General features: G+C 44.0%; 1 protein-coding gene across 1 annotated transcript; it reads right to left on the bottom strand.

Annotated features, from left to right (window-relative positions):
* Positions 1-26,864: 26,864 nt before the first annotated feature.
* LOC125727895 (splicing factor U2AF 65 kDa subunit-like) lies at positions 26,865-35,077 on the bottom strand. The gene is made up of 8 exons (XM_049004878.1): positions 34,988-35,077; positions 33,309-33,460; positions 32,842-32,958; positions 32,616-32,754; positions 31,304-31,383; positions 28,239-28,361; positions 28,061-28,147; positions 26,865-27,874 (listed from the first exon to the last, which is right to left on the bottom strand). The coding sequence occupies exons 1-8, from the start codon at positions 35,034-35,036 to the stop codon at positions 27,497-27,499; spliced, it is 1,125 nt and encodes a 374-aa protein (XP_048860835.1). The 5' UTR covers positions 35,037-35,077; the 3' UTR covers positions 26,865-27,496.
* Positions 35,078-72,089: the final 37,012 nt, after the last annotated feature.

Raw genomic sequence — 72,089 nt, forward strand, 5'->3', positions numbered from 1 at the left:
TGGCTGAATTCTGTTAAACCTCAGACTGAAGAAAATTGTGTTAATTGAAAAGCAAATATCAAAAACTCAGTCTGCAGGAATGTTTTTCTAAATATTTCTGTGGACTTTTGGAAATTTCACGAAATTCCATTGCTCCATTACATAAACACTGAGTGAGATTTCATTCCCATTACTGCAACGTATGAAGAGGATTATGACTTATTACTTTAGGTTATCGGACTGAGTGAGTTTTGGAAATTTGCTCTTCGATAACTGAAGCAGTGCTGTGAATGCAGAGGTTATATGCGTCGCATATCAACAGAACTGTATGTTTATGTCTTGTCTTAATTATTTTGATTAAATGTCTAACTATTCCCAATATGTGTGAACATACTTGGCCAAATAAAGCTGATTCTGATTCAGTCAGAGGGTAATCGTCGGTGTGCTGTACTATCGTGGTGACCCACACAGAGAGCTTAGGACCATGATTTCAGTGTGTGCTTGTGTGAGGGGACAGGCAGGGCGGCGGCTCACTGGGTGATGCACTCCTGTGGGTATAGGGGCTGGGATAGGGGGCGGAGCAGTTACTCCTCAAGGAGGAGTAACAGTCACAGCCGTGGGGGGAGGAGAGGGAGAGGGTGCTCCCAAACTGGGGGTGTGGGTTTGATGAAGAGCAGAGAGACCCTGAGCCTGGGATGAACCAGCTGCCTACTGAAACGAAAGCGGATAAAGACAGAAACTAGAACCTCAAACTAAACAACACAAACAACAATATCAAGTTATATTCAATCATTAAACCGTTATATATTTAATCTAAACAATAGTAATAAATATCGTTCCGATTCAAAATATCATTTACGGGTGAATCTTATGACTTGCATTGGGAAACAGGAAACGGGCCAAGCTGCAGGGCCAGTTCAAAGGCATAGTGCGAGGCGCCCAGAAAGGGGGCGAGGTCTGGGCGGAGTCAGCTAAAGAAGAAAAAGGCCTGACCTTTTTCTGGATGCTGTGGACTGTGTTTGTGTGTGAGCTGCAGCTGCATGTTCCTTACATTTTTTTTATTAACACCAGCACCGTGAGGTTTGGCCTGGACTGGGTCCTGTCCTGCATGGTTGAAGACATGTTGACTGATGGTCAGCCCGTGTTCTGTTGGATCCCACAGAAAGGAAATGGGAATCCCGTTTGGATCGGATGCTGACAGTTGAAAAAAAACTCATGTCTGTGTGTTATGAAAGAATATCAATAAATGTTTCCGAAAGGGGATGACTCATTTGGTAATTATTTACGGCTTATGTTATGGCTGAGAAATTTACAGTCTTTACTAAAGTCTGACTTCTTTCGAGTCACCTTTAATATAGATTGGACACTCTCTATGCTATGTACAATACTTATATAGATGGTACATGTTTACTTGCTTGCACAGATGGTTGATTAGGTAATTAGTGTAAGTGTGTGTGTGTGTGTGTGTGTGTGTGTCCAATCGCATGTATGTCCAAGGTCCATAGTAAGTAATATACACTGATCAAGAGATGCCTGAAAGTGGATGAAAGAGGACATTAGTGGGTGTATCACTTAGTGTAACGGGTGCAGGAAAATGAGCAGGACTGCAAGCCATATAATGACCCACTGTCCTTATCTAGCTCTTAATACAGTATGCATACAGTGATGTATCTACAATGGACAGCTACTATAAGCAGATAGCACAGTACAGGTGCTTAATCTGTATGCTATTTCCATCCATCCATTGTCCAAACCGCTTATCCTACTGGGTCACAGGGGGTCCGGAGTCTATCCCGGAATCAATGGGCACGAGGCAGGGAAGAACCCAGGATGGGGGGCCAGCCCATCACAGCTCACACTCACACACCATTCACTCACACATGCACACCTACGGTAAATTTAGCTACTCCAATTAGCCTCAGCATGTTTTTGGACTGTGGGGGGAAACCGGAGGAAACTAGCAGCTTTGTGTGGTAATTGTTTGTATTAAAAATACATTGGATCAAGTCAAATTATTTTTATGAAGAATTAACATCTAAAAGCTGCTAGTAGACCGTGGGAAAATAATTTTTCTATTTTCTTGCTGCCATCTCGTGGCCAAAAGTAGGTATTGCAATTTCCATCATATGTAAGAGGGCCTGCCCATCAGAGTAATGTACATCCTGTGACATGTATTGACTATCAAGACAAACTGAAACACGGTGTATTAGGCTGTCAATGAGTACTGGACTAGGGTGAAAAACTGCCTGATAATCTACCTATTAACTAGAAGAGTACAAACTGGAGACGGATCCCCTAATACAGAGGGATTAACGTCTGTGCCACATCCAGAACCATTCAGTGTAGGAGTCTGGTGGTTCTACTGGATACTGACAAGTACCCAGCCCCTTTGTTCCCTCTGATAATCATCAGTCCTCCTCTGAATGCCTTCACCACTCTATTCCTGAATAGGTACACATTTAAATATGCTAGCAAGATCAAGGTATTGGGATAACTGTTCAGAGTTATGCTGTTCAGAGAGTTGCAGTGAAAACCATCATACACAGTGGCCCTTTCTGGATAAGATTACCTCCCTCTGATCTAACAGGTCAAGATCAAAGCAAGGTGCATTGCAATGTCTGACACCCAGCACACTACAGCATATAAAATACAGGTATCCATCGCCTTCCGCATTTGGAACCAGGACCACTTGTTGCAAGTCAATTTGGGCGTATCTCAAGTTATACGAGAGAGGCAAGACATTAAGGACAGTATACACAGTACTGAAATAATAATGTACATATTAAACCACAGCACTTAATAAACAGATACTGCACTTACATTTCACAAAAAAAAAATAAAGCACAGATTGCACTAAGAAATCAAAAGATGCATGTGCTAGCAAACAGTGGGAGCTGAGGAAGAAGCAGTGGTGAAATACTTTATTGTACAGTACAGTAAGTTTCTTTTTATAGAATGAAATAGCATACAGGGGGCGGCATGGTGGTGCAGTGGTTAGCACTGTTGCCTCACACCTCTGGGACCCGGGTTCGAGTCTCTGCCTGGGTCACATGGGTGTGGAGTTTGCATGTTCTCCCCGTGTCGTCGTGGGGTTTCCTCCGGGTACTCCGGTTTCCCCCCACAGTCCAAAAACATGCTGAGGCTAATTGGAGTTGCTGAATTGCCCGTAGGTGTGCATGTGTGAGTGAATGGTGTGTGAGTGTGAGCTGTGATGGGCTGGCCCCCCATCCTGGGTTCTTCCCTGCCTCGTGCCCATTGATTCCGGGATAGACTCCGGACCCCCTGTGACCCAGTAGGATAAGCGGTTTGGACAATGGATGGATGGATGGATGCTGAGGCTAACTGGAGTTACTAAATTGCCCGTAGGTATGCATGTATGAGTGAATAGTGTGTGAGTGTGCCCTGTGATGGGCTGGCTCCCCATCCTGGGTTGTTCCCTGCCTCGTGCCCATTGCTTCCGGGATAGGCTCCAGACCCCCCACGACCCAGTAGGATAAGCGGTTTGGACAATGGATGGATGGATGGAAATAGCATACAGATCTTATAAGCACCTGTACTGTGCTATCTGCTCATAGTAGCTGTCCATTGTAGATACATCACTGTATGCATACTGTATTAAGAGCTAGACAAGGGTCATTATATGGCTTGCAGTCCTGCTCATTTTCCTGCACGCGTTACACTAAGTGATACACCCACTAATGTCCTCTTTTATCCACTTTCGGGCATCTCTTGATCAGTGTATATTATTTACTATGGACCTTGGACATACATGCGATTGAACACACACACACACTTACACTAATTACCTAATCATCCATCTGTGCAAGCAGGTAAACATTTACCATCTATGTAAGTATTGCACATTGCATAGAGAGTGTCCAATCTATATTAAAGGTGACTCAAAAGAAGTCAGACTTCAGTAAAGACTGTAAATTGGCAGCCATAACATAAGCCGTAAATAATTACCAAATGAGTCATCCCCTTTCGGAAACATTTATTGATATTCTTTCATAACACACAGACATGAGTTTTTTTTCAACTGTCAGCATCCTTCTCGATTGTCAGAAGCTCTGCGCTAGAGGGAGGTTTACTGGTCTTATACTCTTCTGGCACCTTGTGTGATTCCTGACTTGGGACATCAGTTTGGCTCCTTCTGTATGTGGTTTACATTGTATTTGTTCTTTAAAGTTGCCCCTTCAGAATTAGACAGTGTAACCAGCTTGCCACATATTGCCTGGATGACATAAGGTCCGGTAAAATCCGGTTCCGTTCTTCCTCCTTTCCGTCCCCGCTTCCTCATGTTGAACAGAAGCGCCTCATCTCCAACATGATAAACTGTGTTTTGGTACCTCTTTTGTATTCGTTTACCACATGCCTGCTTCTGTTTTTCCTGTTACTAGGAGATGTTTTCAGCTGTTGTTGCTTATTGTCTCAACTACTTTATTTTTTTCATCAAAAAACGTGCCGTAGCTTTTCTCATCGGGAAGAATAATTGTGGAAAGCTGAAGTGGAAAAACATTCATAGCAAATTATTATTATTCACAGATCATTATAAAGAGTCATTTTCTAAAAGCATTAAGAACAATGTAATTTGCTGTTTCAAGATATGTTTTTAAATAACTACTTGTCAGTCATAAGAAACTCTTCAACACACATGATCCGATCTTGCCACAAATCATTTTTAATCTCACTTTTGTTGCCAGCAGTTCAGACATTAATGGCTGTGTGTTGAGTTATTTTGAGGGGACATCAAATTTACACCATTATACAAGCTGTACACTGATTACTTTACATTCTATCAGAGTTTCATATCTTTAACGTTGTCCCTTGAAAAGATATAATAAAATATTTACAAAAATGTGTGGGGTGTACTCACTTTTGTGAGATACTGTATATTAAGGGATTGATTGTCAATAATATCAGTAATTCCTGATGTAATGTTAAAAGAATAGAGCCTGTCTCACACAGTTCTAAAACAACCTCAAAAACAGACTTACCATTTTATGTCATCATTCGTTTTCTCATCCAGGCCATTGGTTTGGGGATGATATGCAGCAGTGATCAACGGCAGAACAGGGGCTCTGAACGCAGTATGGATTAAAAAGGAATTAACCATCTCTCTCAATATAAAATTAGGATCATTTATTCTCTACAGAGGCCCCCATAGAATAGTGCATCCATCCCCTCACTCATGTTTAGACAGACGTAAGGCAACAGGCCAATGACATTCAGAACAGCAACAACATCAACAATTGTACAGCTAGTTTTAAAATTTAATAAAAAAGACAAACCAATTAGGTAATATTAATGAAATTATTAAAATGTGCAGATTAATAGTCAGAAATAATTTGCGATTTTAAGAGCGGAAAGGATACATTAAAACTCAATTACATTTATCCCTTAATAATAAAAAAAAGGTTTTTGAATTTTACATCATGATAAATGAGAACTATATGTGATTACTAATTACTGTTGACTAATTTCCTGTCTGGACGTTTCCCTCCTCATTGTTAAAAGTCATTATATGTCTGGGTGCCAGTCAGTGGAAGCACACAGACATGTTGGCCAGCTGTCATATTCATTCAGCACCAGCCCATCAAGTAGAGAATTCAGCACCACGGACAGTGACCTGTGTTACAATGACATCAGGTCATTGGCTCTAAATATTTTTCTAGAAATAACTAAATGGCTCTATTGTAGAAATTTCCAGCCAGAGTCTTGTGGTGCGTTCGTTTTTCTCTCGGAACTTGGAAATTCCAAATTGGGTGACATCACATCCAACAATCTCCCGTTCAAGCTAGCACAACTCGGAACAAACATGGCTGCCTCCATGAATACGCTGCTGTGTTGTTGCTTTATATTTTAGCAGTTATGGAGTAAGATTATTATTTCAGACAAATAAACAAGAAACAGGAACTAGTCAAACCACATTAAAAGCTTTATAAAGTATTTTAGTACATTCATAGCGATATTCTTTTTTCGAGATCAAACAAACTACAAACAAACCAAAAACACTAACAAGTCTGGTAAAAATCTGATATTGCATGTTAGGATACTGTTTACGGTCACAATATGGTATTCTCTAAATCGAACACGTGCAATTACATTAATAATTACTAATAATTATAAATAATAATAATAATAAATGGGCGGTATGGTCGTGCACTGGTTAGCACTGTTGCCTCACACCTCTGGGACCCAGGTTCAAATCTCCGCCTGGGTCACATGTGTGTGGAGTTTGCATGTTCTCCCCATGTCGTCGTGGGGTTTCCTCCGGGTACTCCGGTTCCCCCCCACAGTCCAAAAACATGCTGAGGCTAATTGGACTTGCTAAATTGCCCGTAGGAATGCATGTGAGAGTGCATGGTGTGTGTGAGTGTGCCCTGCGATGGGCTGGCCCCCCATCCTGGGTTGTTCCCAGCCTCGTGCCCATTGCTTCCGGGATAGGCTCCGGACCCCCCGTGACCCAGTAGGATAAGCAGTTTGGAAAATGGATGGATGGGATAATAATAAATTTAACAAAATAAACATTTTTAAGGATTTGTAAAATAGAATTAATGTTGAGTGTGTAAGCCGCCATGTTGAAATTACGTCACAGGGGCAACTCGGACAAGAAGATTCTGTCAGACATTAACGTCATAAAAGAGGCGTTTCTAATGGGAAGTGATGTTTTTCGTGACGTTTTTGTCCGAGTTGGAGTGAAATAATCAAACGCAGCATGTGTTCCTATTTGAAGAGAATATTCTATTTTTATTCTAAGGAACTACAGAAAATCAGCTCTGCATGTGATCTCCCCTTTACTGCTCGAGCAGGGCACACGCACATCAACAAGTGTCAAGGCAGCAAGTGCATGCAAACAACTTCTCAGGACGGTTACAGTATAGGACCTTCAGAAAGAGCCAGACTGCGGCGTCATTCAGAGATTCCATTGTCTAAGGCTTGCACTAAAACATTACAGCATATTTAAACAAAGTAGCATGGCACCTGTGTCAGAATCCCTCCCTGCCTTGTTCTGTTCTCTCTTTGTTGTCCCCATTTAGCCAGCACATGTCACTGGCCATCCTGACTCCTCTTTTGATTGTGGGTTTTAAGGATATCAGTGGGTCTGTGTTTTCATAATTGTCCCCCAGGCCACCATGCTGCTCAGCCCTTGATTCCAACTACAGTTGCAATCAGGTGGTTCTCAATCTACTAGGACTGTATAACAGGATTGGCCACCTGTTCTACCTTTACTCGTTCAGCCGCATTCATGAGTCTGGCCTATAGGTTATTCAAATTTTGTCCTGCCAAATTTACCGGACAGGAGGTGGACACTGCAAATGAATGTGTGAATACTCCAATACCTACATCTTTACAAGTTACCTGAAGTGGTTTGGTAAATGATTGTGAGGTTGGAAGTCCTTCTTGATGTCTGTTTGCAGCTCATCCACCAGCAACTGCACGAGTTGTCGCTCCCAGAGGGAATCCCACTCTCGGTCCGCTGGAGGGTCCATCTCACTGTAGCTGGAGTATGTTTCCATCAGTCACTTGGCGTGGGGCTCACAGAATTTACCAGGCTCCTGTTTAATCTGACGCACCTTAGTCCAGTCCATGCATCTGGGGAACTTCTCTGAAAATCTCTGGCAGATTCTTTGCAGCTATACTTGATATTGGGTACTTGCCGCAACTAAGTAATGGGTTGTTGAATCAAAGTCCCGTTCCATGTCAAAAATAACCCCATTTTAGGGTTTTGTTAAACAACTGGTCTAATTTGGATGCAGAGGTTCTGCACGGAAGGCCCAGTCTCTGAAGGGCTGTGGCATAGCGAGGCCTGTTCTGCCTGGAATCCGGCAGGTCACTGGCAACATCCCCCAACTCCTTCATCTATAAGGTCGGGAAACCAGAACGTTTACTCCCCCTTATGGATAAGGACATACCAACGTTGGGGCAACTCCTGCTGCCTGAGTCTTCAACCAAGTCCAAAACAAAAGTATACAATGTTAGGAAGGGTAATTCAATGGTATGAGACTGAAACTAGAAACTGTAAATCGGATGGAGTTAAATAGCAATACTGTGGAAGAGGCATGGGAATTTTTTAAAAGCACATTGTTGCAAGTGCAAAAGAACTTCATACCCGTTTCCAGAAAAACTAAATCTAGGAAACTGCAACCAAGCTGGTGTCATGACCTGCTTGTACGATCCTCGTGTGTGCCACGCCCCCTCATTAACCATGTGTGCTGCCCCGATTGTAACCAGCTGTTTTCTGTCAGTTTGAGTAGTCCTGTGTATTTAGTCCACATTCAAGTCTGTTTCCCCAGTCCTGTCATTGAAATCTCTCGCTGTTGGTACCTGTTTTCATCAATAAACCCTCATTCCCGACTCTCCGTTTCCCGGATCCTTGATTCCTCGCTTCCTGCCTGTTCGTCCAGCACGCGATGTCACAGGTGGTTTACTACGAAAATTAAGAATAAAGTCAGGAGCAAAAGGGCTTTCTTCCACAAATGGAAATTAACTAATGATTTCAAAATAAAGCAGGAGTATCTAAGTCTACAGGTTTAGTTAATAACAGTTATAAGGATGACGTTAAAAGTTTCTTCCAATATTTTAACTCCGAAAGAGCTCTAAAAGCTGAAAATCACTCATTTGCAGGATAGTAAGGGCCTTATAATTGAAAATGAAATTGATATAAATGAGTTTAATGATTATTTTACAATGGCTGTTCACAGTAGAATAGCTTACCACCATTTAGTACAAATACAACGATGTCTATGACCAATATATGTATAACTGAGGCTGATGTGGTACAAAGCCTAGCTAAGCTCAAAATAAATAAATCGCAAGGCCCTGATGGCATCTTATCTATAGTTTTAAAAGAGATGAGGGGTATTATTAGCCAACCTTTAACTTTACTATTCCAGAAATCATTATCTGCTGGTGTGGTATCTTCTGATTGATGTTAGATCATGTCTCATGTCCAGAGAGGCTACAACAGGATCTGGATTTAATTAGCGACTGGGCTCATACGTGGCAGATGAAATTTAACATAGATAAATATAAGGTAATCCATGCAGGGAGCAGAAATATAGTAAATATAGTAAAGTACAGATATTTTATGGGTTCCACTGAAATAAAGGTAGCTGATTACGAGAAAGATCTCGGTGTGTATGTTGATACTTCCATGTCCCACTCTTGCCAGTGTGGGGAAGCATTAAAAAAAGGCAAAAGGATGTTGGATTAAACTCCACACACCTAGAGATGTAAGTCAAGAGAAGTGATGCTACGATTATATAATTCCTTGGTAAGATCCCACCTAGAATACTGTGTGCAGGTTTGGTCACCATACCTTCAGAAGGACATTGCTGCCTTGGAAAAGGTGCAACGTAGGATGACTAGAATGATTCCTGCACTTAGAGGAATGTCTTATGAGGAGAGGTTCGCTGAGCTGAATCTGTTTAGCCTCAAGCAAAGGAGACTATGGGGGGACATGATCCAGGTATATAAGATTCTAACAGGTCGGGATGCTGTTCAGCCAAATGACCATTTCAATATTAATTTAAAATACTAGAACTCGTGGCCATAGTGGAAATTAGCTGGAGAACATTTAAAAATGAATCTGAGGAAGCACTTCAATTCAATTCAATTTTATTTATATAGCGCTTTTAACGACATGCATTGTCACAAAGCACTTTACATTTAACCGGCCAGAACCCCACCAAGCAAGCCTGAGGCGACAGTGGCAAGGAAACTCCCTCTAGCAGGAAGAAACCTTGAGTGGAACCTAGACTCAGAAGGGGACCCCATCCTCCTCTGGGCGACCAAGGAGCATGAAACTGCATTTACATTGACATTCATTAGAGTTCATATAGTTATAAAGTCCCAGTTGGTTTCATGTAGTTATATCCAGGAGTCCAGGTGCGGGTTCACACGGTGTAGTCGGCTCGGTATCAGCTCGAAAAAGAGAAGATGGAGAAGAGTTATTGCCCTACACCTAACCGGCAGGACTAAAGCAACTATGACAGCCTGCCTAAAAGAGTGACCTGGAAGGAAGCACAGGCATGAGGGTTTACAGAGGTTTTGGCGTCAAGCCACCTCCCATCCACAGCTTAAGTGATCGGCGAGAGTGGCAGGACGACAGCACCAATCCCCCCTTTCCCCTTCAATCTCAAATAACTATGAACCTCCAGATTTCCCATTCACCTTAGAAAAGAAGATTTAACTATCCAAAAGACTGGCGAAAGAGGTACATCTTAAGCCTTGACTTAAAAGCAGAGATTGTGTCTGAGTTCCGAACACTAATAGGAAGTTTATTCCATAGCTGTGGTGCTTTATGAGCAAATGCTCTTCCCCCAAAGGTAATGTTCTTTATTCTGGGTACGGATAGAATACCTCCATCTCGTCATCTAAGTGTATGATTCGGAACGCAAATGAGGTCACTCACATACTGCGGTGCAAGACCATTTACAGCTTTATAGGTTAAGAGCAGTGTTTTGTAGTCAACACGAAATCTAACTGGCAGCCAGTGCAGTGAAGATAAAATTGGGGTAATATGATTATATGTTTTAGTTTAACTATTGCTAGTAGCGGTTCAATCAATGCTGGGAGCATCGCTGAATAATTTTGATGGAACAGGGTCTAGCATACAAGTAGATGAATTTGAAGATAAAATTAAGTACATCAGTTCTGACTGGTTAACCAATATTCAATATTCAAAATGTTCTGTTTAATTGAGCATATTTTTGGTCAAAAAGTTTCATAAAGTCGTCACTGGAAAATAACCAGTGGTCTGGTTATTAGTCAGCTTGGACACCATAGTAAATAGGAATCTAGGATTATTTTTGTTTATTTCAATTAGTTCTGATAGATACTAGATGATTTGGCGGCACTAAGAGCCTTTTTGTAGCTACCCATAGCCTCTTTCCATGCTAGTTCGAACACCACTAGTTTAGTATGATGCCACTTACATTCTGTAAGGACATAAAACTTATAGGTCCTGCAGGCCCCAACTCTGATCAGCCTGCATCAGTCTATTTCAGAGCTCCGCTGGCCCAGGCAAGACTGGACTCAACTCGTCAAACCACCCCTTTTAAGGAAGGCAAAGGCCTGCCGGCTCCTGAGAGACTGGATAGGAATAACTGGAGCAGCACAGAAAAAGCAAGACCTTTCACCCCCGGAGTGACCAGAGTTCCACAATCAATCCACAGCAACAACAGCTGTCAGCCTCCAGACACAGACACCTTTTCCACTATAAACAGGATAACTCAGCACACATAGATGTTAGGGACAAATACACGCATGTTTGGTCTCGTTTGAATAGGCATGAGACGAGGAGTATTATACTCTCAGATTTAAGGCAGTATAGCTTTTCCTAAGAGAAATACAGAAACTTCGGCTCAACCCACCAAACTGAGAGAGATTCTCTCATGGTAGAACAAGGGAATTACAACCACCCCCTAAAGTGATCTGATTGGCTGGGGACTTGAGAACCAAGGTCAGCAATGCCCCTAAAATTAACCATTGACCGAAATTAGTCAGTCTTCAGAAACATGCCATCACCTGGTCTGGATACTTAAGGAAGGGCTTCAGAAGTAGTCGGGGAGTCACTCTGTAATCAGAGCTCCCGCAGAGAACTGGGTGAAAGTCTATCTGTAGTCAGATACTTTCCACAGAACTTTGTTCACTCTCAGCTGAGGAATGTGAATACATGATATGAAGACAACTGGATCACAACTGGATCACGGGGGAATCATAAGCAGGGAAGAACACACAGGCAAACAGCAGCAGCAACATTAAAGGCAGGACTGAGAAGCACATTTATACAAGGCTAAGCAGGGAGCAAACTAGAGGCACCTGAAATGAGTAACACAAGGGCAGGAAGGAGAGGTAAAACAAACGCGGAACAGGCATGGCACGTTATACCACACTAGGGAGGAAACGGGAGGTTCAGGAGGGCAGGGTGTGGCAGGGATCCGTTTCAAAATTTAATTTTGGCTTGTACAAACCTTGGTAAAAGCTGCAAAAGATCGATCAACCACTTTCTGAGCTATTGTCTTAACAAACAAAGCATCTGTTGGGGTGGCGGTGTCTGGGGAATACCATGTGTAATACACCTTGTGAAGATTTATATGTAAAACAAAATATTTTTTGATTCTATCACACATATAGAAATTATCCATCCATCCATTTTCCAAACCGCTTATCCTATTGGGTCGCGGGGGGTCCGGAGCCTATCCCAGAATCAATGGGCACGAGGCAGGGAACAACCCAGGATGGGGGGCCAGCCCATCGCAGGGCACACTCACACACCATCCACTCACACACACACACACCTACGGGCAATTCAGCAACTCCAATTAGCCCCAGCATGTTTTTGGACTGTGGGGGGAAACCGGAGTACCCAGAGGAAACCCCACAACGACATGGGGAGAACATGCAAACTCCACACACATGTGACCCAGGCGGAGACACGAACCCGGGTCCCAGAGGTGTGAGGCGACAGTGCTAACCACTGCACCACCATGCCGCCCCTTATAGAAATTATTCTAGGTTTAAATAGTAATTTAGCTGAGTAACTAGGCTGAAATTCTAGATAGTTGCAATTTTAAGAATTATTACTATTATTCACAGCTTTTAAGCATGCAGTTGGATGACGGATGGATGGATATTCAGCCACCAGAAATGCCAATTGTTGTTAAGAGGACCAAAGTCTGCAAAGTAGTATGCAGGGTTTAAGGCCAGAACACAGCATACTCTCCGACAGAAAGCATAAAGTTCACTGGGGGAATTTCTGTGGCCACTGCCTGAACAGCATGTGTGGAGAATGTTTATGAGGGTCGAGCCATGCAGAGCTGCTGGCCCTGGCATGTAATGATGAATCACAAATCAGTTAAAAATCGGTGCAAATGCATGAAGATTTAAACCGGCTGATGTGGAAAATGAATCACTATTGTAGGAGTACTTCACAGTACTTTAACAGAAAAACTGGTGTAATATTACATTTGATTTCACAATGTGAGTTTGACGTCAGATGTCACTGCGTATCACGTCGACATCGTACGTCAGTTTTTGGTTTTGAGCGAACGCGAGATGATGAATGAATTTGAAACTGAGGACGGCACAGTGGTTAGTGCTGGCTTCGGTCCAGGGCCCTTTCTGTGTGGAGTTCGCATGCTCTCCCCGTTTTCGCCGGGGACTCCAGGTTCCTCCCACGGTCCAAAAGCATGCAGGATAGGTTGACTGGTGAGTCTAAATTGGCCCTGTAGTTGTGTGAGTGTGTGCGACCTGCGGTGTGTAGGTGACTGCCTGGGCTTGGTTCCTGTCTGCGCCCCTTGTTCCCGGGATAGGCTCCGGTCTCCCCCGCGATCCCAGTTGGGATTAAGTGGTTTCAGAAAATGGATGGATGGACGCACCGCCCGATCTTCAATTGGCGGTGTGGCAGCATATTAGCTTTCCGGTAATCACAAACGAGGAGGAAACAGCGAGAAAAGCACAGACAAGACATAAACTGCATGCAAACATTGTAATAGACTGATAACATACACAAACAGGTCCACTGGCACCACCGTGAGCTGAGTGAAGATTATTAAAAGGGCAAAGCACGCTAAAAAGCTGCACATGCAAACCTTAGCTTATTTATTTGATTTATTTTTTTTTATTTACTTATTTTGATTTGGGATTTTTTTCAACAGTATTTTATTCAAATTCAGTTGCACTGTTCACAACAGTGTCAACAGTTCAGAAAGATAAATATAAGAATATTTTTGAATATATTTGTCTGCAGCTCATTCTGCAAAAAATGAGAAAATTGTATCGTGAACTCAGAATCGTGAATCGTATCAAATGGTGAGTTGAATGTATCGTTACATCCCTAGTTCTTACAGTAGTACTATGGTATGGTGGAGCCACATGACAGGAAGGCAGTACATTGCGAAGTCTGTTAAGAACATCATTCGCACTGAACTGCCCTCCATTGACCAGCTGTACTTTAACTGCCACAGTAACAAGGTTCAGTCTATAATCCAGGACTCTGACCACCATCCACAAACACTGACTAGCAGATTCATGAACAGCTTCATTCGCCAAACAATTCAAACCTGCAGCTTTTGCATCCCCTGTAACAGTCATTTCCACGGCAGCTGCACTGTACAGCTGTTACTGCACTTTATCCACCACTGACCACGTATCATCCAGTTTTGTCCTGCTTTGTATCGCACTGTTTCTGCACCATGTTGTCTTGTACTCCCTTGTGTTGTTATGCACCATCTGTGTTGTTCTGAGCAGTGCCATGATGCAATATTACAAAAAGATCTTGAGGAAATGCAGAGTTCTGGAGGAGATTCTCACAGATCATGGCATGTGTTTATACTGAAGAAACTGTACAAATTGCTAGACATAAAACACAGGACTGGCAACTGTGGTACGTTTTAACACCTTGATAAAAAACTTAAAATCCATAGTAAGTAGGACAACCTCATAGAACCTTTACTAGTCATTGTTCAGAAGATTAACACGGATTAAAAACCATTACTATGAAAGCACGCTAATCAGTTAAGTTGATTATGTGGAGAGAGAGAAAAAAAACTGTCTTTGAAAAAGATCAACCATAGAACGAAGCTGCAGCATTGACACCCCCTAGTGGTGATTTGAAGATAGTTCTGTCTGTAGCAGCTAAGCAGTAGATTTGGCGTCAGGTGCCATGACAAACTCAGTGCTGCTCGGTTTGAACGGCAGAAGCACAAAAATAAAGGGGGCATCTACTGCACGCCCCCCACCCTTGAAAATGGTACAAATTATCATGCAACAGTTTTCTTAAGTAAGTCTTTTTGGGCGTCTGCAGAAACCTCCACGATGCGATTGCCCTGATTAAGAAGTGCGCAGCGGATACAATTTGGGATGCATCGTTCATCCGATTTATTAATATATAATTATTAGTATGTCTATATTATTTTAGAAACGTTACTTGACGAATATTTTTCATTGAGATTGATTCCCCGTTTAAAATTTTGGTGACACTTCATATTTTTTAAGAGAGACAGACAATTTGACGCATGCAATTTGCAGAAATATGTTGTGCCGCTATAAAGTACACAGGCAGCATGACAAACATAAGTACTCACTGAAGCCACGACATACGCCCGGCTGGCCCCAGCGGTACCCCTAAGAAGAAGGCTTTTTTCACAACCCACGACCATCACGAGGGCAAAAAAAACTGAATAGCCTAGAATTTAGTTAATTACAAGGCACATATTTATTGGAGCAAGAGCTCTAACATAAAACTACCTTGTAATTATAAAGTATTATGGCTGTGAACAATGTACAAACAGGCACAGAAAGTAAAATACTCCAAAAATGCAAAGAACCTAAATATTTTTGTTTCCACCGATTCACTCTTGATGTGTTAGGAGTCACAGTTCAGTAGCCTATTCTTCAGTATCTGCATTTAAGACCACCAACTGCTCTTTCTCCTCCTTCGCTCGTCGGCTCAGAGTATTGGACTTGGTAAGTAATGTTGCCCTTTTGGTTCCAGCAGCACTCTCTGCTTCCTCTGCCATGTGCTCAGCATCCTTTTGTAAACTCTCACATACACTTTCCAGTGAGACTCTCTTCCTCTTGAGTTCCTCAAGTTTTCTTTTTTGCTTTTCGCTCATCTTTCACCTTTGGTCAGAGGCGCTTTGGTTGCTCCCCCACACACTCTGACATGGTCGCATATAAGCCTCTGTGCAACAACTGTTTCCTCTGATAAGTTGCAGGTCTCCACCTCTATTCGTTCCACTTCGGCTTGCCCATAGGACAGCAGCAGCAAGTTCTTGCAGAACATCCAGAGGTCAGGATAAGGCCCACTAACTTTTTGATGTAAAAAGACATCAACTTTGGATGGTGCTGAAGGAATGAAGGATATAAAATCCAAGCCTTTTGCCTCATTGTGCAGGTGATTATCAGACTGCTGGGATATTGCATCACCTGTAATTACATTAATTACAGTAGATTAGATGCAGATCAACAATGTCAATACACAGAATCACATGTAGAATAGGAAAGTGATTTATAACCCAATTTTCCTATGATACCATAAATGTGCAATCATTTTAATTTAATCTTGAGATATCTCTAGGCTCATCAAAGAAAATATAACTGGGCTGATGCTTCTTTTCAAACACCAAGAGTCGGTCTTCTAAATACTGCTAAAATCTACGTGTTAACACTATTCAGTTCAGGGACGGATTATGGGTTGTGTGGGCCCCTGGGTAAAACGTTCGCGAGGCCCCCCCCCACCACCACCACCTGCACCACCACCACAACCACCACAAGTCAAGGGCCCTTGGCAGCCAAACACCCTCCCTATAGGGTCAGGGGACCTTGTAGGCAGAGGATCAAAGAATGTAGGCCCTCTAAAATAGACAAACGAAAATACATTGCTGATAAGCGTTGCAAATTGTTTTGGGCTTGGGGCCCACGGGCCCCCTGCACCCCAAGGGCCCCTGGGCAGCGGCCCCGCTAACCCGGTTTGTAATCCGTCCCTGATTCAGTTAGATGTGAAAAAAGAAAAGCATAATTTAAAAATAATATTCTGAACTATCCTATTCTTATCCTATGATTTACCAGCAGATATCCTGCCTGCCAACCGATTCTCCTGCGCAAACTTCTGCATGAGATTTCTCCTTTTCTGCTGGCAGTTATCTGGCTGGTGTGCATTTTGTTTGGGTCCAAGCACGTCATCTCATGTACAATCGAGTACTTCAGAGGGCATTTATCCAAGGCCTTTTTGCACATTTTTGAGAGCACAATCTGGCAATTTTTTTTAATCTGAAGGACACCAAGGTCACTTCCACTGCCTTTGGCTCCTGACTGTCTCTGACAAAAAGATGGTTTGTCAAATTTCCAGAATCTTTCTGCACACTCAGCCCAAGGTTAACACTACCTCAGCTGTACATATCAAACCAGCTCAAACTCCATGTTATTCACATATTTTTTACTTCACAATTGTTTGATACATTTGTATGTAAAGATACCAGTGAATTCACAGAAGTCCCACCTTGATGACAGCCATTCCTATATCCACCTCCTTTGGACTGAGCCAGAGTTTTTGCCTGTACAACAGCTGTACATGTTGCTACACAACACTTAAACATTCTATTTCCTCAATGAACTATTTTTTTTGCAGCAAAAGCCATGAAGCAGCAATAAAATCTTTAAAATATGCTTACCAATAAATATGGTTCTCCCATTTAAACACATGTAAAGATAAACCATGGATATTTAAAAATCATGGGTTCGTTAATGAGTTTAAATGTTATTGAATGGCTTACCTTAAACTTCTCCAGTAAGTCTTCAGCGGTGGAGTGGCTCATGTACTGTGATCCCAGAACCAGGACTGCACTCGAGAGCCATTCTCATAATTCACCCAATACCTGACATGCACATCCAGTTGTTTTCTTTTGATGGTCCTGTTCATACTTACGTCAAACATGACAACGAAGCTCCCTTTTAATATATGGAGCGAGTCCAAATCGCGCAAGAAAAGCGGTTTTATCTTTACCACAAGTGACCCTGCGAGTCAGGGAACATCACCCTGGAGACGGTGTGAATGTCATCATTGGACGTATAGGAGTGATGTCGGCAAACCGTTTGCAAAGCCCATAGCACTTCTGCTTTCAGTGTGGGTTGAGGAGGATGTACTGAAGGCATTATTTGTCATGGGATCCGGAGACACTGCCAAAACGGGTGTAGGCCTATCTTTAGAGGTTGTACTTATCTCCACTGAATAAACATAAATCTGGGCTTATTCTATACTGAACAAAAATATAAACGCAACACTCTTGTTTCTGCTCCCATTTTTCATGAGATGGACTTAAAGACCTACAATTCATTCCAGATACACAATATTACCATTTCTCTCAAACATTTCTCACAAATCAGTCTAAATGTGTGATAGTGAGCACTTCTGCTTTGCTGAGATAATCCATCCCACCTCACAGGTGTGCCACATCAAGATGCTGATCTGACATCATGGGTAGTGCACAGGTGTACCTTATACTGCCCACAATAAAAGGCCACCCTGGAATGTGCAGTTTTTTGCTTTATTGGGGGTCTGGGGACTCAGAACCGGTCAGTATCTGGTGTGACCACCATTTGCCTCATGCAATGCAACACATCTTCTTCGCATAGAGTTTATCAGATTGTCAATTGTGGCCTGTGGAATGTTGGTCCACTCCTCTTCAATGGCTGTGCGAAGTTGTTGGATATTAGTGGGAACTGGTACATGCTGTCGTATACGCCGGTCAAGCACATCCCAAACAAGAGCAGCTGACCTGAGAAATAAGAAATAAGCTAAGCTGGAAACCTGGACCCTCCGACCAAGAATGCGTGAAGTACCCTCAGAAGGTCTACTAGAAGATGTACGTAGAAGACTACTACAGATCAGCTGATCTACACCACAGCAACAGTGATCCTTGAGCTGGAGCCGGACCGTCTTTGAAGACTCCGTAAATCTCCGTATAATAATATATATCTACGGGAACGAGAAAGGAGAAAGCAGAGAACAAGAACAAGATTTGTAAATGTAAGATTTGAAGGACCCCCGGCATGAAAAATAGAATAGTTCTCGTCATTAGTGAACATGTGTCTCGTCATTGTGTATCATGGACAGTAAGAGGGGGATCAATAGAGTGTTGTTATTATAACGTCTAAAAAGTCTGTCGATAAATCAATAAGAAAATAAATGAAGTCGTTTTCGCGAACACGCGAACAGGGGCCGGACCGACTGTAGGGGGCGTGGCCAGAGACAGCCATAGCTGTCAAGTCTCCCGTTTTGCCCGGGAAACTACCGTATTTTACTTCTCTTTCCCGCCGTCCTCCCGTATTAGTATTTTCCCGTAAATCTCCCATATATTATATAGTAGTTGGATAGTGTAGTGGTAAGATCGCCGCCTTTCACACGGGAGACTGGGGTTCGAATCCCGGTTGTGGCCAAAAATATATTTTATATATTTTATATATTTATATTTATATTTATATTATATTTTATATAATTTATATTATTTTATATTTCCTGTCTTAAAATGTAAGGGATACTGGAGCCTGGTTGCGGTGGTGGGATGGCTCACGGCGGGTGCCGGAAAATTTCCTTTATTTTCAAATCCAAACCTTGACAGGTATGCTGCTGTTCCAAATCATGGGTGCATGTTACAAGTGCGGAACATATTTTAACTTAGTACTAACTTAGCATCATATTTGATCTGATTCGACTGAATATCCCAGGTTTCCATCTCTCATGCATCTGGTGTGACGTGTTTTCAGACTCTCAGGCTGGCGCCTGAGAAACGTCTCACTCCGGCCAGCTGACCAAAGTTGGTAACCTTGGTATTGTGTGTAGGAGATTCGGTATAACTATAATTTCGTTCTCCATTTGCATGCCCGAAGTGTCTTTAAGTGTTATGTAGTTTTGCCTGAAACGCAAAAATAAAACAAAGCAATTAAAGCCGATCAGTGGCTCAAATTGTGCTGTAGCGATTGAAGAACTTTTGTCGGAAGTTGGATTCGAACTTGGGATGCCTTACTTGGGAGAACAGAATACCAGAATAGAGTAGGTTAAGTCCAGCCTTGGCTTCCAAGCTGACGTTTTTCTACATATGTGCTTGTGTATCATGGACAGTAAGAGGGGGCAGGCAAGGAGAGAATTTCTCTCTTTGGGGATCAATAGAGTGTTGTTATTATAACGTCTAAAAAGTATGATGGTCTGTCGATAAATCAATAAGAAAATAAATGAAGTCGTTTTCGCGAACACGCCGAATTATAACTATAATTTCGTTCTCCATTTACATGCCCGTAGTGTCTTTAACCGGCTGCACAAACTGGATCCGCCTCCATTACGACACAACTTTGCCCTTATTGGCTTAAGAATTTAGTCACATACATGACGTATATCTGCTATTTCTCCCGAGAAGCAGGTAAAGCAGTGGTAACTGCTTTGTAGTTAATTTACCTGGTAAAATTAAGTTTAAATAAATGATATAAATACTGTAATAGTACTCGTGAGCTTTGTTTATTTGTTATTAGTTATTGTAATGTTGCGCTGCTTTATTTGTTTAATCGTCTAGTCTGTGGAGACATTCAAGTTAATCAAATAAGAATTGCACTGTACACTGTACATGACCATAAAAACTTTGTATCCTTGAAATAAATGTTTTTGATCTTTTCCTTGGCAGTTATCTTTTTACACAGGGCCTCTATGTACACGATAGTTTTTTTTTTCACGACTAACAGTATGGATCAGGAGTTGGTTATTGTAAAAGAAGTAATGTGCATGCAGGTGATATTTGTATAGATTTATCCACACCCTTGTAGCAGTGCTGCCATTGCAGTCAGATCTCGCAAACTAGGAGTATTAGTTGTCTTTATTTCTCTTTATTTCTTGACGCCAACCCTCTCCATTAATCCGGGCTTGGGACTGGCACCTACCTGAGCTGGCTTGCTCCCTTAAGTGGCTGGGTTAGGCTAAACTATATATATATATTTACCAAGACTACAATAAAACATCTCGAAATGTGTAGTCTAGCAAAACGCAGTTTAAAGAAGGTAGCCTACCTGGCGAAATTGCAAACAAATTAAGGGCGTTAGGCAGCCTTTAGATCCTACCCATCATGCACTGCAGTTTTTTGCTAATTCCTCAAATGGAAAACTGTCCATCCATCCATCCATTTTCCAAACCGCTTATCCTACTGGATCGCGGGGGGTCTGGAGCCTATCCCGGAAGCAATGGGCACGAGACAGGGAACAACTCAGGATGGCGGGCCAGCCCATCGCAGGGCACACTCACACACTATTCACTCACGCATACACTCCTATGGGCAATTTAGCAACTCCAATTAGCCTCAGCATGTTTTTGGACTGTGGGGGAAACCAGAGTACCCGGAGGAAACCCCACGATGACATGGGTAGAACATGCAAACTCCACACACATGTGACCCAGGTGGAGACTCGAACCCGGGCCCTAGAGGTGTGAGGCAACAGTGCTAACCACTGCACCACCATGCTGCCCCCTAAATGGAAAACCATTAAATACAAAAGGAAAACAAAAGTGCTGTAAGACTGTATACTTATGTGTATGTTAGTAAAGGCTGTAGCTGACACAACGGACCCCACTAATTAGAAAGGGGTAATTGTACACATGTGGCATCCAGTATGTTCTTCTATAACAGTTTTTAAAAAAAAAAAAAAACTCACATTACACAAATTGGCACTATCAAAACGAGGATTATGGGGAAAATGGGGACTGTGATGGAGATTACATACACGTAGGCATGGTATTTAGTTTTTTTTAATCTGGTCACCTTCCAGAGTAATTGTAAACTAAAACCATCTTCACCCTATTTGATTCTTTATAAATGGACAATCAGTCGTGCAGTAAATGGGGGTATAGAGAGACACAGAGCTTGTCTAACAAGAAACCCTGGGAAGCTAACATTAATAGGGTGGGTATGGATAGCAAAACCATTGATACAGATTACAGATTTATATCTCACCTGAACCCTGGCGGGCTCCGTGCCAATAGGGGTTGGGATTAGGGTTAGTTAACTTAAGTAGTAATATTGATGTGTATATTCTCCTATTCTCCAGTCAGTGAATCGTGAAACGTAATGTTAATATGTTTCTATACCTATATGTTCTGCTTAAAAACCCATAAAGGCAAGCACAGTGTTTAGACATTCTGTTACTTAGACTAGTAAACACTAAGATCCTTCAGCTTTCAATTAACCTGACACAACAGTCTAAACAACAAATGTGTGCCATGTCATTTGTCATCTTTACATCTTGTATCCTTTATATGGTAATTGGATTTTCAAGGTGGAATTGCAGGTCGATCATTTTAAGGATCTAGATGTAAACCTCCCTGGTGTTGCTTTAATATTTTTTTTGCACAATTTGCTTCACACACTTCCTCCAGCAGAGAAGCTTACAATACTACACCCCACCAAATGACTGGATGATGCCTTTTTATTTAAGGTCTGGCTGTGAGCCTCGATTACCGATACACTATCTTCAGGCTCCTGCCGGGATCAGTCAGTATGGTGGACCTTTGGAGGAATGGGTACAAAACCATCAGGAAAGTTTGCAGGTGCTTCAAGAGTATGTGAAGGCTTAGTTGGAGGAACAAGAGGTTTCCATCTCTCATGCATCTGGTGTGACGTGTTTTCAGACTCTCAGGCTGGCGCCTGAGAAACGTCTCACTCCGGCCAGCTGACCAAAGTTGGTAACCTTGGTATTGTGTGTAGGAGATTCGGTATAACTATAATTTCGTTCTCCATTTGCATGCCCGAAGTGTCTTTAAGTGTTATGTAGTTTTGCCTGAAACGCAAAAATAAAACAAAGCAATTAAAGCCGATCAGTGGCTCAAATTGTGCTGTAGCGATTGAAGAACTTTTGTCGGAAGTTGGATTCGAACCCACGCCTTACTTGGGAGAACAGAATACCAGAATAGAGTAGGTTAAGTCCAGCCTTGGCTTCCAAGCTGACGTTTTTCTACATATGTGCTTGTGTATCATGGACAGTAAGAGGGGGCAGGCAAGGAGAGAATTTCTCTCTTTGGGGATCAATAGAGTGTTGTTATTATAACGTCTAAAAAGTATGATGGTCTGTCGATAAATCAATAAGAAAATAAATGAAGTCGTTTTCGCGAACACGCTGGAAAAGCCAGGGGCCGGACCGACTGTAGGGGGCGTGGCCAGAGACAGCCTGCTGACCATAGCTGTCAAGTCTCCCGTTTTGGCCGGGAAACTACCGTATTTTACTTCTCTTTCCCGCCGTCCTCCCGTATTATTTTCCCGTAAATCTCCCTTATAATATATATATATATATTATATTATATAGTTGCTGGATAGTGTAGTGGTAAGATCGCCGCCTTTCACACGGGAGACCGGGGTTCGAATCCCGGTTGTGGCCAGAAACAACTGCTATCACAACTAGAGATTGATGAGGTACAACACGAAACATGAAAAATTAATAGAAAATGTGCAATGAAAATAAAATGTAAATGACAAATGGTTATTTTATATTTCTTGTACACCTTGTACACCTAATTTCTTAAAATGTAAGGGATACTGGAGCCTGGTTGCGGTGGTGGGATGGCTCGCGCGGGCGGCGAGAATAGTTTAGCTTAACTTCCCTTAACTTTTCCCATTCATTTTCAATGGTAGTGCTTAACAGTACACAAAAGCAATGACGTTTTACCCTTATCACTACCGACAGTCGACACAACTGGATTTTGGAAAAGAGCAGCAGAGAGTGAGTAGTATTTCAGTAAATTTGGTGATTCACCTAAAAGAAAAACCGCCCGGTCGAACGGAAAGGACGACTTTCCAAGGTAAACTGAACAGCAATCTTATATTTTCTTAAATATTCCGATGTATTTCACATTCCAAAATCGAACTGGATGCTGTACGTTTTACGGAGCCCCTCGCGAAGCTCTCTGTGTAATGCTGAAGTAGTTATTCACTCGCTCCATAGGTAGCATTGCTTTTGAAATATTTAATAATTAATATTCAATTTTTAATGCACAATTTAAATAAAAACATGTTTGACTTTGGAAATTAAGGCGGGTACCGTTTATAAGAATTCCACTCATCGTGAGGAATCCAAAAGTATCTTTTATTAGTGGCCCGGTAAAGCAGTACATTTATTAAGCTAGACAGTGTCCATTTATGGAAAACGAGTAATTTGCAGTAAAACGAGCATACACTGGTCAAGTAGAATGAGTCTAGGCAGATGAGACAGAATAAACTGGATTACCGTTTATAAACTAACCTTATATATATAGTGTATTATACATATACTAATTCTGCACGTTCCTATATGCAAGGTACTGTGACGGTAACTTTCCTGTAAGTCATTGATATTTAACTACAACTTTTTTATGCATATTGTTTGCTGGCATTGCCGTTAACTTGGATATTAAAGAATTCCTCACATAATCGTTAAGTATTAAACCTACTAAAGTTGTTCAAACAAACCTTGTTTTAGGTTAAAGCAAGTCAGTTAGAAGCTATTACACTTACTTTGCTACCAAATGGCAAAGGTGTCAGATCACAGAATTCTTGTTTATAATTCCATGCCCTTCTGTGTTTCTTTACGCCTGTCAACTACCACCTGTCAAAAGTGAGGATGAGAATTTGGTTGGGTTTGGAGTCCGTGCTGGCAAGACCTGGAAGGATATTTGGGACAGTAGGGATGATGGGTATGAGGCTGTTATCCTCAAACAACAATGCGTACCAGGCAGCAAAATGTACCGACTACAGCAGTACCTGAGGCTGAAGCACAGCAATCTTCAGATGACACTGGAGGCTTCTGCTCCCTCAAGACCAGCACTTCCAGACACTTCTACTAATCCTCCAGGTTGGCTGACAGTTTCATATATGTGGTTCTGTGCATTGATTATGTCTTTTATTCATATCTATTTTGTTTTATAGAAATAGAGGAAGATGAGGAATTGGAGAGGATGATGCTTTGTTGGTCCCCTTCCAAAACCGAAGGCCCGATGAGTGAGAATCTCATATGCATGCACACACACAAACAGTCACTCTTCAGGATTCAGTATAAATTAAGGAATCAATATTATTTGTGGTTCATTTGTGGTTTTTTCACTTTGCTTTCAGGTTTGCAAGTTGTTGGAGTCCATGATGCTAAAGGTTCTTTCCCTTCAATTATGGAGGATAATTCTGGATGTCATGATCAGAATTTTTCATCCAAGTTCTTTATTATTCATCTTGTTTTGGCCACGTTCAGGCCCGTTTTGATGCCTGTGTTCTGTTTGTTCCATTGTTCAAGACTATGCAGCCAGAGATGACCTGGAGGGAGTTTCAAAAATCTCCTTTTTATGAGGCTGAAAAGCAGCGTTGGTCAGCGGAGAGAAAAAAGTAACACACTACCTGCTACTTCAAGAGCAGCGTTATTTGTAAAAATTGTAAATGTTTTCCATATACACTCTGTCCACTTTATTAAGAACAGCTATTTTGTGTCTGGGCTCATTTTTCACTGACAAATAATGCATGGCAACAGGTGGGTTACAATCAGATTGTAAAAATTGCCGCTGTTAGGTAGGTTTTCTTAAAGAAGTGGCAAGCATAGTTTTTTTTTAAAACAAAAAAAGTAAAGATTGTTTTATATTCTTTATAGTTCAGTATTGTTTGAATATACACTTGCAGCATTTTAACATATGGTTAATATGTTCCTTGTTTGTTCCTGATTCTCTAAGGTCATAAATTATCCCTGAGCATCTCTCAAAGTGTGGGGCAGTTACCCCAATGGCTAAATTCCCCATCGTGACCCTTTCAGATCTGTCCTATTAATCATTCCCTATCCACTGGCTAAATCTCTCTTGTCTCATCACCACCTCAACCAGTGTGGTGAGTCTAAGAAAGTGTTACGGCGTCAGTCAGGAGTTTTGGGCACACCTACCTATAGAATTGTTTCTTTGTACTATTCTTTACATTTTGTAATATTTATAAAGACATCATAACTATAAAGTAATACACATGGAATTATGCACTACTCAGAAAAGTTATTTAAAAAAAATAATTTGTTGGGGGGGACAATTCTGTTGGAACTCAGAAGGTTGCCGGTTCAAATCCCAGGGCTGGCCGAGTGATCCCACCATTGGGCCCTTGAGCAAGGCCCTTAACCCCAGCTGCTCCAGGGACTGACTGATCCTGCTTTCTACTTTATACTAGTTTAATGAGGTGGCCTCCTGGAATGCTTTTCCAGCTCTCCTGAAGGAGCCGTCTCATATATGCTGAGCACTCAGCCGATTTTCTTTAACTCTCTGGTCAGACTCCTTGAAAAACATTTCTACTGGGTTTAGCTCAAGTATCCAGGTAATATGACCCAGTCCCTTTGTAGGCAGAGTGGTGTGTCCAAATTACTGACTGGTACTGTATGTCTAACTATCTGACAGTTGTTAAAATGCTGCAGCATCACTGTTAGTATTGTCATAACAATGCTATTTTTAATTATGCTTTTTGTTTTGATTCAGGATTCAATGAGTCATTTGTTAACATGCTACAAAATGCATGCATTAACACTGCTGTTTAAGAAAATTAATCATTTCATCTATTTAATATTTGACATACACTACCGTTCAATTATATACCCTGTGACAAGACTTGATTGGGGTCAGTTTTATCCTACAAAAGGATAATGACCCAAACCAAACCTCCAAAATGTGTTAGCAATATTTAAAGAATAAGCAGTCAGACATACCAGGAGATTGATGCAGAGGACTGCCAGTTGCTGATAATAGGCCTCTATATGTAGATGTGGATAAAATTTTGTGAATTGCATGAAAATGTGTTTTTCTTTGGAAAACAAAGAAATTTGCATGTGATCCCAAACTTTTGAGCGGTAATGTATATCTTGGGGGTGGCATGGTGGTGCAGTGGTTAGCACTGTTGCCTCACACCTCTGGGACCCAGGTTTGAGTCGCCGCCTGTGTCACATGTGTGTGGAGTTTGCATGTTCTCCCCATGTCGTCGTGGGGGGTACTCCGGTTTCCCCCCACAGTCCAAAAACATGCTGAGGCTAATTGGAGTTGCTAAATTGCCCATAGGTGTGCATGTGAGAGTGAATGGTGTGTGAGTGTGCCCTGCGATGGGCTGGCCCCCCATCCTGGGTTGTTCCCTGCCTCGTGCCCATTGCTTCCGGGATAGGCTCCGGACCCCCGTGACCCAGTAGAATAAGCGGTTTGGAAAATGGATGGATGGATGGATGTATATCTTATCATACCCCTGAGTATGAGAACCTGAGTACTTGTCTCTTTCTGTGTAAATAGACTCAATAAACAATACATTTTATTCATAACTGTCTATGTCTGTTTAATTACCACAGCGACATAAATAAATAAATAAATAAAATTGTAACCATAGTTTTAAGCTGTTTATTAAATACATCAATATCAAGAAAACGAAGAATAATGGATGAATGTGATTACAAGAAATGGAGAAATTTGTTCATGCTTTTTTGAAAACATGCCTCAAAATGATTAGCATTTCAATCTAACTTGAAATGTATCAGAAAAAAAATCATTAACGGAGATTTTGCAGCGCCGGGGAGGGTCTCTTCGCTTCGCAAAAAAAATCCTTCAATTTCATTGGCTGCCACTGTGTTATGGCTATACGCGACCGGCCCCCGCGTGACAGGCGGGGATACTCACCACTATACTAACGAGGAAATTTACGCGCACTGCTTTTACATATTCAAGATAAACAGCGGATGACTATTAACATTTGCGAGTAATCAATGATTGTACAAAATTTTCTTTCTTACACAAAGAAAATGTTGAGGGCAGAATGAAAAATGATTGTCTGTCGTCTATCTGAACCAATCAGACTGTCCGTCGTCTATCTGAACCAATCAGACTGTCCGTCGTCTATCTGAACCAATCAGACTGTCCGTCGTCTATCTGAACCAATCAGACTGTCCGTCGTCTATCTGAACCAATCAGATTGTCCGTCGTCTATCTGAACCAATCAGATTGTCCGTCTATCTGAACCAATCAGATTGTTTTTCTTACACAAAAAATTATTCCGTTTTCAAAACACTTTTGTGCAAGAAATGCTCCCATGAGCCTGTGTTTAGTGCCTACAGAGGTCTTCTTTTTGCCACTGGTACAGGAGAGTACGGGTCCCACCTTGCCACAGCCAGGCACCTCCACGCCATCGACGGGCCGCGGAATCTCGATGGAGCGCACGTTGCCGTACTTGCAACACTCCTCCCGGATGTCCTCCAGGATCTCCTCGTAGTCCTCGTCGTCCACCAGCTCCTCGGGCATGACCATGTTGAGGAGGCACAGCACCTCCGTGGGCATGCCGGAGCTCTGCAGCCGCTGCAGCCCTGGAACCTGCAGCGTCACCGGCGTCTCGATGATGGCCGTCTGTCCCGGGGGGCGACAAGAGTGTCAGATACCCCCTGATCGTCCAATCGTCTCGAGTAACAGCGAGAAATTTACATGGACCCAAATAAACCCAAGAAATAGGGGCATTAAGCTTCCTGGGAGGCACCCAGGAACCAAGTTGGGTTTAGGACATCAGAAAGGCGGCAGCCGAGGGCAAATACTCACAGCGTTGGCATTCTTAGCCCCCACGCTTGCCCGCTGGACGATGAGCTTCTTGTCTCCGAGCTGCATGCCATTGAGTCCAGCCACGGCCTGCGGGATGCATCCCACACAAGCGTCAGCAATTCCATCCGGAAGCCCCGAGTCACCCCAGACCTTCCAGCTGCTGCCCCACCTCACGCACCTGGTCAGTGGCACTGATGTCCACGTATTCACAGAAAGCGTAACCCTTAGACAGTGACGTGGCACTGTCCTTCACAAGGTTGAAGGCCTTAAGAGGTCCGAACGACGTCAAGAGTTCCTTCACCTGGGCAAGAGGAGGAGACGCGGGGGGGCGATTAGCCCGACAGTCCAGGCACGGCGCCTCGCTAGAAATGCTAATCTTAACTGTGGGAGAAGCAGCATGTTAAACTTTGCAAAACGACATGAGGAAACAGTGAAGACATCAGGAAAATGGCTTTATGACAAGTGGCTCGACATTACGGTGCAACACTAGAGCTCAAAGCCCCCTGTGCCCTTTCTGCATGACTTACTTACTGGGAGCGTACAAAAGTAACTATTTTGATTCTTGTCAATGAATGATAACACAGATTCCCCCCCCCCATCCTACAGCATATACAACACAACTGAATTCCTAATCAAGTTCTCTGATAATTCCAACTACGAATTTTGAAATATGGACCGAGTTGCATCTGATTTTAAGGGCCACAATAATTAAGCTAGATGGTATATAAAAAAAAAACTAAATAAAAACAGCTAATTATATGTTAAGTGTTCCATGTATACAATGTGGAGGGGGGGGGGGCGACTCGGCAGAACACAAACCCAGCCGAATCACTGACTTCCTGTTCTTAAAACCAAGAACCACATTGGTGCAGTTAATTAGAGGGACAAAGCCTACAGGAGATAAACTCACAGGTAAAGCTAAGAGCCGCCACAGGGTCCTGCTAAAGGGGCCACGGCTTGAAGCCAAACAGGACGAAATAGCTCTGCTAACATCATTCCTCACTTATTCTACAGGAATCTACTGTAAAGCCGCATTAACCACTGACTTCAGAAAGGAGTCACCTGGGACACTGGCAGCCACAAGAGGGCGCTACCTCCTACCTTCTCTTAGGGGCAAAAAAAAAAAAAAATCAAATTTATACCCTGTGATCAGCATAATAAGTCTCTCCCCAGCCTTCAACCCCCAAAAAAAGGACCCCATATGCTTAAGAGCACTCCAGGACAGAGCCCCCCCACAGGGGCAGGCCGTCGACAGGGAGGATATCCGTGCGAGGGACGGAATGTCTTACTTGCCTTGTGTTACATGTTGGCATGGCAGCAGTAGGTCAGTACTACTGAACAAATTATGAGCGAAGACTTAACGATCTTACAGGCCCCTAGCTGGGGACAAAGTGGGGAACAAAAATGAAAGAGCTGTAAGTATCAAAGCGGTAGCAGGGACTGCAAAAAAAATGTAAACACCAGGATACAAGCAGCGGTTTCCATTTCACCTGTCTATGGCACATTTACTGGCTTTGACGTGAAATACATTAACAGTTCTGCTGGATTCAAACTCTCTCCCCCCAGTGCTGCTTTGGTACAGCCTTCCTCTTGACTTGGATTACATGTGACTCACACTGGATAAGAAAGATTACGATGACAATCCGAAAAGGAGGAAAAAAATCAAAGAAAAACAAACTGACTGCACTTCTCACTTACCTTTCACTGAAACCGCGATCACTATCTTGTGGGCTGAGTCTTGCCATTTTTAACAGTTTAGGCTAAAGTGAGTGGGACACCGGAGCTCAAAATGTTACAATGCAGGGGTGGACGCAAAACGTTTTGCGATTAACTTTTGCAAAATAAATAGGTAAACTATTAAATGCCTGTATGGATTATGTCTATAATGGGCCGATTTCAGTGGGGTGGCGATATAGGAAGAAAAAAAAAATCATAAAAGATGCTAATGAGAAGTAGAAAATGTCTAAAATGTGACCCTTTCAACACTTTCAGAGTAAGACGACCTCATCTGTGCATGTTGTTATGGTAATATTATCCATCACTGACGTCATAACAGAATAGGGCATGGGGCACGATGTGAAAACTCCAGTGAAGCTGATAATCGTTCACCGGGAAAAAGGTCCGAAGTATTTTATGCCTTTCGAGCGACACAGCAATGTAGGGAACGATTCTTCCGCAGCTCCCCATCGCTGTTAACGGGATGTGAAGTCATCGTTCTCAGTGTGCGGACATGGACGTGAGACACGGCACGTCTGCGAATACTGAAGCGTTTGGGGACTTGGTCGATCTCCCCCACATTTCAAGCACAGTCTATGGTAGTGTTTCCCAGCCCAGTCCTCGGGGGTACCCCCCCGGTCAGTCCACGTTTTTGCTTCCTCTCAGCGCACCTGTACCAGGTATTCGGTGTTCCTGATTGGCTGGGAGCTAGGAGGGAGCGAAAATGTGGACAGTCGGCGGTTCCCCGAGGACTGGGATTGGGCAAACACAGGTGTACGGCAATGTGGAGGTATTCGTCAGTTAGGTGACGCGCAGATGACTCGATTTTAAATTTTCATGCAGCAAAACGACGCGGCTGATTCATCCGACTAACACTCAGCAATTAACCCGATATACAAATATTCCAGGGTACCCAGCAACAGGCAGCACAGGGACTGGCTACGTGACTGGTTCGGCAAGCCGCCAGCTGTAAGGCACATTTCCCAAAGCCTTTGTTGCTAATAAGGTTATTTGCTAACAACATTAGCAACTTACAACTGAATGGTTCCAACTATGCAAGTCGATAACATGAGGTTTTGGGAAACGTACCTTTTACATTAGCGGGGTCTCAATATCTTCATAATTTACAGCTGGATAAACAATGAGCGTAATGTAACTGTCAACTCATTACCTACATGTCTAATAAATGTTTAATAAATCCCATGAATATCTTTAAAAAAAAAAAAAAAAAAACCTCAAATGTGCGGCTATTTTCAGCAGCTAGCTTTAAACATGATGCTGACATTTGACCCCCCAGTATCTTGTAATGAATTTTAAGCGGTGAGGTAACTTTGACAGGCTTTCTTTTCCTACTAATCAGTTACACAGAGACGAGTGTTTATTTTATGTATGTATGTATGTGCGTGCGCGTGCGTGCGTGCGTGCGTGTGTGTGCATGCCTGCTTGAGTTCCACGTGCAGCAGTGGGACAGAAACACAGGAGGGTTGTGGGTCGGCTCCCCGGTGACAGAGACTGAGGGCGGGGTACCTGATCGTCACTGAGATAGTTGGGCAGGCCTCCGACAAAGAGCTTGTGTGGCGAGTCTGGAACCACGGTGGAGACGACCCCTGCAGACAGAGCGGCACGGCGCCCAAAGCCGGCCGATCACAGCAAACCGTCAACATGCCGGATAATGACCACGAGCAAACGGCGCGAGTGAAATAAGCCAACTTCAAATCAGTATGACGTCGTTATCTTCTATATAATATCAGATAAATGTAACTCCAGCAAAAAAATACCTAAATACTGGGGCAGTTTGACGACTGTTTTTTGTCTCTCCCATCTTGCTCTCCATGGGAGATGCTGACACATGCAGCACCAGTCAAAAGTATGGACACACCTGCTCTTAATGCATTTGTCTCTATTTTAGCTGTTATTCACCTTATAGTAAAAGGCCTTTGGGCATGGAAGTTATGCATATGAAGTACTGCAAAGACAAAATTTTTGTCTCTTCAAAATAGGAGCCATTGGCTTCGATGACAGCATTGCGGACTCAACCAGCTAACATATGTACCCACCTGGACCGTTTCTCCAACAGTCCTCGAGTTTCCACAAGTTCTGCGCGCAAGCTGGCTACCTTACTCTTACTCTCATCCAACTGATCCCAAACCAGCTCTATAGAGTTTAGGTTGGGGGGCTGTGGGGACCATCTCTTTCCTAGTTCACAAGGTAATAAGCTACTTGCATAACCTTCAAGGTGGGCTTTGGGTCATTATCTTGCTGAAAAACAAGTCGTTTTCAGTAGGTGTGTCCAGAATTTTTGACTAGAATAGGAGCCAGCAACCCTAGAACAATTTGGGGGTTAGGGTCCTTGCTCAAGGGCCCAGTGGTGAAATCACTCTGCCAACCCTGGTATTTGAACCAGCAACCTTCTTTTCATGGGCAAACATCACAGAGCCACACAGCCTATGTTAACAGTAAGAAGTGAGTGACTGAGCTGTGTGTGTGTGTGTGGCTCAGCTGGTTAGGATGCCAGCGTTATCATCAGAAGATCACTGGTTCACATCACTGGTGATCACACCACTGGGCCGGCGAGTTTGCTCTAGGGACAGGCTGACCCTGATTTCTCAAAAAAAAAAAAAAAAAAAAAAAAAAACATTCTTCACTTTGGATAAAACTGTCTGCTAAATATTTACAACATTAAGTAAATAAAAGTGAAAGTCTCCCTCTTTATATGACAAGACATCTGCAGCTTGCGAAGGACAGTCAGTCCGTAACGAGTACAAAAAACTGGCCTTGCCGATCGGCTCTTCAAAGGTAAATAAAGATTAAGGTTATGACGGCGACAAGCAAAACGGACCTGGTACGTGGAAGGCGGGCTGCTCTGAGATGCCAGGCAGGGGGCGATAGTCGTGGGGCCGCCTGATTTTTAACGACTGACCCTGGAAAATGATGCCGTCGAAGGCCATTGCCTGCGTGGTCTCATCCACGGACCGAAACTAGGGCAGAACGAAGAACGTCGTTAATCAGGGAAGGCTGCGGTCTCCGCCTGGACACAGCAGCCATTAGGCAGGAAAGACTCTTACTTCAAGGAAGGCAAAGTTCTTGTCCTGGTTTATCTGAACAGCGAGGACGGGATTGGTGGGACCTTGACATAAGCCAGCCAATCGCATCTGGGTATTGAAGAAATCCGCCATGGCCTCCTAAAAAGACAGGCAGACACACTGAATGAAGACAGGCAGACGTCTGAAGACATCAAAACAGGCAAACGAGAAAAAAAATGACTGACAAGTCTAGTACATTTATCTATTTATTTTGCGGACACTTTCATCCAAAGCAACATACATTTCATTGAAGAAGCAGGACCAGACAGTTCCTAGAGCAAATAGTGCTTAAGGGCTGCGCTCGGGGGCCCAATGGTGAAATCACTCTGCTGCCCAAGGGATTTGAACCAACAACCTTCTTGTGACCGGCTCAGTGTCCTAACTCACTGAGCTACACATGACACCAGTATGCATGACAGAAGGCAACGCGGGACTTTGCCTGGACTCACCTCCGTCAGGCCGAAGGGGATGTTGCCGACATAAAGCCGCCTGGCCTGCCGGGTCATCTGGCTGCCGACCATCGGCACCTGGGTGGGCGTCACTGCCACGCCGCTGGTGGTGGATGTTGCCAGTAAAGCTATCGTGGGGATCTGCCCTGCAGCTGTGGGGAGGAGAAAGGGCTTCAAGACCCCAACCAGGGACGGCCTGAATTTTGCCTCTGCTCTCTGTATGGGGAATTTGCCTGGAATAGGCTCCAGGGGAGCCTGACTAAGATAACTGGTTGGACGATGGATGGGTAATTAATATCGTTTCAATCTGACAGACAGCACTTTATTAAACTAGCAATAAAATATCACCTTTCTATCCCAGCAGGTCCTTCATATAGAAGCTTAAATAAATCCCTGAAGGTGCAGTTTTCAGTGAAGCATTTAAACGCAGGTGCTGCTCGAGGAATCAGCTTCATGCATCAGTTATAACAGCGTTACGGTAATGCACCGCTGCAAAAGTACAGACACGGAGCGGCCAATGCATCTTACGTAAATCGGTAATAACCAATTACCGCAATCGCAGGCATAGTCAGAGCGCAGATATGAATGACTGGAACTGCTAGTTTATCAAACACGGCGGCACTTAGTGCTCGTCTAGCCGAATCAGGTCGTTTCGAATGACATTTTAGTGATTTAGTGATAAGGAGCTGATATGACAAGATTGCCATTTGATAGGTACATAAATCAATCCTACTTTCGACTCCGTTGTAACGCATGTTGTATATTTCAGTTGCGTTAGTATGGCTTAAGTTTATTCAGTTTACTGGATTCTCTGCACTTTAATGAAGTTATATGTGTATTGTTATATAACTGTACATCATTGTTAGTTACTGCTATCCGCTGTAAAGGTAGATACAGGTGCAAGACTTTGCAATAACGACCTAAAAGCAGTTGTTATGATTCCAGGGAACGCGGCTGATTTTTAGAGTCTATACATCATGAAGAAACGGCGATCGTGTGAGAAAGACTTATTCTGTACGGATGACAGGGCCAGCATTTCGGACCCAAGGGAAAGGCTATTGTGCATCGGAAAGAGACAAAATCATATCATTATATAGAAAACTCGTCGTAGTATTTAAAAACCAAGTAACTAACACTGTTATTAAGTGCGGACTTTAAATCAAGTGGTCGCGGTCGTTTTTATTTGCATAAAACTTTAAACGTGATCTTGAAAATATAACGCTTGCAACAAACATCCATGCATAGTGTGTTACTGCGAATGAAAATACGCGGGTCGCAATTTATGATCCAAGTGTATAATGGTAAATAATTAAATAAATAAAACCGCAGGCTTTCACATCGAGTGCACCCCAATAACGTTTCATTGAAATGTCCATGTTATGTACGCCGGGCACTGATGGATGCAGGCCTAGCGATCTCTATAACAATGCCAAGCAAAGAATGTCACTGATTTACCAAAGCGGTCAGTTTTCGGGGATCCTGCGGCAGCTGGGAGAAGAAGAATCGGGCAGGTTTCAGAATCGGCGAGCGCTCGGATAAAAGGCACCGATTTCCCAGCCGCGCTTTTCTTTCCGGAACCAGCAGAAGTGCCCTCCGCACCATCCTCGGCGCTAGGACACGCCGGCCACTTTATTACCCTAAAACAGGGAGCATACACCGATCTTCAAAGCCAAACTTACCTTGCCGATTTTCGCTTAACTGCTTCTCAAACTCATCGAAATCGGACATTTTTCAGTCCGTACTAAAGACGTATTGCAAAATAAGCAGAGGTCCAACAGTAGGCCTTTGAATGGGCTACAGGCTGCATTGGGTTCTGCTGCTTTTTCTTCCGAGTCGCCTGCCCCTCCTCCCCCGAAGTCATCGGCTCTTCCTCGGTTGTATCACACACAGGTTCGGAAACATTCGATGCGCATTACCGTCCCCTCCTGCACTGGAGGGTTAAGGACAACGTGATTATATCGAACCAAAATTGAAATGTGCAAGTTGACTTTCCTAGTTATACGTCTTCATTTTTATTCTGGGTTTAACAACCATGAGTTTATGACGTATTTTACATGATTAGTTGGCGACTGGACCTTATTGTTTATATCTCTTATTAAGGATCCATCCATCCATACATCAATTATCAAAACCACACACTTACAATCCGAGTCTAGTTTCATATGCTGCGCTGCTGAGCGACCCGCAGAATATTATGCATGAGTACAAGTCACAAGCCCCGTTTCCACTAACACGGGGCCGGTTCTAGCTTGGTGCCTTTTGAGACCGAGGCAAAAAGATGCAGAAATGTGTTTTTCTTTGGAAAACAAAGAAATTTGCATGTGATCCCAAACTTTTGAGCGGTAATGTATATCTTGGGGGTGGCATGGTGGTGCAGTGGTTAGCACTGTTGCCTCACACCTCTGGGACCCAGGTTTGAGTCGCCGCCTGTGTCACATGTGTGTGGAGTTTGCATGTTCTCCCCATGTCGTCGTGGGGGGTACTCCGGTTTCCCCCCACAGTCCAAAAACATGCTGAGGCTAATTGGAGTTGCTAAATTGCCCATAGGTGTGCATGTGAGAGTGAATGGTGTGTGAGTGTGCCCTGCGATGGGCTGGCCCCCCATCCTGGGTTGTTCCCTGCCTCGTGCCCATTGCTTCCGGGATAGGCTCCGGACCCCCGTGACCCAGTAGAATAAGCGGTTTGGAAAATGGATGGATGGATGGATGTATATCTTATCATACCCCTGAGTATGAGAACCTGAGTACTTGTCTCTTTCTGTGTAAATAGACTCAATAAACAATACATTTTATTCATAACTGTCTATGTCTGTTTAATTACCACAGCGACATAAATAAATAAATAAATAAAATTGTAACCATAGTTTTAAGCTGTTTATTAAATACATCAATATCAAGAAAACGAAGAATAATGGATGAATGTGATTACAAGAAATGGAGAAATTTGTTCATGCTTTTTTGAAAACATGCCTCAAAATGATTAGCATTTCAATCTAACTTGAAATGTATCAGAAAAAAAATCATTAACGGAGATTTTGCAGCGCCGGGGAGGGTCTCTTCGCTTCGCAAAAAAAATCCTTCAATTTCATTGGCTGCCACTGTGTTATGGCTATACGCGACCGGCCCCGCTCGGCCATGCGGCAGTTTCCCGTTAAACCGTAAGGAGTAGGTTAAGTCCAGCCTTGGCCTCCAAGCTGACGTTTTTCTACATATGTGCTTGTGTATCATGGACAGTAAGAGGGGGCAGGCAAGGAGAGAATTTCTCTCTTTGGGGATCAATAGAGTGTTATTATTATAACGTCTAAAAAGTATGATGGTCTGTCGATGAATCAATAAGAAAATAAATGAAGTCGTTTTCGCGAACACGCTGGTAAAGCCAGGGGCCGGACCGACTGTAGGGGGCGTGGCCAGAGACTGCCTGCTGACCATAGCTGTCAAGTCTCCCGTTTTGGCCGGGAAACTACCGTATTTTACTTCTCTTTCCCGCCGTCCTCCCGTATTAGTATTTTCCCGTAAATCTCCCGTATAATAATATATATATATATTTAAAAATTCTTCTGCCTCTCCAAACTGAACTGTCAGTAGCCTCGCGAGAACTGCCACCTGCATAGCCTGGGTGGCAGTTATCGCGAGATTAGTGCCAACAGCGGGAACGAGAAAGGAGAGAGATGGATGGATGGATGGATGTGTAGAAGGAGAAGGCGTCCCTGCCAAGAAACAAAGAAGTCATGTAAATACATCGGAAAATGGGACGACGAATTTACTTTCCTAAAGAGGAGCAGGATGGGGCACAGTCACGCGTTCTGTAAGATTTGTAAATGCGATTTTAGTGTCTCCCACGGGGAAGGAACGATGTCAGTCGGCATGAAAAATCCAAGTCATTAGTGAATGACAGAGAGCCGCATGAGTGAACATGAAAAATTAGTAGAAAATGCGCAATGAAAATAAAATGTAAATGACAAATGGTTATTTTATATTTCTTGTACACCTGTCTTAAAATGTAAGGGATACTGGAGCCTGGTTGCGGTGGTGGGATGGCTCTCGGCGGGTGCCGGAAAATTTCCTTTATTTTCAAATCCAAACCTTGACAGGTATGCTGCTGACTGTTCCAAATCATGGGTGCATGTTACAAGTGCGGAACATATTTTAACTTAGTACTAACTTAGCATCATATTTGATCTGATTCGACTGAATATTCCAGGTTTCCATCTCTCATGCATCTGGTGTGAGGTGTTTTCAGACTCTCAGGCTGGCGCAAAGAAATCTTACGGCAAGTTTATTTTACACTAGTATAAACGTAAAATCAGCGACACCAAAGGCGTTAGAGTAGTTTGCAAAACCTACAGACTATTTAAAAGGTAACACAACTGTTGCATACGTTTTATATGCGTGTTATCTGGGTGTGCAGACTTGTGGCGAATTGAACGTCTCACTCCGGTCAGCTGAGCAAAGTTGGTAACCTTGGTATTGTGTGTAGGAGATTCGGTATAACTATAATTTCGTTCTCCATTTGCATGCCCGAAGTGTCTTTAAGTGTTATGTAGTTTTGCCTGAAACGCAACAATAAAACAAAGCAATTAAAGCCAATCAGTTGCTCAAATGCTGCTGTGGTGATTGAAGAACTTTTGTCGGAAGTGGGATTCGAACCCACGGCTTACTTCGGAGAACAGAATATCCCTTGCGTCGGAAGGCCAGTTACGTCGTGCGTGGTGTCTGAGACCGCTCGGCCATGCGGCAGTTTCCCGTTAAACCGTAAGGAGTAGGTTAAGTCCAGCCTTGGCCTCCAAGCTGACGTTTTTCTACATATGTGCTTGTGTATCATGGACAGTAAGAGGGGGCAGGCAAGGAGAGAATTTCTCTCTTTGGGGATCAATAGAGTGTTATTATTATAACGTACGTCTAAAAAGTATGATGGTCTGTCGATGAATCAATAAGAAAATAAATGAAGTCGTTTTCGCGAACACGCTGGTAAAGCCAGGGGCCGGACCGACTGTAGGGGGCGTGGCCAGAGACTGCCTGCTGACCATAGCTGTCAAGTCTCCCGTTTTGGCCGGGAAACCACCGTATTTTACTTCTCTTTCCTGCCGTCCTCCCGTATTAGTATTTTCCCGTAAATCTCCCGTATAATAATATATATATATATTTAAAAATTCTTCTGCCTCTCCAAACTGAACTGTCAGTAGCCTCGCGAGAACTGCCACCTGCATAGCCTGGGTGGCAGTTATCGCGAGATTAGTGCCAACAGCGGGAACGAGAAAGGAGAGAGATGGATGGATGGATGGATGTGTAGAAGGAGAAGGCGTCCCTGCCAAGAAACAAAGAAGTCATGTAAATACATCGGAAAATGGGACGACGAATTTACTTTCCTAAAGAGGAGCAGGATGGGGCACAGTCACGCGTTCTGTAAGATTTGTAAATGCGATTTTAGTGTCTCCCACGGGGAAGGAACGATGTCAGTCGGCATGAAAAATCCAAGTCATTAGTGAATGACAGAGAGCCGCATGAGTGAACATGAAAAATTAGTAGAAAATGCGCAATGAAAATAAAATGTAAATGACAAATGGTTATTTTATATTTCTTGTACACCTGTCTTAAAATGTAAGGGATACTGGAGCCTGGTTGCGGTGGTGGGATGGCTCTCGGCGGGTGCCGGAAAATTTCCTTTATTTTCAAATCCAAACCTTGACAGGTATGCTGCTGACTGTTCCAAATCATGGGTGCATGTTACAAGTGCGGAACATATTTTAACTTAGTACTAACTTAGCATCATATTTGATCTGATTCGACTGAATATTCCAGGTTTCCATCTCTCATGCATCTGGTGTGAGGTGTTTTCAGACTCTCAGGCTGGCGCAAAGAAATCTTACGGCAAGTCTATTTTACACTAGTATAAACGTAAAATCAGCGACACCAAAGGCGTTAGAGTAGTTTGCAAAACCTACAGACTATTTAAAAGGTAACACAACTGTTGCATACGTTTTATATGCGTGTTATCTGGGTGTGCAGACTTGTGGCGAATTGAACGTCTCACTCCGGTCAGCTGAGCAAAGTTGGTAACCTTGGTATTGTGTGTAGGAGATTCGGTATAACTATAATTTCGTTCTCCATTTGCATGCCCGAAGTGTCTTTAAGTGTTATGTAGTTTTGCCTGAAACGCAACAATAAAACAAAGCAATTAAAGCCAATCAGTTGCTCAAATGCTGCTGTGGTGATTGAAGAACTTTTGTCGGAAGTGGGATTCGAACCCACGGCTTACTTCGGAGAACAGAATATCCCTTGCGTCGGAAGGCCAGTTACGTCGTGCGTGGTGTCTGAGACCGCTCGGCCATGCGGCAGTTTCCCGTTAAACCATAAGGAGTAGGTTAAGTCCAGCCTTGGCCTCCAAGCTGACGTTTTTCTACATATGTGCTTGTGTATCATGGACAGTAAGAGGGGGCAGGCAAGGAGAGAATTTCTCTCTTTGGGGATCAATAGAGTGTTGTTATTGTAACGTCTAAAACGTATGATGGTCTGTCGATAAATCAATAACAATATGAATGAAGTCAATGTTTATCTAAAGAAATCAGAATTCAGGAAAAGCCAGGGGCCGGACCGAGTGTAGGGGGCGTGGCCAGAGACAGCCTGCTGACTGTTCCAAATCATGGGTGCATGTTACAAGTCCGGAACATATTTTAACTTAGTACTAACTTAGCATCATATTTGATCTGATTCGACTGAATATCCCAGGTTTCCATCTCTCATGCATCTGGTGTGACGTGTTTTCAGACTCTCAGGCTGGCGCAAAGAAATCTTACGGGAATTGAACGTCTCACTCCGGTCAGCTGAGCAAAGTTGGTAACCTTGGTATTGTGTGTAGGAGATTCGGTATAACTATAATTTCGTTCTCCATTTACATGCCGGAAGTGTCTTTAAAGGGGTACCACCCATCCAGTATAGTTATCACTGGGCTATCACAATGTCATCACAATACTAAAGACTGAAACAAAGCCGTGAGGTCAGACCCTCTGTATACAGCACACAGTCTCACCCTCACATCCTGTATGACCACATTTCTGCTGTTCACATGGCATTTCTCCAGCTTCCATTGCCCTGCAATGGACTGACCCATGAAGGTCTACCTCACTTTACACTTTGCCCATGTCTTGTGTGTATACCCTGTCCGATCCTAACGTGTATTTAGTGTGTGTAAATCTCTCACTGCATCTGCATTTCGCAGTTCAGCTTCTGACAACATTGTGTTTCCCATCTGTGTATTTGGGTTCGGTGCTTGTTGGGTGCCTGTCGTGGTCCTTCTATTTACAATTGTACGCGGGGCATGCTGGGATATGCGCCCCGCCGGTGTTACACTAGTATAAAAAAAGGAATCTGGTCGAGTTTGTTCATTGACCAAATTTTGTTTTTGTGAACCAAATTGTTTGTAGGCCAAAGCATTTGTGAACTGCAAGCACTACTGTACTAATGATAAATTGGTATGAAAAAATGGAGACAATTTCTGAGACACCAGAGCGATCCGTGTACTGTAATATTTATCTCATCAATAACACAGTAAAAATACACATTAGCGCCAATTCATCTTCTTTATTCATCATGAATATTTTAATTCATTAATGCAGGAGTCTGTGATAAATCGCTATCAGCATTTGGTTTATAATGGCCAATTAATGATAACTAAAAAGAAACAGAGAGACTGAAGACAGAACTTTCAACCATGATATGAGTACTGTTGCTGCATAATTTGTCCACCAGGGGTCACAGCGCAACCCCCATCTCGGCAAGATGGATGACTTGAAATACGTTTCTATATCAAGTTGAATTATTTTTATTTCTATAGCACATTTAAAAACAATCTATGTTGTGCCAAAGTGCTGTAGGTCAAAATAATATAAATATATAGTAAAAGTAGAGACATTGGCCAATGTTACACAAAAAATAATCAGAATCAGACTGTGGTTTATTGCCAAGTAGGTTGACCCTACAAGGAATTATTTTTGGTATAATGGTGCTCCATGGAAAAACAAGACTAAGCAACAACCAAGTTCAAAAAACAGTGCAAAAGTTATACAATAATCTAGTAATAAATATAAAATCACTATAAATGTTAAATACATGATGTGCAAAGCAGAATAGTCAGATTAAATAGATAAATAAAATGTGTTCCTGTGTGTGCAGGGTCAGTACAGAGATGCATCTAATAAGAAGCGGTGTAAGGCTGAATTAGCTCCGAGACGGACTGGGGACCTATGCCATGTATCGCCTTAGAAAGAAATAAGAAATCTTTAAACTGTATTCTCAGAAATTCTCAAAACTTAACAGGTAGCCAATGCAATGCAGCCAACACAGGGGAAATTTGGTGTCTACTTTTTGTTGAGAGCCTGGTAGCACCATTTTGAACAAGGTGTAGTCAGAATAAAGATGCTTCTGGTAAACCTGGGTACAGAGAACGGCAGTAACCCAATCAGGATAAAAGCAGGAGTAACTCTCCAGGTCTTTGGCTGAAAGGTGTGGTTTAAGCCAGGCTATTGAACTCAGCTGACAGAAACACCCCTTCACAACAGCATTTATTTGTTTATCAAACTCAGTGATGAATCAAAGATGACACCAAGATTTTTAGTATGTGACTGGAAGTTTTCTGAATGAGGCCCTAATTGTTCTCTGAGATCATGAACAGTGACCAAAACTCATTACCTCTGTCTTGTTTTCATTAATCTGGACGAAAGTCATTGCTGTCCTGTTCTTAATATCCTCCAGACAGTTAGAAAGGGCCACCAGAGAGCAGCAGTCACCAGGTTTTAATGGCAGATAGAGCTGCGTATCACCAGCATAGCAATGATATTTTACATAATAACGTTCACAAATAGAGCCCAAAGGAAGCATGTATAGAGGGAATATGAGAGGGCCTGTATCACAGGACTGGATATGTTTACAAGTAAGGCCATAGTACTGAAGGGGTGTGGCCATCCCACACAGTGACAAGCCCATTCATTCACCTCATCTAGGCCTTTTACTAGGGATTTAAGGTCCTGATTTTCCTCTCAGACCCTAGAAAACACTGCCAGGCTCAGATTCCCGATCCCACATCCTGCTGAAGCCCTTCCCAAGATCAGACACTAGTTTTGTTTTCCTTGTTCTTATAGTAAAATGATGGTCTTTGACTTTTATACATCATCACTGTTCTGTTAATTACACATGACCTAATCTAAGTATTACACAAACCAAGCATAATTACTTAGAGATGTCATAAGATGGAAAATCCTTATTCAGTTAATTATTTTCCCCACAGGTGCTGACAGTGTGTCTACAGTGAAATGGGCCTGTGTACAGAGAAGATGATCTGTAACAATCCCATGTTCCTATGGTGACAGATATAAAACTCATGTGAAATACTGGTGCAGAGGGTATAATGTGAGGTCATGTACTCCCATAGTACACACTGACTCTCCACAGGAGGGTAAAGTGTGAGTCAGAGATCATCCTGACCAGCGAGTCTTCACTGTGACCATCAACAATCTGACAGCTGAGGACTCCGATCGGTACTGGTGTGGTGTGAAGATCAGTGGAGCCTCTCTGATCAGGTTAATCTGTCAGTCACTGATGGTAAGATGTCTGTACTGCAGACTGTAGCCAATGAGATGCACAGTATGTAACATGTCACTGAGTCAAAAAGGAAGGACCTTAACACAAACACTGATGGAAAAATGTTTTAATATTTTAAAAATCTGCATTTTAATTTAATTCAATATGATAAACGAGACTTGGAAGAAGTAACAGTGTCAGCTAAATCGGGCGACTTCATGAGGTTAAATATGATAAGCAATATGTTAAAAAATGTCAGTTTATTGGCCAAACATTTACATACAGTATGTATGTTGTAATGGGCTGACATTCATAAAACATTTCATTGCTGTGCAAGTCTTTGAGTGTTTTACCTGTGTGTTGAAGTCCTCCAGGGCTGTCAGTGGACAAACAGGAGGTGACGGGTGTGGATGGAGACAGTGTTACTATGGAAACAACAAAAGACAAAGGATGTGGTGTAAGATTGGGGGCTCCTGTGCATCAGAGAGATCAGTGAGTTTGCATGGGAGGCCTGTCCTGATCAGGGATGACACAGAAAATAAAACCTTCATTGTGACAATGAGTGGGCTGGAGTGGAAGGACACTGGCTGGCATTGGTGTGCTGCTGGAAACCTGCAGATTCCAGTTCATATAACTGTCAAACGTAAGTAATTGATTTAAATCTGCCTGTGAATCCTTTGTGCTTGAATATAAATAGATAAATACTAATTTTATTTAATTTTTGAAACCCAGCAGTTTCACTCACAAAGGGGTTTGTGCTTCTTTGTGAGGATATTTATCAGCTGTTGTGAAACAATTATTTATTGGGATTATTGTTTCAATGATAGTGGCACGGTGGTCCAGTAGGTGGCGCTGTTGCTTCACACCTCCATGTTCAGGGGTTTGAATCTGGCTTCTGCTCTTTCTGTGTGGAGTTTGCATGTTCTCTACATGCTGTGTGGGTTTCCTCCAACAATCCAAAAACACACAGTCAGCCTAATTGGTGTCTCTAATATAGAATGTGTGTCTTCTAGTTTATGATCAGTCTAATTGTGTGAAGACTGACTAACATGTCTGTAGGTGGTTTTTCATTGCAGCGTAGGCCAGTGTTACAGTTGTACTCTGTAATATCTGTTCCAGTGCTGCATCCATCCATTGTCTGAAACTGCTTGTCTAATTCAGGGTCCCTATGGGCGCAAGGCAGGGTACGTTCCATGACAGGGTGCCAACCCATTGCAGGACACACTCACACTCCATTCTCTCGCACAAGCACACCTACCGGCAATTTGACAACTCCAATTAGCCTCAGCATGTTTTTGGACTGTGGGGGGAAATCAGAGTACCTGGAGGAAACCCCACAATGACACGGGGAGAACATGCAAACTCCACACACACAGAACTCTGGTAGAGACTTGAGCACACGTGCCAGAGGTGTGAGGTGACATTGCAAACCACTGCACCACCGTGCCACCCTGCTACAATAAATACATTATAATATGTTAATAAAATCATTTATCTCACCTGTTCACTATCAGTGCCGTGGGATGTGAATACTTTGGTCATGACACTAATTCATTGTTCTCCATCTAATCATTTTCTCTGTAGAATACCTTTCATAATTTATATTTCAGTTTCAAGAGTGACCTTTTCTTAGTCTTTATTGACTAACAGAGCACTGCTTTTTATTAACGATCCTTTCTCCTGTTTCCACTGCTCTCCTTTTCTCTGCACATGATGAAGAAGGAGGGGATAATGAAAAACTGAGGTAAGCATTCAGCAGCATTTACAGTAGTGTGGGGATCCAGCTAGCAGCATTTACCTGATCACACAGTAATGGGAAACTGTCATTTTAATTTTAAGAGAAAAAGATATTATTTTTTATTTTATTTTATTAATAATAAACTTGAGATCCCATCCCATCCAGGGTGAGCCCTTGCCTTGTGCCCTATGCTGCTGGGGAACGACTGCAGGCCTGTTTTTACAAAATAGTGTAACATGTTGTGTGATAATCTCTAGCTATTTTCATGCTCTTTGTTAATGTCTCCTGTTCCTCACATGTAACCTGTGTAATACAGTAGTACAGATGGCTGTACCGTGTTGCTATAAAGCACGTAAGACTTTACTGTTCAAATCCACCCTCTTATTCAGCTCTTTGGTCCAGCTGGCTCTGCATGTAGGACTGGGCTTATCGGTGCTGCTGTTGATCATCAAGATGGTTTTACTTCAGTCAGAATAGATTCACTCTTCTGTTCTTCAGGTTTAATTGTGATACGTGTGACTGACAGACACACTGATGTCTGACAGGTGGGAGCAGGTTCTGGATGCTGTACTGAAAGCTGGGACTGGTGTGTTTTATCTGATTTGCACCATCATCACCATTCAGCTGCACTGGACCTCCTGTAGAAAGCGGGAACCAATCAGAGAGAAGCAGAGGGTCTCCCTGTGTTAGAGGAAGCTGGCAGAGGAGATGACCTTCGTGGAGCAGAATGAGTCAGACAAGCTGGAAATAAATGGTTATATATATATTTTATATATATATATATATATATATATATATTCCCTCCACCACCCCCCCTCTGCGGAGGACTACTTTATTTCTATTTATTTTTATTTATTTCCTCAAGAGAGGGAGAAGGAGAGAGGGGGGGACAGAAGGACGAAAACGGAGAGGAAGGTAAATAGAGAGGGAGGGAGGGAAAAGAGAAAAACAATTAAGAAGAAAGAAAACCACAGATAATCTGCTTCAATACCTGCTGAGAGAAAACAACAACCAACATCTGTACGAATCACAATGAGCATGTTAAGGAGCAACAGCCGATAAAGACAGTGTGTGTTTGTGACAACCTGTTTGTACACCTGCGTGTATCTGTGAGAACCTGTTTGTACACCTGCTTGTATCTGTGAGAACCTGTTTGTACACCTGCGTGTGTCTGTGAGAACCTGTTTGTACTCCTGTTTGTGTCTGTGAGAACCTGTTTGTACCCCTGTGTGCACACCTGTATCTGTGAGCGCGCCGGTGTTCAAAAGGTTTCTCCATGTAAATGTCTAGTAGTGTGTGTGGGGAGCCACAGCCCCATCCCTCAGGACATGAAGCAGACACGGAGGAGGCCCGGACCCCAGACATCCAGAGGCCCCCCAGGGCATGGGAGCCCCCGGAGGACCACCGCAGGGAGAATAGCATCCCTCACCCAGAAAAGGGCAGAGGAGAGCTCCGGAGGGAGGCCATCCGGCAGCCACAGTGCAGGAGCCCCAGGGGGCCGTGGCGCTGAGCCCGCAAGCTCCGCCGGCGGCCGGCCCCACCAGAACAGACCAGGCCCTGGGCCCAGAGATCCAAGGGCCCCCCCACCCCCCAGCAAGGGCCGACAGAGCCAGGAGGGCCAGACCCCGCCAGGCAACCGCCGAGGGTGAGCCAGCACCCACCCAAGCACCCAGCCCTGGACATCGAGAACCACCAACGCACCAGCGGCCGGGGGCCCCATCCACCGGCAGGGAGTGTGGCGGCGGGGCCACAGCTCTTCCTCTCAGCCCCCAGCCCCAAATGGCGAACAGGGAACGGGGGTGTGAAAAGACCCCATGCCCCCCTTCGCCCGCTCAGATGTGTTGTTGGTGCGTGTTGTTCTAAAGTGCTTTTAAAACAGGTGAAGGGCATAGCGATAACCATCCCCTGCCGACCAACAGCTGGTGTTAGCTCAGCCCCTCCCCAGAACCCTCAATGTCTATGTGTGATTAAAATTGAGATGTGGGCCCTGGCACCAGAGGTAAGGCTGAATGAACAGACCGCCCTCTGGATGCCATTCTGTGTGCCCACCCCCAAGGCCCTAAATGTATGTGTTGTGAGAGAGTAAGTAATGAGAGTGTCTACGTTGTAGTGTATGAATGAGGTACATGTGGTCGCGAGGGGACAGAGGAGGGATACTTCCCCTGTATCCCAGCAACGCACCTGCACCTCAAAGCCCTACGTGTGTGGTGGTGTGATGGAGCGGGAGAAGGGAGGCACTTCGGGATGGGGAGGAAAGGAATGGCGGGGGGCCAAATTCCCCCCCCCTCTGGAGCCAGCTCCCCCGCTGACCCCCATAGGCACCCCCCCCCCCCCCCCCCCCCCCGAAATCCATCCAAGGTGGGGGGCCCAGGCCCATCCAGACCGGGGCCAAAGGCAGTGGCATCAGCGGGCCCCACAGAGCCCAAGACACCCCACCACAGAGGAAAAACTACCCCCGCCCCAGCATTCAGTCAACTCTCAGACTGCATAAGACAAAAGACATCCAGGTTGAGTCCCTCCTCCTCCTCTATTGGATCCCCCCCCCCCCCCCCCCGCAGAGTGGATACCCCAAAAGCAGGGACCCCCTGCGGACAGATGGTAAGAACCTCCCCAACCGGCCGAGGTACACGGTTATGTTAACTGCAGTGAGGCCTCTTTCACTTGACCCTGCTAAGTCTGTACAGTCATAGCAAGAGAGTCAGTTAAACACAGAGAGGTTGATCTGCAGTGTTGGATTATCTGTTGGGAACCTGTACAACCACGTATTGGCCACTTATTCACAAGCGCTTTGCTGCCACTTGCTGGTTAATGTTTAATAATAGTTAACTAGTGAAGGTTAGACTGGATTTTATTAAATTGTCTATTAATTCTGAAAAAATGCGGTACTATGCAAAAGTCTTGGGCCATCAAAGAAAATGTTTAATGCTATTTATCTGGGTTTTGTATATTTGCTCAGAACTAAAACACAATTATCATTAAAATATATGCAAATTAAAAGTAACACAATAAAAACTAACAAGAATTTCTCCTTTTCTCCAAAAAGTTGCTGATGCCTTGTTGGATCACTAGATGAACCACGCTTTGGTTACAAAATCTCTCCTCAGGGGCACCTCAGCCATTCCATGTATTTGTTAAATTTCACCACCAGCTCGCTTAATTAATTTAATTATTAAACAAATGTTAATGATGTATTGATTAGCCATAGGAGTTGTGTTAATGGTCAAGTCAAAAATATATGGGTGTATTAGATGGTTGGTGCAAATGCTGTACTGACTTAGAAGAGATTTTGAAATGACTGGGCTGCCACTCTTTGATGGACAAAATATTATAATTCTAGACCAAGATGAACATCATTTTATTTGACGGCCCAAGACTTTTGCATAGTTTTGTATATGTCTTTTATACTGGTCATTATTTGTTTTAATACATGATTAATAAATTGATACTTTACAAAACATTTAGTATTTTTATGAAATTGGTTATTATTAAAAACAAATTCCACAAACTTAAACGGTTTGGGGTTATTAGGTCACGCCTCCTTGTCAGGGCCCACCAATCAGGGACTCTTTTAGAGGGTGATGTACGCATTAAATCAGGACCGCCCACTTATCGCTCCAATCACACCACCATCCAATCCAATCACAAATCACACCAGTTTGTCTCAGCTGACAGCAGCCTCACATATCAACTAAGGAGGAAGACGGCATATCAAAAGTAAAAAGAAAGACAACATCAAATGAAAACATCCCTGTGTTTTCTGCTTTCAATCCCATTAAATGACAGTAAATCTAGTTGCTGTCCATGGTTCTGAAAACCTGGATCAGTAAATTCCAAATGAAACTTCTTTACCTGATTTAATTGTAACATATTTTGTTGGCAATGATGCTTTGTTGAGTCTAGAAAGGCGCAAAGTGGGTTACAGATAATTTAAATGAAGTAGTTTTACTTAAAAACCAGAAAGCTTTGAATAATCAGTTCAGCTTTGGACTATAGTGCTTCACAAAAGTAAAATCCATCCAGTTAAATCTCTTTACCTCCAAGTCAAGAAGGAATCAAATGCAGAAGCACATTGTGGGAGATACAAGGTGCAAACACATTAAAAGCACTTTTTTGTGTGAACATTATAAAACAGATTGATACATATTAAGCAGTTTGCAACTTTACATCCAGAGCTACATCAGTCAGAAAAAGATGACCAGCCCAACCAGCAGCTCCATCTCTGATTGTACAGAATCCCTTGTCTGAAGTCATGACTAAACTAATTTCCATCTCTGCCTTCAGCTTCATCAGATAGATTAAATTAGGAACTAAACTAAACTAGGAGGGAAATACAGTCAAACTATGTAAGTAGCTGAATTTTGTTTATCCACTAGAGGGCAGCCACACATAGATTCCCTTATAAATGGTTCTGATGCTTCAGGGAAGCACTGTAAAGAGACCCAGGTATGCCAGTCAGGAGCAGATAAAGAGCAGACGGATCCACCAACTAGCTGTAATATATAGTATTTTCATTGAATTTAAACAAATGAATATAACAGTGTCAGAGTGTCAGATCCATGTGACTTTTTATGATTGATGAGCTTTGAAAGCCTGAAAATGACTGAGGACGCCCACGGACCCCATTATGTGTGAAACACCATTGTGGTGCTGAGAGAAAGACAAACAGCACTCAGTCTGACAGGACTGCTGATAAGACCCAGATGAAGTGAATCACCTGACTTTGCCCCCCTTCCCCTCTGGACACCCCCGCCCCTGTCATACAGACACCTTCCTAATGGACTTCTTGATTTGTACTGATCCACAGATATTAAAAGGACCTACTGCAGTGACATTTTAAAACTGTATAAAACATAATAAAGACTGAAACAAAGGCCTGAGGTCAGACCCTCTGTATGCGGCACACAGTGTTTCTGCAGAGTCTCACACTCACATCCTGTATGACGACATTTCTGCTGTTCAGAATAAGTCTGATTTCACTGCTCTTTGCTCATTTGCAATATGAGGAAGTAACAGTTTAGAAAAGAACTAGACTTATTTGATTAATTTGTTTGTAGTTTAAACTGTGAGCATGAATGATTCACTGTGAAGGCCAGCTATCAATAATTTTGCTATGAAATCATGTTTCTACCCCTCCTGGAGCCGACACCTTATCGTGGTGGAGGGGTTTGCGTGTTACAATGATCCCAGGAGCTATGTTGTCTGGGGCTTTATGCCCCTGGTAGGGTCACCCAAGGCAAACAGGTCCTGGGTGAGGAACCAGACGAAGCACGGCTCAAAAACCCCTTATGATGAGAAAAATATTGGAACCACGTTTTCCCTTGCCCGGACGCGGGTCACCGGGGCCCCCCCCTGGAGCCAGGCCTGGGGGTGGGGCTCGATGGCGAGCGCCTGGCGGCCAGGCCTACATCCATGGGGCCTGGTTGGGCGCAGCCCGAACAAGGCACGTGGGTCCCCCCTCCAATGGGCTCACCACCCATGGGAGGGGCCATAGGAGTCGGGTGCGAAGTGATCTGGGCGGCGGCCAAAGGCGGGGACCTTGGCGGTCCGATCCTCGGCTGCAGAAGCTAGCTCTAGGGACATGGAATGTCACCTCTCTGATGGGGAAAGAGCCCGAGCTGGTGCGCGAGGTTGTGAAGTTCCGGCTAGATATAGTCGGACTCACCTCGACGCACGGCTTGGGCTCTGGAACCAGTCTCCTTGAGGGGGGTTGGACCCTTTTCCACTCTGGAGTTGCCCGCGGGGAGAGGCGCCGAGCGGGCGTGGGCATACTTATTGCCCCCAGGCTGGGCGCCTGTACATTGGGGTTTACCGCAGTGGACGAGAGGGTAGCCTCCCTCCGCCTTCGGGTGGGGAGACGGGTCCTGACTGTTGTTTGCGCTTATGCGCCAAACAGCAGTTCGGAATACCCACCCTTTTTGGAGTCCTTGGAAGGGGTGTTGGAGAGCGCTCCTCCTGGGGACTCCCTTGTTCTGCTGGGGGACTTCAATGCTCACGTGGGCAGCGACAGTGAGACCTGGAGGGGCGTGATTGGGAGGAACGGCCCCCCCGATCTGAACCCGAGCGGTGTTTTGTTATTGGACTTCTGTGCTCGTCACGGACTGTCCATAATGAACACCATGTTCAAGCATAAGGGTGTCCATATGTGTACTTGGCACCAGGACACCCTAGGCCGCAGTTCGATGATCGACTTTGTAGTCGTGTCGTCGGACTTGCGGCCGCATGTTTTGGACACTCGGGTGAAGAGAGGGGCGGAGCTGTCAACCGATCACTACCTGGTGGTGGGTTGGCTCCGCTGGTGGGGGAGGAAGCCGGCCAGGCCTGGCAGGCCCAAGCGTATAGTGAGGGTCTGCTGGGAACGTCTGGCGGAATCCCCTGTCAGGGAGAGTTTCAACTCCTACCTCCAGCAGAACTTCTCCCATATCCCGGGGGAGGCGGGGGACATTGAGTCCGAATGGGCCATGTTCCGTGCCTCCATTGTGGAGGCGGCTGACCGGAGCTGCGGCCGCAAGGTGGTCGGTGCCTGTCGCGGCGGTAATCCCCGAACCCGCTGGTGGACACCGGTGGTAAGGGATGCCGTCAAGCTGAAGAAGGAGTCTTATCGGGCCTTTCTGGCCTGTGGGACTCCAGACGCAGCTGACGGCTACCGGCAGGCCAAGCGGAATGCGGCTTTGGCGGTCGCTGAGGCAAAAACTCGGGTGTGGGAGGAGTTTGGTGAGGCCATGGAGAACGACTTCCGGACGGCTTCGAGGAGATTCTGGTCCACCATCCGGCGGCTCCGGGCGGGAAAGCGGTGCAGCATCAACACTATTTATGGTGGGGATGGTGCGCTGCTGACCTCAGCTCGGGACGTTTTGGGTCGGTGGAGGGAGTACTTCGAAGACCTCCTCAATCCCACCGACACGCCTTCCAATATGGAAGCAGAGTGTGGGGACTTGGGGGTGGACTCGCCTATCTCGGGGGTGGAGGTCGCTGAGGTGGTCAAAAAGCTCCTCGGCGGCCGGGCCCCGGGGGTGGACGAGATTCGCCCAGAGTTCCTCAAGGCTCTGGATGCTGCGGGGCTGTCCTGGTTGACACGCATCTGCAGCATCGCGTGGACATCGGGGGCAGTACCTCTGGACTGGCAGACCGGGGTGGTGGTCCCCCTCTTTAAGAAGGGGGACCGGAGGGTGTGCTCCAACTACAGGGGGATCACACTCCTCAGCCTCCCTGGTAAGGTCTATTCGGGGGTCCTGGAAAGGAGGGTCCGCCGGATTGTCGAACCTCGGATTCAGGAGGAGCAGTGTGGTTTTCGCCCTGGCCGTGGAACAGTGGACCAGCTCTATACTCTCAGCAGGGTTCTGGAGGGTTCATGGGAGTTTGCCCGACCAGTCTACATGTGTTTTGTGGACTTGGAAAAGGCATTCGACCGTGTCCCTCGTGGGGTCCTGTGGGGAGTGCTCCGGGAGTATGGGGTACCGGGCTCCCTTTTAAGGGCGGTTCGGTCCCTGTATGACCGGTGCCAGAGTTTGGTCCGCATGGGCGGCAATAAGTCGGACTCGTTTCTGGTGAGGGTTGGACTCCGTCAGGGCTGCCCTTTGTCACCGATTCTGTTCATAGTTTTTATGGACAGAATTTCTAGGCGCAGCCAGGGCGTTGAGGGCGTCCGGTTCGGTGACCTCAGGATTAGGTCTCTGCTTTTTGCGGATGATGTGGTTCTGTTGGCCTCATCGAGCCGTGACCTTCAGCTCTCGCTGGAGCAGTTCGCAGCCGAGTGCGAAGCGGCTGGGATGAGAATCAGCACCTCCAAATCCGAGACCATGGTTCTCAGCCGGAAAAGGGTAGAGTGCTCTCTCCGGGTTGGGGATGGGGTCCTCCCCCAAGTGGAGGAATTTAAGTATCTCGGGATCTTGTTCACGAGTGGGGGAACGATGGAGCGGGAGATCGACAGGCGGATCGGTGCGGCGTCAGCAGTCATGCGGGCGCTGCATCGGTCTGTCATGGTGAAGAGAGAGCTGAGCCAAAAGGCGAAGCTCTCGATTTACCAGTCGATCTACGTTCCTACCCTCACCTATGGTCATGAGCTTTGGGTAGTGACCGAAAGAACGAGATCGCGGGTACAAGCGGCCAAAATGAGTTTCCTCCGCAGGGTGGCTGGGCTCTCCCTTAGAGATAGGGTGAGGAGCTCAGTCATTCGGGAGGGACTCAGAGTAGAGCCGCTGCTCCTCCGCATCGAGAGGAGCCAGATGAGGTGGCTCGGGCATCTGATCAGGATGCCTCCGGGACGCCTCCCTGGGGAGGTATTCCGGGCATGTCCCACTGGGAGGAGACCCCGGGGAAGACCCAGGACACGCTGGAGAGACTATGCCTCTCGGCTGGCCTGGGAACGCCTCGGGGTCCCCCCAGAGGAGCTAGACGAAGTGGCCGGGGAGAGGGAAGTCTGGGTCTCCCTGCTGAGGCTGCTGCCCCCGCGACCCGACCCCGGATTAAGCGGGAGATGATGGATGGATGGATGGATCATGTTTCTAAAATAAGATTCTAGATGTAATCAAAATATTTATTCCTGGTAAGAGCAGGACAAAAGCAGCATCAAACTGTTTTCCTTATTACAGACAAGAAATAGAGAGAAAATGTATCAGTGCACAAACAGTTTATTTTTATCAAAGATAGATGGATGATTTTTAAACATTTAAAACCCAGAAAAAGGGAGGCAGTGAAGTTATGGAGAGTCAGGAAGTGAGTGTCAGTCTCCACAGATCTGAGGTCAGCGATACACACTTCAGGCTCCTCTGATGCTCCTCTTCATCCTCTTCTTCACTGATGGGCCTCCAGGTGAGGATCACTTACTCTGGGACAGGCTCTCACTCTCTCTCACTCCACCATTCAGCGTAGTTAAGATGAAGATACATTTTGCACAATATACTTACTACATCTATATTTTTATATTCATATTGTTCCCTGAAGTTTTATCACTTCCCAATAATAGTCTGTGGCGGTAGCATGTTGACTGACTGATTTTAGAATTGATTGCAGTCTTCCTTGTGTCCACTATGTGGCAGCAGTATACAGGAAATATCTTATTCTGTCACAGCTGCTGGTGTGTGTATAAATTCACATACTCTGATAGTAAGTAACTCTGCCTCCAACTGTTTGTCAGGGATCTGGGCAGGAATGAATTACATGTCAAATGTACATACAACAGAGATGGGCTCCTGGGAGAACTTTGCCAGAAGTTGAAACACGACTTTAAGAATGACACTGATCCAGAAGTGGATAGTTTAGGTCCAGAGAGTAAAAATCCAGTCCTGTATTTTGTTTCAAACAACTAGTTGTGTAAAGTGCCACAGACTCAGAGTACTCAGCTGGTTGGTTGAAACTAAATCTTGGTCTGGATTTTTACTTTCTGGACCTGAACTATCCACTGCTGCACTGACCCCCACCTTCTTCTTTTTTTTCGCCTTTGTCTTGTCCGGCAGCTTTAGCAGAATCGAGGTCTGAATGCACTGCTCTGCCAAACATGTTTGCTTTACCATGAGGGGCTCTATAAACTCTGTATAGACTCCTCATGTTAATCGATTTCTTTATTTTATTTTATTTGATTTTATTTATTTATTTTATTTTGAACACATACAAAATTTTGCAGTGGGTGAGCTGGCCGAAGAGGAGGGACAGATTAGGAGGGAAAAAAGAAGGAAAAAGAAAAAAGGAATAAGTGAGAAACATGTCAAGAGTGGATAAATTCAGAAATGTGAAATTATCCAGAAATGGATGAATTCAGGAACAAACAAAATTAAAAAGTGAAGAAAGTAACACAACTATACAAGCATATAAAATCTTAGTGTGTGCTTGGATGGATGCATGCAAGTATAAGTGCATGTGTGCTCAATTGTGTAGGCGAGATGCAGGCTAGGGTGCGTGTGTTGTGTGCGTGTGTTGTGTGCATGTGTTGTGTGCGTGTGTTGTGTGCGTGTGTTGTGTGCGTGTGTTTTCAACATGAAATGGACTAAATAGCAAGGGTGGGACGCCGCAACCACACCCCACAAGAGCCAGAGGTCGGCGGAGACAGGCCCGGGAGGACCAGGACGTACGCAGCACCCAAAGAGCACGGAAGAGCCGGGCCCCACGTCCCAATAACAGCCATGCCTCCACTCCAGCCGGGGGAGGAGGGAGGTCCCAGACGCAGCCCCCGCAGCCAAAAGGGCATGAGCCCCAAAGAACCAGAGGTGGGTTCCCAAATGCGAGGGCGCGGCCACTCCCGTATGAGCTAAGGCCAGGGCCCCTAGGACCCCAGGCGGCCGGGGGCCGACCAGCTCCCAGTAGAGAGCCTCACCCACGCTGGAGAGGCCCGAGCCCCCCCCGGGCCACCAGCCAGTGGAAAGGGGCCAGCAACCATGCCCAGGAGACCAACCGCACCCAGGACGGAGCAGCAAGCACGGACCCAGGCCGCCACCATCCACACAGACACCCCGCAAACACACCTCGCAGCCATGCACATACACCATACACACATCCCCACAACATACACAGACACCCACACACAGAGACAAAAAGACATAGGCCCATTTACTCCGAACTGCCCTCCGACGTGCGGGAGAATGCAACCAGCCGCGACCCCAGGGCGCCACCAGCCGAGCGACCACCCAAGCGCCCCCCCCACACCCCCGGCAGGAAGCAGGGGAGTAGGAAGACCCTCCCACTCTCCTCCCCCATGCACCTGTGTGAAAGGTAGAGTGTTGGAGGCGTGTGGTGATGTATGAGACTGTATGTAGTGTAAGGGTGAGTATGACAGTTGAGAAACTAAGATGAATTTAAAATTGACGGGGGAAGCGTTGAGGAGCGCTGCTTGTGAACAGCTCTCCTCCACATCTCCTCCCCATCAAGACCCTCATTGTATATGATGTGAGTAAAATTTGGGGGCGGCAGCAGCACAGAGGCGAGTGATACCACCAGCCTCTGAGTAGTGCCCCCGCCCCCCAAGGCCCCGTGTGTATACTGGTATGTGATGACTAAAGTGCAATTAAAACGGGGAGGCAGAAGGCCGCGCAACAGAGTGAGTAAGGCCACGTAAATGGCCCTCCCCACCGTAGTATGCACGGCATACGCCCCCCCCCCCCCCCCCAGAGGTCGTACATGTGTGCGTGGCATGTTGTGAATGAGGGGGGAGAGGGGCTAGGATTCATAAGGCCAGGGGGCAGATTATTCACCCCCTGGAAAAAGAAAGCCAGCTAACCAGCTGCCTTAGTAGGCACCCCAGCCCCCCCCGCCGAGCGGGAAGGAGCGGACCTGGGGCCTCCAGGGCACTGCCAGCACCAAAACCCACCCCACCCCTCCCCCACCCTCGGCGGCACCCCGGTGGAAACACAGGCCACCCCGGCGCAGGGAGGCACCCACCGAAGAGATGGCCAGGCCCCAGGCGCCACAGCCTCGAACCCCGTACCGAGGCCTGCACCAAAGAGGTGTTACGATCCTCAGTCTAGGGTTGAGGACCGCCAGAAAGGTAAAGGGAAAGGAGAGGGGAAAACGAGACAACCAGGGTATGGGAAAAGGGAACACGGGACACAAAGGGATCTTTTTTTGTATTTTTTTTATGTTTATTCACAAAGACTTTCACACACAATAGGGCAACAGACTTCGGGAGTGACACCGCCAAAACAATAAACAAAACCCCACTAACGAACACGTCCCAAACTAAGCTAATTCTAAATGAAAAGAAAATGACACAGACTAATCCTAACTCCCTAACCAAAACACAGAATAAGCAACACGTACGCAAAACAAAACAGCCGTCACTCCCTACGCACTTAACAGAAACGGACATACAGAACACCAAAGCCGAAACACAGTATCCGAGGGGCGAAGCAAGAGAGGAGTCAGGAGGAAGGCAATAGATCACAAACCAGAAAGCAGTCAAAACCAAAGGCAAAGGTACAGAGGGATAAGGCAAGAGACGAAAACCGGAAAACCAAAAACTGTCATACACGATCAATCAAAAGAACACAAGCAAATCAATAGCGCAACAACCAACTGTGAGCAGAGCTGCCGCTACTCTCCCGCGCCGGCCTTTTCAATTCACAAACGCGGAAGTAGCGTCGAGGCTCGGGGCATGGCCAGGTCCGGGAGGCGGAGACGAAGGCAGCCGGACAACAATCAGGACAATCCCCCCCAAACCTTACGGCACGTAACAGAGGTCAACCGCCCCTCCCAGGGCCAGCCCCTGCCACCACCAGCACTCCAGACCCCACGCCCCATAACCACCAGTTAGCACCCGCCCAAGCTCCCCCCCACCACCCCCAGCCAGGGCAAACACCCAGACATCATAAAACGGCAGCCATCCCAAGAAGCCACTAGACGCCCATTGCTCGAGGGCCCAACCCCACCATCCGCCAGGATCCCGAGGAGACGAGACCACAGCCGACCACCCCCCCCATATAATGGAATTGGCCCAGAGAGAGAGTGGACCAGAGAGAATCCAATTCACATAATTGTTTATTTTGGATGGGAGCAGATATTCTCTCCATACTTACGTGGTCTAACAGTAAATTTCTATGCTGAGTAATACATAAATTATTTTTTGATTTCCTGTTCATGAAGATAGTTTTCTTTGCAATGCCTAAGGCAGTAAGGATTATGTGTGCCTTATTTTCTTCCATATCTAATTCACTTGCATCTCCTAAAATATACAGTGTGGGTGAGGTTGGGATATGACAATTAAACCATACTGATAGATCTTCACATATCATCTGCCAGAACTTCTGCACCGGTGTGCAGGACCTTATTGCATGCATGTACTGTAGTTCTCCACAAAGTTACCTGAGCAGTGGGTACATAAGTTTGAGTGTTTAAGGCCTATTTGGAACATCCTTTGTCCTGTGTAGTGTATTCAATGGAGAGTTTTGTATTGTACAAGTTGCAAGTTGGGACTTTTAGTCATTTTGAAAGGGTTTAAACATATTTGATTCCAAACGTTTTGCTCGGGATCAATGGATAGATCTTGCTCCCATTTTGAGGTTGGGAGGGAAATTGAGTCATCTATTTATAGATTTATAATCCCTTTATCACGCCATACAGGAAAGTTCAATGCTTTCTTTTTTTGGCAAATATCTGGATTGTTCCAAATGGGTGTTAGATTACAGGGCTAAGTGCAGACCTGGTTATTTTAAAAAATTCCCACCAGGCTGTCAATGAGGTTACTAAGGCTTTTAAAACAGTTATAACGCTTCATGCTAGGACTTATAAAGGGTAGATCAGAGATTTTTTACTTCTCCACTGATTGCTTGTTCTAAGTCCAGCCATGGACTGTCTACTGGGCTTGATTTAATCCAATTTGATACATACTGCAATCTGTTGGCTAAGAAGTAGTGATAGAAATTTGGTAGTTCTAGACCACCATCACCTTTAGCATTTTGTAGGGTTTTTAATCTTATTCGCGATGGTTTATTCTTCCATAAAAATGATGAGATGCTTGTGTCTAGTGATATAAACCAAGCAATAGAGGGTTTATTAGGGATCATTGAGAACAAGTAATTGATTTTAGGCAGGATCTTCATTTTAATGGTGGCAATTCTACCCATGAGTGATATAGGTAGATTTTTCCATCGCATGAAATCTACCATTTTTAATACTGGAATGTCATTCATCTGTACCAAGTCTGAGAGCCTGGTGGAAAAATGTATGCCTAAGTATCTGAGGTTACCTGACTGCAATAGAGTAGCAGTTGTGTTTTGGAAATTACAAGGCAGAACTGTTGGTCTGCTCCAGTTGACGGAGTAGTCTGATATAGATGAGAACTTATCTATAAGTGATATTGTCTTAAGAAGAGAGGCTGGTGAGTTCCTAAGAAAGAGTAATACGTCAACTGCATAAAGGCTTATCTTATGGTCTATTTTTTTTTTGTTTGAATTCCTTTAATATGTAAATTTTGTCTAATCGCCGCTGCTAGTGGCTCAATGAAGATAACAAAAAGCGAGGGAGAGAGCGGGCAGCCCTGCCTGGTGCCCCTCTGCAAACGGAGGCTTCGAGAAAATAGTTCATTTGTCCTAATACGTTCATTTGGAGAGCTGTATAGTGTTTTAATCCAGCTTATGAAGGATGAACCAAATCCAAATTTATGTAGAACTGCAAATAGAAATTTACAATTTACTTTGTCAAATGCTTTCTCTGCATCTAGAGATATAACCGTGGTTTCTAATTTGTTAATGGAGCAATAGTCTATAACATTCAATAGTCTACGTGTATTATTGGCTGAGTGTCTACCCTTGATAAAAACCTGTTTGGTCAGGATGTATAAGAAATGGACTAACTTTCTCTAATCTTTTGGCAAGGACTTTGGCAAATTATTTTAAGATCTACGTCTATGAGTAAGATTGGGCAGTAGCTCGATGTCAGCGTTGGGTCTTTACCAGGTTTCAGAAGCAGGCTAATAGTTCAAGTTTGGAGATAGCGAGTGATCATTCTGAATTTGAGTAACCATTCTGATAAAAACGGGTGCTAACGTTGGCCAAAATACTTTGTAGAATTCTGCTGGGAAACCATCGGGACCTGGGACTTTATTATTTGGAAGATGCTGTACGGCTCCGGGTCCGGTGGCAAAAGACCCATCCGCTGACATACAGTTTGTTGACCGCGATGACAGCACGGGAGCCTCCGTCGATGAATTTTTTCCTTATAGGGAACAGGATCTTCCTTCTTTCCAGGATCTCCTTGGGAAACTGGTCGTTGATGCTAAAGTTTGTTCCTTTTAATTCCCGGCCAAGGCTTTTAACCAGTTCTTTTTGTTTAAAGTGCTCGAATTTAGCCACTATTGGTCTGGGTCTGCGTCCGTCGGGTCTCTTCACTCCTAGGTGGTGAACTCGATAGAAGCTGATGGTTTTTACTGTGTCCTCCGGGAGTTTTAGCTGAGTTAGAATGAACTCTTTCACTGTAATAATAATAATAATAATAATAATAATAATAATAATAAATTTTATTTGTATTGCACTTTATATTTTAGCAATTTCAAAGTGCTAAAATATGCTTTCTCCAGGATGCCTGAAATTACTAAATTGTCTGTCATGCGGCGGGCCTGGAGGTCAATGATAGTTTATTTTATTTTTTAATTTTCCTCCTAAAGGCGCATCATTCCATCTGTGAGGGATTTTACCGATTCCCCGAGGGTCGCATTCTCTGCAGCAAGTGATTCCACCTGTTGTTGGCTGTACTCCACTGACTCACGCAAAGCCTGGAACTCTTTATGGAGAATTTCCATTAGGGACAGACGCGCCTCTAAGCAGGATAGTCGTATATCTATAGACTCCAAAATGTCTGTCACATCGTTGGTATTACGAGAAGCCGCTTCTGGGGAGTCCTCGGGGCGGCTTCTCTTGGAGGACGAGTTATTTTTACAGGTGGAAGTGGTCGGTGTTTTGTCTGATTTCCGCATAGCAATTCTCTCGAAGTACTCGTCTATACAATTTTCTAAACTGTTCAGAATTTCACTGTGCTCCAGGATGCTAATTTTTTTTATGGATACAACTGAAATGAATTTTGATTACCTTTAAGGCTGTCTAGAGATAAGTTGGCGTGGAAAGAATCCGATTGATAACCTTTTTGCAGTCAGCTGCGCACCGCCGTGTTCAATACTGCCGTGCTTCTCGTCGAGGTCTCGCGTTGTTACAGCATAGCCCCTACTCAGTTTTTCTCCAGTTTTCTTGCTGCTCTTGTCTCTCGCACCCCAGTAAAATGGCCGCCGCTTCGTTTTCATTATGCATACCTTGGACAATGACATCAACTTAATGCGACCTATCATATTTTGACTCTCGTTGCTCTAGCTTGTTAGTAGCTGACAGGAGAACAAAAGGATATCAGTTCATCAATTGAAATTTCTCAAGTTCATGACTGTAAGTATGACCACAGTGCATATGGTGCAACTGATAGTTTTGTTACTTCATACCATCTGATGTGGACCCAGGCCGCATGTTAAACATGTCAAGTAAATTGGCGATGCTAATTTCTGTTAGCCTGTTAATGGCAGTTCCCATTAGGTGTTAGCATAGTGCTAATTGTCAATGACGGTAATCGATCTAAAATCATTTTGGAGGCCTACGTGGTCCCACTGTTAAGCAAATAAATTCAGTGAACCAAATCTGAAACAGCACAAAGACGATAACAGTCTTAAAAATGATTAGACTTAGAGCTCTTTCATTTAAAAACAAATTGAGCTTAGGCTACTTGAAGCCTACATCTAAATGCCTGTGTTTGTGTGTTTGTGTAGGTTCCTGTGATATCCTTCAAGCCCAGTAATCACCACACAATAAATATTACTTGGCTTGTGCCGTTTATTTGCACTACTACAAACAGGCTTAACGGCTTCTGGCTCAACTTCTTGTTCTAGCTAGCTTCCATTATTCCCCAGAACATTAGCTCCCTCTAGAGGAATTATATGGGTATGCTTTCACATTCAGTTTACCACAGTTAGCCTACAGAAAATCTGTATTGGATCAGTATTTCTGTTTAGCCTACATTTTTGTGCATTACTGTATTTAATATCTTTGACACTAATAGGCAGTGTTGCAGGAAAATAGTAGCCTATAATGGTTAATTTAGAGAATGTGTTTCTAATTACAGAAGTGAGGGAGAGCAGAATCATGTGAAGGAGGTGTACGTTTAAGGTGGAATGGACGATAAATCCTGAGTTCAGGTACTGGATAGGGCATGTGACAGATAATGTACATCGGGCATACTGCAAGATATGCAAGAAAGCTTTTGATGTAAGCAACATGGGCATTTCTGCTGTTCAAAGCCATGCCAAAGGACAGGGACACAAGAGGGTCCTCTCCTTTTGAGCAAGTCACTGGTGTTGTGTTAGACCATAGCTACTTGCCAGCCAGCTTTGGAGCCCTAACTGAGAATGCTCTGGTGTATATCACAGGTTTTGTTGTTAGGCAGGTCGTGAAGAAGCTGAAGTGTGATGTGCTGCAGTAGCTTGGTTAGTACAGCCGTGCCTTCACGTCTCGTCAGAACTATCATCTGCTGACCTTGCGTAACAATGGAGGCCTGCTGATACTAAGCCATGGTACAGTAAAGGTGATTGGCTCAGCTGAGCAGTGCATCAGACAGGCCTCCAACATCCAGTCTCTGTTGAATAGGGTTGTGAAAGCAGATGTAGGTTTTCAGGATATATTTAATCGTTGTGATCACATTGCTGAAACTCAAGATGGCATTGGCAACCATCATTTCAATTTAATTTCACTTGTCTTGCTTTCACAAGTTGAGAGAAGACCATGTGGCAAAAGTACATACTCTCCAACTACAGAGCAGCAGTTTGAGAAAGAAACTGTGTAAAATAGTATTGTTACAAGGATACTAAATACTAGACACAGAGCCTCTGTCTTCCCACCCCCACGTCACAGGAAAGACACAGCTTCTGTACTGACACCAGTATATATTGCAGTTCATTGGCTATAGTTCTTGACAAATATACACAAGATGCCTGTGTGTATGGACCTGCCCTGTCTATAGTTATTTTTCCAAAAAGCAGGTAAACGGATGTTCATCTTTCATATTAAATGTAAAAAAAAATAAAGTATTTTCTTTGTCTGGAAAATGTATTGTGTACAGTTCATTGTCTATAGTTCTCTACAAGTCTATACAAATGCCCGTTGCTTTGGATAAAGGCGTCTGCCAAATGCTTAAATGCAGTAACGGTCCTAGCCGATGAGGCGCCCTAGGCGAGCATCAGCGCCGGCGCCCCCCCAGGCGTAGGGAAACTATAGCGGAACTAATGTTGCGTTTGGGTTGAGGTCTGGTCAGTTTTGCTGGTAACATTTTTGTTTTGCTCAGTTATAAGTGCAGCATTTGTTATGCGGCTGAGAAAGTGTTTTAAGTTATAATGTCAATATTCATGGATATTGGAGTTACTGTATGAGCTGCAGTCATAAGTTAATGGCGTGAGCGAGCTGTAGCCTATTTGTTTGTGTTTGGTTATTTTTAGGAAATTGCCTGTGTTTTTACTTATTCATTTTTTGATGTATGTGCTTTATTTTATCTAGTTCTCACGGCATGCTCGACCGGATAGATATGTGAATAAATGCCCGTGATCAGAGATCAACTTGTGTTCGTTATTGAGGGAGGTTACAAGGGGGGGGGGGCTCATAGGAAAGTTATGTATCATCATCATCGTCATCATCATCATTATTATTATTACTACTTAATAGGCTTTGTTTAGCAGGTAAATTCATGTGGGCTTGTTCTTTTCATATTAAGACACATTAATACCAACTAGCTTTAAGAATAGTGGAATGTTACACTTTTTTCTTCCTCCGTTTGTGGCGCCCCCTGGATGAATGGCGCCCTTGGCCCATTGCCTATATTGCCAATGCCACGAGCCGGCCTGCATTAATGTAAATGCATGAGTGGTAACACAATGGGATTTATCATGGAGATTACCAGGGTCTTTCAGCTAACATTGCTGGCCTTTTTTGTGGTGTTTTGTATTTGCATTGTTCTGCACGTAGTAGGAGAGTAGTGTATGTTTATTTCGATTGGAAGAATGAAAAAATACCTATATGCGCATTACATTTTGAACATAAAAGTAGGCTGTGTTAAGAAAAACCGCTTCCCTGTCGATTTACTCGTGGCTCGGTCGTAAATACATGTCTGACATTTATAATGAACCAAGACAATAAAAATCGCTTCTCAAATTTGCCCATTTATGGTTCTTTATTTCTGAATGCCAGCTTGTCCCTGATAGACGTTCATTCATTTAAAAGGAGCTCTACCCCGTCCCAAGATGGCGGCTCTGTTGACGCATTCGCTCCCAAAGACGGCTGTATTCAACGCGACATCCAGTGTTTTTATCTCTGGTACTGATCTAGCTGTAGTTAGATTAAATACAGTACAACTCTTCACGTAAACCCGCATTAGAAACAGAGGTACAGAGAGAGTGTAAGGAAGCTAAACTTCATCCATTATTATAAAAAGAATAAAATACATTACTCCAGATTGCAGTGTTAGTTTGGCCTCCTTTGCATATTTTCCTTTTCCTTCACAATTCATTTATAAAAATAGATCCAGAAAAAGGAATAATTGGAATGTTTCCTTATAGAAACAGTGGGACAAGATAACACTGTGGCCGTTATGAAGCCAGGCGCCGAAAGTTGGTGACGTATCCCAGCTAATAAATGTTATTTATGAGAAAACTACAGTAATGTGGATGTCAGTTCTTCTTTATGCGTGAAGGATGGCGCAATGGCCCTGGTGGACGGCGTGGCCAATGCTGCTGACAGCCTTCGGCTATGATACAGTCCCAATGACCGAGCTGGAGCACACTTCCACTTTTAGGATTGGATGGAGAAGCAGCATACAAGATCGACAGCAAGACAACTTCACCTGTCCAGCAAACCAACCATGCTGAACTGGCCCCTACTAATGGAAGTGAGATGTACTTCTGCAGGGGGTGTTATAGGGGGAAGAACATCCTTGCGTCTGCCGGAGTGCCCCCTCAAGTGGCTGTGACCGAACTCGATGGATGAATTGGACTGCATGTACTATGGCTATGTTAAATGCCAAAATACAACGAAATAATGTTCAACGAATGTTATTGACATCTAATCATAGTGCATGGAAGCAACTGTGGAGTATTAGTTCTACTATGTGGTTACATCTAAAGCCTGAAATACCTCAGTGTAATGATACTTTATGCACTGGGCATGGGGGAATGTATAATGTAGCTACACACCAAGCTCAATGTAGATTCCACGGGTTGTCCATAATAGCTGGAGGGGCATAATGGTGTCGTGGATCGCCCAGGGGAAGCCCCTATGATGTCACGCGGGACTCCCCTGCCACACCCCCGCTGGTTTCCCTAGGAGGGAGTTGAGCAGCGGCCGTAGCGCTTCTACACCTGTCCCGAGAACCGGCAGGACCGGTTACCGTTTGCCCTCCTCTACCAGCTGATGCCCGTCGGGGTAATCGGCGAGCCTTTTTATTCGTGTTTGGCACACCTGCCGGTCTTCAGCCCTCCGTGCTAAGTTCCAGCGTTTATTCCCTGACCTGTCTCCACCTCTGTTCTGCCTCTTCCGCCCTTCGCTTATAGCCTAGCCCTCTCACTGCCGATGCCGATCGCCTGACCACCTGTCTGTTTTCACTACCTCGATTTTGGATTTTTTTTGTCTCTGTCCTGTTGCTCTCTCTCCCGGAGTTGACGGAGAAGATAAATATTGGACTGATCCGCTATAGCGTCCTCCTTATTTTCCGCAACCCCCGCCGTGATTAATGGACTCTACAGGTAAAGGGAGAATAGCTAGATACCTATACTAACAAAAGGTATGATATACGAGATTGTGATAAAACTGATAGAGGATATATATGCTCACTACGAACACGTCATACTAACCCATGTTTTGATACGAAGGGAAACGTGTGCCAATAGTACTATTGGCCCCCCCGAGATATGCTATTTGAAGTCGGTCCTCACATCCTTTGTGTGAGTACCATCCACGTCCATGAACATCTACCATACGTGCCGTATTCCGGATGTTAGAATAACACATATATTTGGAAATGGCAAAACAAAACATATTGGTTAAAAATTCGAACACCTTATGAAAGTATAAACCAAACGCAAATGTCACAAGCAACGCAGTTACTGAATATTTTTGAATGTGTGAAACTAACGTCAATATCTGTCATTACTTGTTGCACATGCTTGAAAATTAGTCAGAAATCTGTCCACTTAAAACTACGTAAATAAATTCTCTACTTGATGGGCTGGTGCTGAATGAATAGGCCAGCTGGCCAACTTGTGTCTGTGCCACTGACTGGCATCCTGACATATAATGACTTTTCCCCCCTCACTGTAAAAAGTCCAGACAGCAAATTAGTTAACAGTAATTAGTAATCACGTGTAGTTCTCATTTATCGTGATGTAAACTTCAAAACCTTTTCTGCACATTTTAATGATTTAATTAATATTACCTAATTTGTTTATCATTTTCTGCAATCACTGTATGTTAAAGCAAGTTTTAAAACTAGCTGTAAAATTATTGATGCTGTTGTTGAGCTGAAATTTGTTGCCGGAGCCTTAGGATATGCCTCTATACACAGGAGTGAGGGGATGGATACACTATTCTATGGATGCCTCTGAAGAGAATAATTATCCCGATTTTATATTGAGAGAGATGGTTAATTCCATTTTAATGCAGACTGGGTTCACAGCCCCTGTTCTGCCCTTGATCTTTTGCATGCATGCTATCATGTATTAGTTTACTCTGAATTTTGATCACATGTCAAACTAAATAAATTTTGGACTGGATTCCATGTTTTTACGCTGTAAGTTACATTTTTATTTCAGCATAATTATAAGATCCCGCAGGTAGAAAATAAGTCTGTTACTTAATAAATGACCATAAAGTAGTTGCTGCTGTATATATTCCATAAATATACTGAACTGGAGTTCTATGCATCCTTACAAAGTAATAACTGTAAGCGTTCTTTAAGTATGAAAGAGTTTAGGACATTGTCACCTGCAGTGGATGGCCACATGTCCCCATAATTATAACTTTAGATTATATTTCTGCATGACTGAGTATTCACTGAGTAACTGGTAGTGTTGGATGGTATTCACGCCTCATATTTACCATTTATATCAGTCTTCAAAGTGTTTAGATTATTAAGGCTGGTCTTGGTTGTTTTCTTGCCTGGAGAAACAGAAGTTTGATGCCATGACGCCACAGCTGCTCGCCGTTCCTGTCAGTACGGTGGAGGTAAGAGTTTGAAACGTTCATCAGCCTGTCAGCTACGCATCTCGCCTGGATACAGGACTCAGCTTTTATTCTTCCGTAATACGCCCTAAGCCCCTCACTCTACTCAATCTCAGTGCTGTTTGGTAGTAAATAAGTCATTGTCACTGACTGCCACAGATTACGGAAATTAAATGGCACAAGTGTAACCCTGTCATTTTAAAGAGGGTAAACTCTGATCAGGAAATTTACGATGTCAGAATAAACTGATTTTTTAAAAGAACTAACTAATGTGCCCTAATAAGGAAATGCATACAATCAGAATAAAATATCTGTGGTTTTTAACAGTGGTACAGTAACAGTCTGATAAAGAAAGGTATCAGATCAATATATCTATAGCATGTAATGGAACTTGCATGAATATATTCTCCCCTCCGGAATTCATAGTTCCAGTAGTTATCTGAAATTGCCGTTATTCGGAAAATTACAGACTATGAACAAAAACGGACAATGCAAGAAAATAAAAGAATGTGTATGACGGAACTCTAGAGTATTTTTGCAAGGGTGGGTACTAGCTGGTTTATGTACTAGCTCACATTCAAGAAACACCATAAATGCTACTCATACACAGTTGGGGGGCAGGGGTCAATACATAGACCAAGTCCTTGTGCCTGTAATCGGAAGGTCACCGGTTCAAACCCAGCCTCAGCACGTCTGCGGGTCCTCGAGCAAGGCCCTTAATTCCCCCCAGCTCCCTAGACGCCCCAACAGGTAGCTGCCCTTCACAGACAACTTACTCCACAAAGGGCATGTTGAGGGAGACACAAAAAACGCAATATCCCCACAGGGATTAATAAAGTATTGATTATTATTATTATTATTAGAAGTTGTAGACGATGAATTCCAGCTGAATGATGTTAATTTACACATTGCTGAAACTAAAGTGGAACACCTCAACATAAATGATCTAGAAGCAGGCAGTGTGAAGGTGTCCACATCACATGGCGATGTGGTGAAGGGGCCTCTGCAAACAACGTATGGGAAACAGAAGAAAGGAAAGAACCGGCAAAATTACACCCCACTGTCAAAAACGAGAGCCGGTGGCTGAAGCTGAACATCCTTCTCAGCCTGTTATTTGAATTTGTCAAATTGTTTTTAATCATTGTGGGATTAGCCCCATTGAACCCTTCACATACATACTTACAGCATCTCTAATATACTTTGAATTGTAAACATGTTTCTTCTCTACATCTATTTATCCATCCATCCATTTTCCAAACCGCTTATCCTATCGGGTCGCGGGGGGTCCGGAGCCTATCCCGGAAGCAATGGGCACGAGGCTGGGAACAACCCAGGATGGGGGGCCAGCCCATCGCAGGGCACACTCACACACCATTCACTCACACAGGCACACCTATGGGCAATTTAGCGACTCCAATTAGCCTCAGCATGTTTTTGGACTGTGGGGGGAAACCGGAGTACCCGGAGGAAACCCCACGATGACATGGGGAGAACATGCAAACTCCACACACATGTGACCCAGGCGAAGACTCGAACCTGGGTCCCAGAGGTGTGAGGCAACAGTGCTAACCACTGCACCACCATGCCGCCCCTACATCCATTTATTTCTTACCTATTATGCAATGTAAGGGGAATCTTACTAATGCTAATAATTACAACTAATATTGTAACTGTGTTTTGCTTATGTTTGGAAGTCCTGGGTTAAGGACGAGGAGTTTTGTGCGTGCATGCGTGCCTGCATGTGTGCATGCCTGTGTAAGTACCTACCTGTCTGCGTGCCTGTGTACATGTCTGCCTGTGTGAGTGCATGCGTGCTTGTGTGGGTGCGTGCATTCCTGTGTAAGTACCTACCTGTCTGCGCGCCTGTGTGTGTCCGTGTGTGTGCCTGCCTGTGTGTATATGTCTGTGTGTGTGCATGCCTCTGTGCATGCCTGTGCTTGCGTGCCTGTGTCCGTGCATTCCTGTGTGCTTGTATGCACCTGTGTCTCTGTGTGTCCTTGCATGCATGGGTGCCTCTGAGTGCCTGTGAGCCTACCTGTGTCTGTGCCTGCCTATGTGTGTGTGTGTCTGCGTGCGTGCCTGTGTGCGTACATTTGTGCGTGCCTATGTGTGTGTGTGCCTGCCTGTGTGCGTGTGTGCTTGACTGTTTGGAGGAGTGCCTTTATGCATGTGTGCATACTTGCCTGTCTGTGTTCGCGCGCGCTTGCCTGTCTGCCTGCCTACTTACATGCCTGCCTACTTACATGCCTGCCTACTTACATGCCTGCCTGTGTGCACCATTCACACTCATGGTCAACTTGTTAACTCCAATTAACCGCAGTATGTTCCCAGAGGCGGGTGGCACGGTGATGCAGTGGTTAGCGCTTTCGCCTCACACCTCTGGGATTTGGGTTTAAATGCGGCCCTGAACAGGAGAAGCCCCTGCGGCCCTGAACAGGAGAAGCAGTTTCAGAAGATGGATGGTTGGATGGTCCCAGAGTTGTGAGACAACAGTGCTAACCACTGCACCACTGTGCCATCCCCATGTATGGGATATATAGGAGAAAACCTGTTACAGTTATCCAGTGTGTAACATGTCAAATCATATGACCCAGCCTGTTCCTAAAGGGGACTCGAGAGATTCTGAGTTTAAGAGCCAATAAGGCACAGTTTAAGTCTCTGTAGTGTAAAAATAATGTAACAACAAACAGTTCTATCAACCTGTATGAAGCATATGCAAAATCAATGAACAATGCAAAAATAAGTGTAACTGTCCTGCACTATGTAGCGTATAGTATAGTCATATATACTTAGTCAGTTAATTTTTAATTAGTTACAATTTTGATACAAATTACTATACATTTTAGAAGAAAAATGTTCTATCTATAATTTCTCATGTGTCAGTAATGGCTGGCTGCTTTTGCCAGGTTCCATGTATAAAGTAAATAAGGCTGAATTTTACTTAAATATATGTAGTGCTGATATTAGGAAGAACCATCATTCTTTAGAATTCCATATCCTTTTAAGTTTGGTTCTAATTGTGGTTGAGGAATACCTTCTCTTAGCATCCAAGAGATAGCTTCATTTTCGATTTTGTATTTGTCGCTCCCTCGCTCAGACCTTTGTTCTGTAAACTGCTGTTCAATACTCTCAGCTGTAAGCTTTTCGTTGATCTTTGTAAATACCGTTCTGAATACGCCTGGATGGCTCTGGATAGCATCCAGTAGTCCACAGCTACGAAGCCCATCCTGGAACCTATAAAAAATTTTGATACATTGATCAAAAGAGAAAAAAAACATCCACTAATTTTGAATGCCCTATAAACTTTGAACATGGATAATACATGATGAGGAACATGCCTTTCAAAGTGTTTCCTTATCCTGAAGGACAAACCAATTAATGACGTCTTGCACCACTTCATTTTTATTACTGACAGAGATGCTTCGCAGACATCCAGCCAGCATCAGGTGGGTCTCACATCTTTCAACAGCTTTGTTCAGGTTTTTCTTAAACTCTGAAGCCACAACTTGACACTGGATTGAAAACATTTATTTTTACAGTGAATTATTTGTTCATGCAAACATTAATATCAAGCTTTTCAAATGCACATGAGCATAAAGAGAACTGACAAAACGTACTAAAGAATACGTAAACATTGCTATAAACACCATTTTAAAATTGTACAGCAGTCTGAAATGCAATTATTCACGTTCTTCCCCTACCTCTGACAGCAAGCTTTTTAATTCATGATCATGAATGTCCTCAATGTCTGCACTTTCTGCACCTGACACTATGGCTTGATACAAGACTGGAGCAAAGAAACGTGGGGATGGTCCTCCTTGAACTATGCCCATTGCAATCAACTCTCCTGCATAAAAGTAGCTGTTTTCTTTTAAAGCTACCAGAGAAAGATGAGAAATCATGCAATTACATTCTCAACAGTAACCAAAGCCTGACATATATATGAAATGTTTGATGGTTTCCCTCTGCAACACTTACACACATATATGGCACTCCAAAACTCGCTGGTAGTCAGAACCTGTGAACACTGGGCTCTGCCTTATATGTTGAAATGCAAGTCTGAAGAACTCCCTCATTGGGCCACCCATATAAACTGCTTCTACAGAATTTCCCTCATAAGTGAATTTGGCATCAATTCTCTTTCTGGCAGAGAAATTTGGTCTCCTCATTGTGCGGACAGCACCATCCTAAATGTTCTTCCGGTTGATGTTGAAGCGAAGAGCTTCATCCTTATCAATATTCCTTTTGCAGCATCTGCAAGACATCCTGCAGCCTGAAAAGACAGTCACACAACCAAACATAAAAAAACACTACATAACAAAATTGCGACATTTGAACATTAAACTCACTTGACATTTCTATCAATGACTCTTCTATAGCTCGACTGATTTGTTCATCCTCTGACTCACTCACATCAGAGCAAACAAGGTCCAAATAGTCCCTGAAAAAATTTGCTCATTTGAGGTTGTTCTTACATTTTCTATCTTTCTGAGACCTCATTTACATTAATCATACCTGTATGTACAAACAGATGGACTTTCTTTGTCTATAACAGTGGAAGTTAAAATCTGCGGGGTGATATCAGCTTGGATGTTAGCTAGTGATTGTGAAGTACAAGGTGCTTCCTCTGCCTGGCATCTGGTATCTGGCTGTTGGTTTTGCTTTACAAGAAGAAGAATATAAAGACATTTTCATTTAAATGATACATTAAAATCACTCAGCATACATCTAAATACTTTAACAAATGCTCAGCGAGTTTTAAAGTCCATTTAACACACATTGAAATAATGTCTCAGGTGATGCAAGACAAAAAAAGTCTAAATCATGTATTTTACCTTGAGCACTGTTCAACATGCTGAACTAGAGACTGCATGGGAATATAATTTCTACAGGTCTGACATTTTTCCAGCACCAATGCTTGGCCCTTAAGGTAGAAAGCATAACAGTTAAACACAGCATAATACAAACAAGACATATGTAAATCTCTGAACATAACTCTATTTAGTAATTATTTGTAGTAGTTTAAAGAAATTGAAGATATTTCGTAGGAGAAGTGAGATGCTTTCATGAAACATTTACAAGTGTACAAAAAAGGCAAGATTTTTTGTGACTAACCTCATTAAGCTTACACAATCCATCTGTGCTTATGCTAACTTGGACGGAGTGGACGGATATAGTCGACTGCCTGATTCAAACCACTCTCTGTTCTAAGGTATTTCACGCTATATCCATTGGGTGGTATTGGCAGAGGTTCCAAATATATTGATCTAAAACATGCCAAAATTTGAAATCCTCCAGAAGTATTAAGTGGTGGATAAGCTGCATACAGGACATCTCAGAGGTCTTTGTAATTGCCATTTTTATCTGGGAATGTTATTCGCTTCCTACCTAGGCCACAGTTCTGTAAATGACTATGTTCTTCTGGCAAAGGATGGACATCTTTTTCCGCAAAACAGAAGAAGTCATGTGTCCATGACTCTGTTGTTATACTTGCTCTCTATTTCACCCTTTGGTATGGGTCCCTTTGTCCTCTTAAAACGGTCATACAACTGGAACAGCTGGACTAGATTTCTTTCAATCTGGTCCTGTCTAGATGTGTTAAATTCAGAATGTGCAACAAGTGCAGAAAGACTGGCTGAGGTTGACACCCCAGGTGTTTGATTTGACACCAGTGATGTCGCTTCTGCTACAACTATGTCTGAATTTTCAGACTGTCTCATTAATATCCTTGCAGCTTGATGCAGAAGTCTGGCTAACT

Source organism: Brienomyrus brachyistius, unplaced genomic scaffold, assembly GCF_023856365.1.
Source record: "Brienomyrus brachyistius isolate T26 unplaced genomic scaffold, BBRACH_0.4 scaffold126, whole genome shotgun sequence".
Lineage (NCBI taxonomy): Eukaryota > Metazoa > Chordata > Actinopteri > Osteoglossiformes > Mormyridae > Brienomyrus > Brienomyrus brachyistius.

Excerpts from the sequence above, each read along its gene's own strand:
- LOC125727895 (XM_049004878.1), bottom strand. The coding sequence starts at position 35,036 with ATGTCCGATTTCGATGAGTTTGAGAAGCAGTTAAGCGAAAATCGGCAA. Across the intron at positions 33,461-34,987 it reads GTTAAGCGAAAATCGGCAAG|CTGCAGGGCAGATCCCCACG; the intron begins GTAAGTTTGGCT and ends TCCTCCCCACAG. Across the intron at positions 28,362-31,303 it reads ACTATCTCAGTGACGATCAG|GTGAAGGAACTCTTGACGTC; the intron begins GTACCCCGCCCT and ends CCTCTTGCCCAG.